Source organism: Apium graveolens, chromosome 5 (assembly GCF_009905375.1).
Source record: "Apium graveolens cultivar Ventura chromosome 5, ASM990537v1, whole genome shotgun sequence".
In the NCBI taxonomy this organism is placed as follows: domain Eukaryota; kingdom Viridiplantae; phylum Streptophyta; class Magnoliopsida; order Apiales; family Apiaceae; genus Apium; species Apium graveolens.
In genome coordinates this window covers 90,194,127-90,266,215 of record NC_133651.1, presented here as the reverse complement: position 1 = coordinate 90,266,215, position 72,089 = coordinate 90,194,127, and the positions used below count along the sequence as shown (strand labels likewise).

Here is a 72,089-nt window from a genome sequence, read left to right as displayed (position 1 = left end):
ATTGAAAGTTACGCAATAAACATGTAAACATCGAATATACAGACCGACAGTCAACCAACAAGTCACATATAACACATAACACGTCAAATAATCAATGATATCTCATTTATAAAGAAGTCTCGGTCATAAATAGGCTTTCGGTTACTTAAAATGATTTTCAAAACATTTTTCGGAATTAAAACGGGTCATTGGATCGATTTCGGAATAATAAATAGGGTTCGGTTGGCCAATTCTGGCTTCAAAACAATTTTATAATAATTATCGAGCCTTGGAAATAATTTAGATTAATATTTTAAAGCTCGAAACTATTTTTCGGGATTTTTAAATCATTTTTAAATAATTAAATCTAATTAAATAATTAATTAAAATCAATTAATAATTAATTAAATCAATTAATCAATTAATTTTCAAATTAATTGACCAATTAATCAATTAAAAATTAACTGAAATTAATTAACTAATTAATTCAGATTTATTTTTGAATTAAAAATAATTTTTGGAATTAAAATAATAATTTTCAGAATTTTCAGAAATTAAAATGAATTTTTATAATAAAAATAAATAGAAAATATAATTTTTGAATATTTTTAAAACAGGAATCCAACTTTTGCAAACTCTGAAAAGTTCAGGGACTGAACTTCATCGTTTTCAAAAGTCAGGGTACTAAACTGCAATTTTTCCAGCCCTCGCCGGAAAACAGTCGGGGTTCGCCGGAGAACTCGACTCCGGCATCCTCCCATCACCACAAACTCCAGATTACATCTATAATTTACCAGGAATCTAACCATACTCTTTAATCACACAGACAACCCCTGAATAGGCCGGAAAATAGCCGAGAAGATCGCCGGTTTCCGGCGAGCTCGACGTAAACTTCAAAGGACAACTCCCTTCTCTACAGACCTCGTTGATTTGTGAAACTTGTACGACTGGATTGCAAATTTCACAGAGAACACAACTCACTATACCACAACATCTATCTATCCCGAAATAAGAAACCCCCAAATTTCAATTAATAACATTCATACGGGTTATAAACCCTAATTTCATAATTCGAAAATCAAACTCAATTTTGAACATGTTATTGAACTCCAAATCAGACGTATAATATATCAAAATCATCAGGAAAACAAGCTCTACAACATGCAATCATCAAATCATACAAACAATCATCCGAATAAAAATTCATATTTTTAGTAAAATTAATTCAAAAATAAATAAAAATATAGAAAATAAACCTTGATTTCTGCAGGTGTATGAATCACAGAATTTGATAGAGCTTTTCAAGACCTTCAAATCGGTTACTCGAGCTTTCCAAACAAAGATCAATAACACCTCCAAAAGTTGGTTTGATTCTTGGAAGATTACATGAATATAAGATTTTTCTCTGGAAAATTATATAATTATCTGTCTGCAAATGATTTTGATACGAAATAAAATACGGTAAAAGGCTATTTATAATTACGGAAAATTAGTATCCCGTTGGATCATTCTGGATATAAAACGGTACGTTTATTTGTAAAAACTGATCCAAACGGTATCGGTTTTCGGGACAGTTATCAAGATCATTACAATTTGTACTGCGGTCTTGGTCTCAGCGCCTGGTTACACATATTACGAGGTGATAATTGTGATAGTTTAATTAAAAATTCCCGCTTATCGAAAATAAGATTTTTATTGATTTACCGAAACGAATATTGTATCGAAAATGTTGCGCCGAGACCCGCGCAGGACAAACCGTACGCCGGATCGAAAAAGTCGAAACATGGAATATGCTCGAAATATTACAATTAGGTTAGGAAGGAGTTCTCAGAAGAGTTTCGGGTTACTAAACGTAACAACGGATGACGTCGGTTGGTTCCCGTTTTTCATAAAATAGATTTTATATACTCGAAAAAAGATTTTATAAATTTCTTATGATCCTTATAAATCCATAAATCAACATAAAAATAATTAGGAAGATATGACAATTATCTATATTTTATTTTGGACATATAAAAATTAAAATACTCAATATTTTCAAACATCCAAACGCATTTAACACTTAACAATTAGTTCACAGAATAGATATTGAACACATATATTAAGCAAAAATAATTACACGATATATCCCGGATATAACACTAAGCATTTCCAAGACTCCACCATCCTCAAGAACACATCTCAAGCTTTCAAGAAAGGTAAAAATCTTTGGCCCAACTTTAGTTAAGATTCATTTTCAAGATCCATTTAGTATGTAGTTATAAACCTAGTTTTAGAAGTGGTAGTGATGAAATCTTGATATTTAGTTAAGTAGATTTAAGGTTGATTATTGTTGCCTCAAGAACATGATGTTCTTGAGAGGAGTTTGTGTGTTGATGATGAAATGATGATTGTTGGTGGTTGTGTTAAGAGTTACGACGTAAATGAAACCCCGATCGTAAACGTAATCCCGTTAAAAGCAACAAATCGTAACTTTAAGTTTCTGCAGAAAGTCACGATGATGTAAACTATATTTTCTGGAAAAATAACCCTTTATTATTATAGACAATGTTATAAGAATCATTTAGGCGCTTGAATCGCGTGATTCCGATTTACGGATAAAAAGTTATGGTCGTTTTACTAAAAGTGATTTACGCGACAAAAATTGCTACGAATTACGAACTTTGAAAATATAAAGGGTCGACTTAAAAGTTTTCATAAATCATGAAATTTCTATATAGAGTAAAATTTTGAGTTTCCTAACTTCCATAAAAATTTTAAGTGAAAATAATGATTTTTCAATTTTATAAAAATATTGGAGCCGAGGCCACGCGATTAGAAACCGTAGAATCCATAAGCGGAGCCGACGGCGATAATGAAAATGAACCTAAAATACTTAGAGAAATTAAGCAACCATGATGTGAATAAGGACTTAAAGGAATAATAAGGGTAGTACAAGTTGAGAGGGTGCATAATAAGTAGCGCATGAGTGCGAGTCGCCGTAAAGTAGAACGGGACCTAATGAAGTGAATTATGTTATGATTATAGATTTCCGAGCGGAACCTAGAGCATCCTCCACTTCGAGATACCCAGACAAGTTTACGAACCCAACTCCATTTTTACTGTTGTGTTGTGAAGGGATTATTTTATTATCATTGGATAAATACCATGCGTGCCATGATACGTAGTAATTGAACTTTTCGCAAAAATGTAGCGATGTTGTATGATAAGTATATATCGTAAAATATTTAATTCCACTTTAAGCGTGACGTATGATTATAAGACCGAGAGTCGGTCGGGATTTTAAGATGAAAACCCGAGAATCATTCTGGTGATATTATAGGACGATTACAAGTCCATAATAGTACATTTTAAAGGGGCTCAACGTCTACTTACGAAACATTAAAATACCTCGAACTTTTATTAAACGATTTCCCAACGATCATATTTCCTCAGTTATATTTTATTGTTCTAGTAATAAATATTATATACCTATTCCTTTATTATGGGAGAAGTATACTCCAACAATTATTTATTTCAAACCCGATTAAACATTAAAGATTATTAATTGCGTAGACATAAACTAGTTGAGGAATATTATTTTAAATATTTTTTTTACAAGAGTAAACTCATTCGAGGTTTAATTATTTATCGATTATCATTTAATTAATTATTATTTATTAAAGGGTTTAGTTATGATTTAAAAATTATAGAACCGAATTTAAATTACTTTCTAATTTCGAAAGTCATTCGAATAATTTCAGATCGTCGGAGAATACTATCCCGACTCATTTAATATTTTTATATAGTTTCAAGGAGAAACTTTTCTCCCTTATTAATTTATCTGTTGACAACGGTCAACTCACATCCTTAGTACTTCCTCCGAAAACTTTCGGAAGTACATATGTATATATAAAGTAAAGCTATACCTATCAACAAGCAAAATGCTTGGAGGAACTTCGGTGTGGTTCGAGTTCTCTGGATATGATAGGATCTCCTAAAGGACAAGGGAGGGGTAGGATCCAAGTACTTTGTGTATTGGATAGACTACTGGTACCGTATGAGACGGTACAATATGTACCTAAGGACCTGCGAAGTGTGTGTATATCCGAAATGAGGACACATAGCCCGTATGCGGAAAGGGTGATAACCGAAATACGAAGATATCGTCCTTCTACTAGTAGAAAAGGTTACTTTTATCGCAGTATGACTGATCATCGTATGCGGTGGCTCCAACAAATGTCCAAATTCTTCCAATTGGAATTGTGATGCAATACCGTAACCCAAGCCTAGGTGCTGGGTTTACTATTAAGGTATTCGCAGGATAATAAAATCCATTAAATAATTATTTTCATAAGAAGGTGTGTATCACCAAGGGAAACTACTTTTGAATAAAACGTAATTATCATATATGATGTTTTACGTAAGCTATCATACAGTCATTTGTATACTGTGCATTATTATGTTGGGCATTATAGCTCACACTTGTTTTTTTAAATTGACACAACATAACAGTGAATCAAGATGCCTGCCATGAGAACCACAGCCAGGAAATGGGTAGGAAATGGCCAGCTGTTCCATAGATTGTTTGGTGTTGTACCACAGGTAGTCCGAATAAGCTGGATTAATTTTCAGTCATTTTTAGTTCGGATTATTTATAAGTATGACTTATGTAAGGTAATAAACAAGAAACGTATATTTGTCTGACGGACTAACCTTACTTAAAGGTTACTCCCCGGTAAGGCTTAATCACTTTTGGGTTGTAATAATTATCACTTAATGGTTGAATTACTCTAGTTATGAATGGTTCATTTCCAAGATAATAACCTATAAGTGTGTGTGTGTGTGTGATAAGTGTGGGGTCGTGAAGCGTGAGTATTTATATATTGTAGTGTGAGTTGTGTGGTTGTAGTAGTTTAGATGGCGTGGCCTCCGAGATTCCTGACCCCGAATTTCGGGGCGCCACATATACAGTTCAGATTCTCGAGGCTAGATATAGTATGTTAGAAAAGGATCTAGAAAATGATAGAAGCCTGGACTGATTCAGGCAAAAAGGTTCATGAGATGATCTCAAAGAAAAACTGGAAAGAATGCCTAGGCTATAAAGATGGAATTAAGGATGTTGACACTAAAAATAAAATTTCCCTTAAAACTCCTATTAAGTTTATTTCATCAGAAGCTGATGAACCCAAATCCACTTTTGAAAATGTTTCAACATCAGTATCACAAGAAAAATTGGTAAGTGATAAAACTCAAAGAAAAAAAAGCAAGGAAGCCAAATTCTGTTAAGAAAGAAAAGAATATAGGACTTTTGACAACAAGACAATTGAAAAAGAAAATATCTAAGGTTACTGATAAACCTCAAGTAAAGAGTCCTAAAAGAAACAGGAATGGTAAGCAAGGTATTTCTAAGGATTCAAATTACAAGGTTGTTCCCAATGCTCCTAGGAAAACTTGTTTTAACTGTGGAAATACTAATCATCTTGCTATTGATTGCAAGAAAAATAAGAAAAGGAAAACTGTTATTCCTGAATCTGATATTAGGGGTAGATCAGTATTTTATAAACCAAAAAATCCTTGTTTTCATTATGGTAGTTGTTGGCATTCGATTTATAATTGTAGTTCTTATCACAAGTTGTATCAGAATTACTCTGAACCTTTGCCTAAATTTTATAAAGTTGCTTGTGTGATTAGTTCTGTTGGTTTTACTAAACTTGCTTCTGACAAGACAAATCCTGACAAAAGATAGACTGTCAAAAGTACTCCTGACACACAAAGGCTTAAGTTGTCCAAAAAGAGGGCCAACAAGTGGGGGTCCTTAAAAATCTTTCTAATTAATTATTCTTCTGATTGCAGGGTAACAAAAAAATACACTTGTCTTGGATACTGGATGTTCAGGATACAGGACTGAAAATAAATCCCTGCTGTCAGAATTTGAGAAGAAGGCTGGACCAGATGTATCTTATGGAGATGGAAATATATGACATACTCTGGGATATGGCAACTTGATAATTGGAATGGTAGCAATAGAGAATGTAGCTCTGGTGGAAGGACTGAAGCATAATCTTCTGAGCATTAGTCAAATCACTAACAGAGGTTATCATGTTGTATTCTATGACTCACATTGCGAAGTTGTTCATAACAAGTCAAAGAAAATTGTCTTGATAGGATACAGACATGGTAATATTTATGAAGCAAGGCTACATGAAAGTCTTGAAAAGGAAGCTACTTGCCTTACCTCTAGGGCATCAGTAGATGAGAGCTGGAACTGGCATAAGAAGCTCTCACATCTCAACTTCAACTCAATCAATGAACTTGCTAAGAAGGAGCTTGTAAGAGGATTGCCAAACATGTTATACTCAAGTGATGATCTTTGTGATGCTTGACAAAAGTCTAAACAAAGAAGAGTGTCTTTCAAAATTAAAACATAATTCTCTATCTCTGAGCCATATCACATGCTGCACCTGGACCTTTTTGGACCAGTGAACATAATGTCCATCAACAAGAAAAGGTACACACTTGTAATTGTTGATGATTTCACTAGATATACATGAGTCTAATTTCTACACAGGAAAGATGAAGCTCCAGAAATTATCCTGGACCACACAAGGCAAATTGAAAATGGATCTACTCACAAAGTGAAAATCCTGAGAAGTGATAATGGCACTGAATTCAAGAACTCAAAGATGGAGGAATTCTGCAAGTAAAAAGGCATAGATCAACAATTCTCAGCTCCTGATACACCTCAGCAAAATGGTGTTGTTGAGAGGAAGAACAGAACCTTAATTGAAGCTGGCAGAACTCTGCTAGAAAAAGCAAAACTACCCACTTACTTCTGGGTTGAAGTAGTAAATACAGCATGTTATACTCAGAATGTCACTCTGATAAATAGACATGGTGTTACTCCTTATCAAATGCTAAAAGAAAAGAAGCCAAGTCTCAAACATCTTCATGTATTTGTATGTAAGTGCTTTGTTTTGAGAACTCATACTGATCAGCTTGGAAAGTTTAAATCAAAGGCTGATGAAGAAATCTTTGTTGGATACTCACCATCAAAAGCGTACAGAGTGTTCAATCTAAGAACACACACTGTAGTAGTCTCCATCAATGTATCTTTTGATGATAAGAAGATTCCTGGTTTTGAAGAAGACACTCATGAAAGTTTAATCTTTGCAAATGAAAAGGCATTGTTGGAATCTAGATCAAACTCTAATGAACTGTCAAATCCTGATGATCCAAATCCTGACACTCCTTCAGATTCTGAAAATAATCATTGTGTAAATGAGCCTGCACAAGTTGAGGGGGAGCAACAACAAAGGTCAGCTGATGATGCTAACACTGAAAAATCATCTCAAAGTTCTTCTCAATCCAATGTTGATTCAACATCAGAAGAATATGAGTCAAGTCCCAATATTTCATCAGGTAATAACCCAACGGACTCAGGGGAGCCTCAAATGCATTTGATGAGGCATATAATTCAAGGGGAGCATCTAGTTCCAGAAGGACACTTCCCAGTGTCAGAAAACGGACTAAAGATCATACTCCTGATCTGATCATTGGAAATCCTGATGATGGTGTAAAGATAAGAAGTGCAACTCAGAATGAATGTTTATGACATAATCTACTTTCAAAAGAAGAGCCAAAGAAAGTAGAAGATGCACTCAAGGATGCAGATTGGGTCATGGCTATGCAAGAAGAATTGAATGAGTTCGAAATAAATGAAGTTTGGAAGCTGGTGCCTAGACCTAAGAACAGGTCAATTGTGGGCACAAAGTGGGTCTTTATAAATAAGACTGATTCTGATGGAACAATCATCAGAAACAAGGCAAGATTGGTGGCAAAAGGATATTCTCAACAGGAAGGTATTGACTATGATGAGACATTTGCTCCTGTTGTTAGGTTGGAAGCAATTAGAATCTTCTTGGCATATGCTGCTCACAAGAAGTTCAAAGTCTTCCAGATGGATGTCAAGAGTGCATTTCTCAATGGAGAACATGAAGAAGAAGTCTATGTTGAACAACCACCAGGATTTGTGGATCCTAAACATCCTGATATGTTTACAGACTTGATAAGGCACTCTATAGACTGAAGCAAGCACCTTGAGCATGGTATGAAACCCTTGCTCAGTTTCTACTTGAAAGTGGATTCAAAAGAGATACAATAGATAAAACCCTATTTTATCTGAATAAAGGTAAAGATTTGCTTTTAGTTCAAATATATGTAGATGATATCATTTTTGGATCAACTAATCAAACACTGTGTGATAAATTTTCAAAGTTGATGCAATCAAGATATCAAATGAGTATGATGGGAGAGATGAGTTACTTCTTAGGCTTGCAGATTAAGCATACTGATACTGGCATCTATATCAATCAGTCCAAGTACACAAGAAATCTACTGAAGAGGTTTAATATGCAAGAAAGTGCAACTGTAAGTACTCCTATGGAAACTGCTACAAAATTTGATCTAAATGAAGGTACAACAGTTGATGTGACAAACTACAAAGGTATGATTGGATCTCTGTTATATCTAACTGCTAGCAGGCCAGACTTTATGTTTTCCACTTGTTTGTGTGCAAGATTTCAGGCAAATCCAAGGGAGCCACATCTTATTGCAGTAAAGAGAATTTTCTGATACCTCAAGGGTGCTGTTTCTCTTGGATTTTGGTATGCAAGAGAAGCTGATTTTGCATTATGTGGTTATTCAGATGCTGATTTTGCTGGATGCAAAATAGACAGGAAAAGTACATCAGGAAGCTATCAGTTCTTGGGAGGAAGATTAGTCTCATGGTTCAGCAAGAAGCAGAAATCTATTTCTACTTCAACTGCTGAGGCTGAATATATTACAGCTGGGAGTTGATGTGCTCAGTTGTTATGGATGAGAAATCAGCTCATGGACTATGGATTCTCATTCTCAAAAATTCCTATCTATTGTGATAATCAAAGTGCTATTGCTATGACAGGAAATCCGGTACAATAATCTCTTATAAAGCACATCAGTATCAGATATCAGTTCATAAGAGAGCATGTCATGGAAGGAACCATAGAGCTTCATCAGGAGAAGCTCATGATCTGGCTGTTCGGATGTCATCAGAAGAAGCTCAGGATCTGGCTGTTCGGATGTCATTAGGATCTGATGTACCGTCAGGATTTGGTATATCATCAGGATTTGTATGACATCAGTATTTGAAGACAGTCAGCATTAAAGGATTTATTCTGTTCTTTATAATGTGGAGCAAATATCTGTTACGTCTGAGATATAGGACTTTATCTGTTTAGTTTAAGATATGTCTCAGTTTCAGTTAGTTTTTGATAATGCATATCTTATATTAATCTGTTGTAGTTGTGTAGTATATAAACACAGTTTAGGTCATCACTTAGTATGAGAACACTCGAGGATCATTCGACCTAGTAGCTCTCAAGAACATCAGTATTTCTTGAGAGGATTTTGTAACAGTTTTTATCAGATATATAAAAAGTTGTTATATTTTATTACTTGTTCGAACCATTTATACAATTATATCCAACCCCCTTAAATAATTATATCTTTACTGGGCAACATTTCGTGTTATCTGATTAGTTATCATCATCATCGCATGCTATTGATAAATACATAAACTTTGAATGAAGTATTTTATGAAGTTGGAATTCTATGTTTTATTCTCATATAAGTAATTCACTTTTAATCTCTTAGTTTAAGTTTGCTAGTATAATCTTTTAAGTAGTTAATCAACTCAAACTTGTTACTTGTCTTAGCTGTGAACGATAATCATATATTATTGCATAAGTGCATAATCTGAACTTAACCTAAACCAATCCCTGTAGGAATGAACTTGAGTTATATCTTATATTACTTGTGATCACGTGCGCTTGCATGTATTTTCACGTATGTTTTTGTGCGAACAGGGTTCGCCAAAGCGAAGTACTCCCATCTATCGTGGGAGATGTATTGAAGTATATTGATACTTTTTGACTATTGGGTTTGACTTAACTAAGTTACCACAATAGGATTGTGAACTTAGAGGCATAGAGTTTGGAGAGATTTATTAGATAAATATGAACAAATGTTGTTCCGCCAAGCTATCAAAGAGTTATATAGTTGATATAATTGACAAATGTTGTCTACCTAAATAATCATGTTATAGGAGGAAAACCAAAGCTGACCTGACGCATGGTGAAATATGGATCTTGGCTCACTAGAAAGGATATAGAAGATATTTTTTTCGAATTAATAGTTAGGGCTATTAATTTGATAAAAATAGTGGGAGATATATATTATGAATATATATATATATATGAATAATCACTTGAACATAATTTAATGATTATCTGTAAACTAATTCATTTTATGCACTTTAATATTATATATATCAAATGACAAATAACATAAATAACTTCTCGATGTAATAGTCCTTGAGAAGGACAAGCTGACATAGTATAACATCCTCAATTGACATAGGAACTTGAGGATTGTCCTCAGGTTCAAGGATGTCACTCAAACCCCTCCCTTATTTCTTCTAGCAGAGAATGAAATATGTGTTGAACAAAATGCTTACCAGAAGCAAATTGATTATGCAACTAATGTTTCATGTCTCATGCTTGTAATTATGAGTGCTGAGCTTTAGGAGCAACAAGATCATAATGATGCTTATGATATGATTGAGCACCTTCAAAGGATGTTTGAAGGATAGGCTCGTCAGAAAGATTTGACAATAATAAGGCACCATACTTTTGCATTAATGGAAGAATGATATCCGGTTGGACCATATGTTTTAAAGATGATAGGTATATGTACCTTGATATTTTGTGTTTCAAGATTGGTCTAGAGACTCAGCTTGATTTGATCAAACAATCTTTGAACAACTTCTATTCTCAGTTTGTTAAGAATAAGATGAATGAGATAGACAGAACACTCACTAGGTTGTTAGGCATGTTTAGAACTATTGAAAATAACACAGTAAAGGCATGAATTACGTCCATAATGATAGTGTACACATGGAATGCAATGGGAAAGGAAAGTGGACAAGAAAGGTAAAGATTTGATCTTATTTGGTGCCAAACCAAAGTCCAATCCCAAAGGGCATTGAAGCCTGATAGTGGTGTTGCTAAAGGAGATGATTGTCAATTCTGCGGAAATAACTGGATGATTGAAAGTTAAATTGTCGAGCTTGTTTGGAAGATCTAAAGAAGAAGACCAGCAATGGTCAAGCTTCAGGTATCGGGTTAGAATTAGAGCAAAATTTGTTGCTCTAGTTGAAGGAGCTCGATACCTAATTTTGCCTATAAGGCGAGATTGAGAACTTGATAAAATTGTTATTACATGCATGCCTTTAGCGAATACATTAAATCAATTTCTTGTCAGGACAAGAAAAGTTTTCATTTTAATTAAATAAACAATAGTTTTTTATTCTATTTTAATGATAAGGCTTATAATGTTGCATAATTAGTTAACAATTTATATGTTCTAGGATGACTCAAATCAACCATTACCTCTAGCATTGTCGTTAAGCCATATTAATGAGAAATGCATTTCTGAGTTACATATAGATGGATATTGGATAAGTTTGATTTTGAATCATACGGAAGATGCAAACTTTGTCTCATTGGCAAAATGACTAAAACTTCTTTTACCTGATCAGGTGAAAGGGCTACCAAACGATTAGGATTTATACATAATGATGTATGTGGTCAAATGCGTACAATGGCAAGGGGTGGCTTATACTACTTCATAACATTTACTGATGATTTCAGTAGATATGGATATATGGTTCTTATGAAGAATAAATCCGATTCTTTTAAAATGTTCAAAGAATATAAGGCCGAAGTAGAAAAGAAAATAAGGGAAAAGTATAAAAGTTTTACGCTCAGATCGTAGAGGAGAATACTTAAGCCTCAAATTCAAGAGTTTCTTGAAAGAGTGTGATATTGTATCACAACTTACTCCTTCTGAAACACCTCAATGGAATAAATATTCTGAGAGGAGAAATCGTACCTTGTTGGACATAGTGCGAGTGATGATGAGTCAAGCGGATCTTCCATTCAGTTTCTGGGGTTATGCTCTAGAAACGGCTGCATATACACTTAACCAAGTTCTGACTAAAGCGGTTCAAAATACTCTGTATGAGATATAGAGTGATAAATGTGATAGCATGTCATTTATGAAAATTTGGGGACGTGAAGGGTTTGTAAACCGTTTAGCCTCTGACAAGCTTGGACCAAAATTAGATAGATGCTATTTTGTGGGATACCCAAGTGAGACTAGGGTATAGTTTTTATAATCCTTCCGAGAAAAAAGTGTTTGTTGCTCGGGCCGCTATATTTCTTGAGGGAGAACTACTTTCTAAGAAAATCAGTGGGAGGATAATACATCTCGATGAAGATCGAGAATCACATGATAACATTGAACCACGGTTGGAATAAGATCAGGGCGTACATCAAAATGTTGAAAGTAATCATGTCCAAGAAATATAGGTTATTCGTAGATCTAGTAGGATTCACCATGAGTCAAGGAGAAATTATGGATTTTTTTTGACTCAAAATGGTGATGTGATGCTTACGGATAATGATAAAGCCTATCACCTACCAAGATGCTATGAATTGTCCAGACTCTGAGAGATGGCTGGAGGCCATGAAATCTGAGATGGAATCTATGTATCAAAATAAAGTATTGACTTTAGTTGATCCACTCGAAGGGGTAAAACCTATAGGGTGCAAGTGGGTTTTCAAGAAGAAAACCGACATGGATGGTAAAGTACAAACCTATAAGACGCGACTAGTGGCAAAAAGTTTCAACAAAATTCATGGTATAGACTATGATGAGACCTTTTCACCAGTTACTATGGTCAAGTCCATCGGGATTTTGCTAGCAATAGCTGCTTACTTTAACTATGAGTTTTGGAAAATGGATGTCAAAACTGCTTTCTTATATGGGAGCCTTGAAGAGGATGTATATATGATACAATCTGAGGGTTTTATCGATCCAAAGTTTGCTAAGATAGTTTATAATTTGCTTCTATCTATTTATAGATTGAAGCAAGTCTCAAGGAGAATGAATATTCATTTTGATAAAACGGTCAAAGAGTTTGGCTTTATTCAAAACAAAGATAAACCATGAGTTTGCATGAAGGTTAGTGGGAGCCATGTGACATTCCTAGTATTATATGTAGATGACATATAACAGATATGGAATGCCATACCTTCTCTACAGGCTGTTAAGACTTGGTTGAAAAATAATTTCTCGATGAAATACTTAGGCGATGCTACCTATATATTAGGGATCAAGATCTATAGAGATAGATTGAAGAGATTAATCGACCTAGTCGGAGTACATATATTGATAAAATATTGCATCATTTTAGGATACAGGAGACAAAGAGAGGATATGTCCCGATATCTCATGGGATAGTGATCTCATAGGATAACTGCCCTAAATCATTAGATGATAAGGGTCGTCTTAGAAAAGCTCCATATGCTTTGGCAATTGGATCTATAATTTATGCAATGATATATACTTGTCCTGATATTTCGTATGCTTTGAGCATGATGAACAGATACTAGTCTAATCCAGGTGAGGGTCACTGGATATTTGTCAAGAATATTCTTAAGTACTTAAAGAGGACTAAAGGTTTATTTTTGGTGTATGGAGAAGATAGGGAACTGGTTGTAAAGGGTTACACTGATACCAGTTTCTTAACCTAATTTTTGGATAGACAAGGATGATTATATGTCTATGTCTGGTTTGTGTTTTGTCTAAATATAAGTGATGTTAGCTGAAATAGTTCACAGCAAGAACATTGATGATTCTATAAAGGAAGCCGAATATATTGATATTTTTGAAACAGCGAAGGAGACTGCTTAAGCATGTCCTTAGGCGATATCACCTTATTAATGAGATTAATGATCAAGGAGATATGAATGTAAAGTGCATAGTAATGATAATGTTGCAGATCCCCTGACTAAGGCTTTGTCGCAGCAGAACCACGATGATCATACTAGTTCCATGATATTAGATACATGGGCGATTGGCTCTAGTGCAAGTGGGAGATTGTTAGTGTTTGTGCCATAGAGACAATACTATGATTTTTAGTTTAAGATATATGGATTATTAATATTTATATTCTATCGATTATTCTTTTTATAATTTATTAATTTTTAATTTATTGCGATATAAATGTTAGATTAATAAATATCCTTGGAATATGATATAAATTCTATACATCTAAGTACATGACTTAGAAATGAGATTATAAGAATAGTATCAATATTCCTAAAGGTCCCTAGTCAAGTATTATTATTAAGGGGCAATAATAATGCATTAAGACTGGTGTGTTCGTTGACTGATGATCACATCTCATTGATCATAAGTATAGTGATGCTAAAGTCAAAAACACAGGCAGATGTAAATGTACATGGTTCTGGACAGACCCGATGTGAGATTTTACATGTCTATTATGTCATAATTAATTCTCACAGTGATAATGATGTAATGGTCCTTACACCTGAAGTCATTATATTTCTAAACGAGAATTAATATACATTGATTCCATTAAAAGTTATCCTTGACCGGGTAATGATAAAAGTGGATATTGGGTATATTATGAATTGTATGAGAAATATGAATGATCTAGATGGGATTTAACCCTCCTATTTTAGGAGTGATATTATTGGCCTCTTGTGTGAGCTAGACTGTGAAATGCGTGGTCACGCTCAAATGTTGATTTGATATGATACTCTACTCATTGATCAAGAAAACTTGGATTAAACTATGATGAGGATGACACATTATATGCCTCTAGTTTAATCTATAATATTTGGTTAAAGGGATTATATTACATTGTACATTATTCACGAAAGGTTTAATCGATCACCGATTAAATTATTATTACTTGGGTAGCAATGATGTATTACTAGATGTCATTCATGATTTATGATTTTAAATTAGAATTAAATTTTTTTGTCAACGTAATAATAACCTATAGGGTCACACACAAAGAATGCTTGAAGGATTATTTAATTTAAATTGGATTTAAATTAAATTAAATTAAAGTAATTCGAATTATTTATAATATTAATTAAGTATGACTTAATTAATTAGATAAATAATGATATTCGAATTTACTAATATCAATTATGAAATTCAGTTGTTAAATAATTAAGTGTGACTTAATTATTATAAAAATAGGAATTTCGAATTAATAATAACTCCTAATTAGTTATGAGTTATAATTTTTTTCTACTCTCTATATAATATCTCTTGTGTGGCTAATTTTGGGGGTAAGACTTTTACTAAAACCCTAGCCACCAAGAGAGAAGATGGAGAGAGCAAGAAGAAACGAGTTTGTGTTAGTACACATCCAATCCTTGAGTTCAAGCATTTGTGTGGATACCGATAGAGCGTAGATCGCGAGAGCGGGATGCGTGGTGATTGAACAATCTTTGGATCTCCATTATTTAACCAATTTATAAAGCTTCTTAAGGTAAATAATCTGATCTACGTATTAAATATCTATTTTTCCCACGGATCTTGCGGGGGGTTTCGAAAATTCTGGTTTTTCACATTTTTAATTACTGTTTTCGTTGCGTTTATGTGCTCGAAGCCCTTCAGTTTCCATTTCGAATATGTTAGTATTAGTTTATTTTCTTTTCAATTTTGAATAACTTAAAATAAAATTTAATTATTATAGGTCTTTTATTACCTAAAATTTTGGACCTAAAGTAGGAAATTCGATTTTTTATATTTATTTCCCATTTAGAACTAAATTCTGAAAAGTAAAATTTTGTAGTTGACTTTTTAACTCAGATTCTGAGCTGATTCGGCTGGACTTATTTAAGACTACTTTTGAATCAAAGTTCTTTTTAATTACTTTTCGTGAGTTGTTTAATCGTCAGAATCGGACTTCTAGAATTACAGATATGGCCCAAACAGTGTAGACTGCGCAAATAACCCATAAAATCCTGTTAGTCCTTAACAATGCAACAAGAATTACAGAATGGGGGGGGGGGTTGAATGGAATTCTTGAAACTTTTTCAAAAATAAAAATTGTTCTAACTTAAATATATATATATATATATATATATATATCAGTGTGAATTGATTTGCAGAGTGCGGAATAATAACTTGAAATGAATCAAAACACAAGTAATTAAAAACACAAGTCTTTAAAAACTTTCTGGTGGATTTGAATGTATCCACCAGAGATATATAATATATCAAGAGAACTCTTTGTAGCAATTAGCTCACAACTGCTTACAAATTTTAACAACTAAGATTGCAGAGAAATGTTAAGAATACAGCTTATAAATGTTTATCTCTTGGTTGCTTAGTTAGTTCTTCTATTTGCTACTTCTTGGTTTATATAACACCAAGATTACAAAGTAATAAGACAAAATAATAAAACAAAAACTATCAAGTCTAATACTATGCTACTTCATTATTCTTTTCCAGCATCTTTAAATATCTTCATAATAGCATATAAATGGCAATGCTTCTTTGTTCTCTAAAACGCAGTTGAATAGGCTTCCACATTCCATTTGCATACATTCGACGCATGTGACTGTGTTGTCACTATCAACAGATGTTTGAATTCTTTATCCGTCGGGTTCATGATCATCCGTCGAGTTCATGATCATCCGTCGGGTTGTCTTGTTGATCATCCGTTGAATGGCATTGTTGTTTATCCGTCGGGTAGCAATCTGGCACTTAACTTCATTTCATTTATACAGAATTACAAGACTTCATCTATGTACAATTAATCAACATATTCTGCATATTTAGTTAAAGTCAACATGACTTGAGTACTACTTACAGAATCTAAACAATGTGTATGCAAAAATGTGCTACAGATTTATTGTTACACAAGCTACTGACTCGATGGATAATAAATCATCATCCGTCGGGACTAAATTGAGTCATTCATCGGGACTGCAATCCTTATCTGTTGAGTGTTATATTTTTCACTTAGTAAAATCTACTAAGGTGTTTTGTTAATGAAATTATCAAGTTCACAACATATTCACAACAATCTCCCCCAATTTATGTCTACTGGAATTGTAGCCATAAATTAAGAGAAACTTGATGATAACAAAACACCCTAAAAATACAACTTTAAAAGAAAGTAGATAATATTGTAAAGTGCTTCAAATAACAAAATGTCCAAAGTTTTGCTCACAGTCATTTTCAAGGTGCTCCTCTAGCCTGAGCAGATTAATCTATTTCCTTGAAGATCTGGATCTCTTTCCAAGCTTTCTGTTGTTTTCTTCTATCTGATTTTGGAGCTGTCTGTGGAATTCCAGTTCATCAGATTTTGAGAGATTTAGCTTTTCTTGCATTTTCAAAAGAGTCTCATTGCTAGAGATGCTCAATTGGTCTTCTAATCTGAAAAATCTTCTCACTCCTTTGTCATCCATGAACTCCATCAGCTAGTAGGGCCTTAGATGCACTCTTCTCCCTGTGTAGGGAATGATTAGAGTCTTTGGGAGTGCATCTTTAGCTCTAATACTCCTTAGTTCTTCAATCTTCTTTAGAACCAGTCTTCTTGCAGTTACATTAAATCCAAAGTTCTTCTTGAAGATGAGTAAACCTTTATCAACACAGCTTGGCTTTCTTGAAGAATCCTGTGAAGTGGCCATTGAATCTCCTTTCCTCCCTTGTACTTGAAAACCAACCTTTCAGGTAGATTCCTGTAGGAATCAATTCCTCTCACTTCTTCTAGTTCATCTAGATAGAGATTTAGATCAGAGAATTCCTTGATGTCACATAAGTACATGTAATCTCCCTTGTTGACTTTGGATTGAGCTTTAGTTAGAGATTTGGATTTGAGAAGTGACAACTTCACTTTCTTGACTACTCTTGACTTTGTTCTTTTTGGCTTGCTAAGGATTGGCAAATTGAAGTCAGGAATTGGCAGACTCTCCCAGTCTATTGGTTCATCCTTAGGCACAATAGGTTCACCATGAATGTTCCTGTAAGGATCCACCACTTTAATGTCTTCAAATACCAAATAGGGTTTTGATGATTGAGTTGTAGTTGGAGTGGATTCCTTGGAAAACTGATCCTCCAATTCCTTATCAACAAAGTCCAATTTCCTTTTGGTTCTTTTGGCCAATTCCTTGTATCTTTGAGGTTTCTTCTGTTGTGGTTCAACTTGCTTCTTTGGATCTTGAGATTCAGTGATTTCAGATGGCTGAGCAGGAATTTGTTTTATTGGTTTCACAGCTTGTAGCCTGGCCAAGATAGCAGCTTGCTCTTTCTTTTGTTTAGCCTTTTTAGCATCTAGAATAGCTTGCTTCTTTTCCTGCTTCAATCTTGCCTTTTCTTCTCTCTTTGCTTGAGCAATTTAAGGATGTCCAGCCACCACACAAATTTCTTTCCCATTTCTGAAAACTTTAGCAATTCTCCTTTTTAAGGCTGAATCAGCTGGATCCTTGTAGAAGGCAATTGACCTTGATAACAGTTTCTTCTCATCAGGCTTAGGTGTCTCATTCTCATACACTGTATCCAAAGGGTTATTTAATGATGATTTTGGATAGTTCACCCTTGGCTTCAGAATTATTTCAGCCTTTGGAGATTTGATGCAGGATGGTTGTCCCCTTTCCAAATAGTTCATGCTCATTTCATTCACAGAGATTTGTCTGACTTGAGAGTGATGAATGGCTGACTTTTCTGGCTTCATTACTAGCCCAAACTTCTTCTGAATGTCCTCATCAATCTTCTCCCAGTTGATTGGCTTCAACTGCTCCTTTTCAGCTGCTCTTAAATTGGCTGCTGCTTCATTTATCAGATCAATGCTGTCTGTAACTGGTGGCTTGGTAAAAGCAATTGTAGGCACAATTACTTTACTGATTTGAATGTGAAGTTTCTCCCCCTCACTTGGTCCTTTCTCCCCCTTTTTGTTATCATCAAGTTGAGTAGATGAGGAGGTTTGTGCAGCCACCAGTTTCTGAAGCAAGTCTGTCTATTGAGCTTGATGCAGATGAAAGGCTGTTAGAGATGCTTCCATAGCTGTCATCCTTGTATCCAAGGCATCTATCTTTGTGGCAAGATCATAATTTTTCCTGAGCTGTCTCTTAATATCAAACATTTTAACTTCTGGAAGCTTAGAGTCCATTTTTTCAGAAATAGCCTTCTTCATCTCATCAATATATCCTTTGATGGTGTTGACATCTCTAGCATGTTAGAAGCCTTGAATTTATTATAGTTGCAGAAAAGCAAGATGTGCTTGAAGGAGCTTCTTGGTGTTGGCATTTGTAGTGGTTTGAAGAGCAGAATTTGTCTGATTTATGAGTTGGATCAGGGTTGTCTTGAAGTAGTGTTCATCACAATATTTTGAAAATGCCTATGATGGCATGCCTGATCTTGAACTGGAACCTACTTCTCCCCCTATGTCCAATGGCTCTTCTTCACTATCTCCACCTGCATCTCCAAAGAAATCTGTTGAACCACCAGTCTCATAATCAACATTACCAGCTGTAGAGGGCAAAGCTGTGATGGCATCCTTAGCTCTTAGCATTGACTGAGTGGTATACACCAAATTGAGCATCCTTTCTGCATTGTCATTTCCCTGTTCAGCTAGAAGTTGATAAGCTGGAACAGGGTGAGTAAATGCCTCGGCATCAAGGGAGGTGAAATCTATAACAGCTTGAGGTTGCTGAGATAGTCCCTCCATGTCTTCATCCTGGACATTCATTAACTCACTAGCAATGACATCCATCCTTATAGCTCCTGTACCTGCATTTCTCTCTTGTTCTCTCTTTTGTTGCATCAGGGTCTCACCCTGGCTTCCCACCCTCAGACCCTCACCTTCACCATCTAAGGTGGGAATCCTCTCACTCTCTTTTTCCAATCCTGAAGAACTGGATTGCTTATTTTCACTCTTTTCCTCTCCTTTTTCCTGGGAGCAACCCAGAATCTCACTCATAACACTCTCTTCCCTCAATCCTAAGAGTGACTGTACAATTACTAAGTCTTCTGCACTAGAGATAATAGATGAAATTTGAAGTTGTGCAGAGACACCCGACGGATGAGGAATATCCATCGGGTTAGCAGTTTGACTATTCGACGGATAAATGCTGTTAAGCTTATCCATCGGGATACAATCACTACTAGACAGATGAGCAATATCCATCGAGAGAGTAGAAATGAATGAACTTGGAATTGAAACTATTGTGGACTCTGTGCTGATTGATGAGATTTTGGGCATAGATGTTTCAACAGTTCCTGAAAGAATTGGCAAGTGAGCCAACAAATTATCCAAAAGATGATGCTCACTTGCACTAGATTTTGGCTTCCCCAACAAAGTTAAAGAAGGGGAATCAGGAATTGATGTGTTGATCATATCCACATCCAGAGAGTTTATGGGAGAATTTGGTGTTTGAGGTGCTTCTATAACTAATGATTTTGGCTGTAACTCCATATTTATTGGAGCCACATTAAGCTGAATTTGTGAAGGTGCAGTGACTGTGTCTTTAGCACCAGTTTACACAGTGTGTGAACCCTGTGCATCCCCAAGGGTTTTTTATTTCTTCTTTCTGGTATAAGTTTGGGGTGAGCTAGTGTCCCTTACCCTTTTGACCTGTGCTCTTGGTTGAGAGCTTTGTTCAATAGTCACATCCTTTTGGGAGGATGCAACTAGAAATGAGCTTTTACCCTTATTAATCACTGCAGTTTGTTGGTAAACTGCAGTGTGGCTAGGTGTGAACCACTCAACTCTCCATCCTTATTCTTAGGGTTTCTTTTATGTTCACCCTGTCCCTCACCTACCTTTCCCACCTTCACACTCCCCTCTTTGGTTTTGGAGGATTTTACAACTGGCATCTTTTGAGAGATGCCATAGGGGGCTTTCTTTGATTTGGATTTTGAAACTTTTGATGGTTTGGTAGCTTGGGTAGGCAACTGTTGTTTCATTGACACAGTTGTCATAGCTACACTAGAATTCAAAGAAATTTGTGAGGTTGGAATAGTAGGGACAAATGAACTTACCTCACTTACCTGAGGTGCTTCCATTACAGGGAAATAGAAGAGTGACATCTCCTTGTGATGATTTACCCTGTTCAAATCTGTAATAATTCTTCTCTCTTGAACCCAACAATCTAATTTGTTGTTTGGGTTCTTAAGCATAATTTCCTCAAAGAGGTGGTTAGCTAGCATCATGAAAAATCTAGCATAGTAAACATTTTTACCCCTCTTGTTTAACTCCCCTAATTTAAACCCCAACTCAAATAAAACAAGATCACTAAAATTAAAGAACTTATCTGTAACTAGCATGTAAAGCATGTTGAGCATGGAAATATTGACAAAATCAAAATTACTGATTTTACCAGAAAAGACCTTGGTCACTACATCACATAGGAAACTCCATTCCTTCCTAAGACCCAATCTCCTAATGTCACTTAGCTTAGAAGTAGAGAGTGCATAGTTCATGGAATTAAGCATATTAACTATATCAGTGTTTGTGTGTGGTGAAGTCACAGTATTATCAGGAATCTTAAAACATGCTTTGATAACATCACTATTAATACAGAATTCCTTACCTTTAATGGTGAGTGTGATGGTCTTATTATTAGAGTTGTATATAGCAGTCGTCCATATCTCTTCAACAACCTCACAGATGATGGTGGGTGATTCTAGCATTGCATAGCTGAGTTTGCAGTTATTCACAAAATCCATCATTTTATGGTAGTCACTTGAATGTTAAATCCCCTTGTTTACTAGAGCCGTGAAGTTGTTTTTCTCATAGATGTATCCAGTTTGTGACATGATCTTGACTACTGGTGCCATTGTTAGAGAGTGGAAATTGCAGAGATAGAGATGATGGTTGCTTTTGAGAGAGAGAATTTAGAGCAGATAATTTAAGAATGATAAAAGACAAGCAATGGAAATGAAATAAGCTTTTATACTATCTCAAAAATAACTGTCAAAAATAATGAAGTAAAATAAAGTAACCAATGAAAATTTCCCAAAATAGTCGTTTAAAAATGAACTGTAAAAATTTCATCAAGTATCCGTCGTGTTATGCTTACAAACTGTAAGTATACTCGATGAATAATGTTCAGGAAATTAACGGCTAAGATTAAGACAATTCGACGGATGAGGATAAACTGTTATCCGTCGAGTTATAAAATATTCCAGAAAAGTAATTGATTTTATTAATAAAAAGTATACCGACGGATGATCAAACTCGATGGATAACGATCATCCATCGAGATGTAAATTTTGACTTAGCCAAAATTTCATCCAAGACTGAAAAATCAATTAAATTTCTGGCTGCATTACAACTTGTAAATTATCTGAAAAGATTTAAGAGTAATTTAGCATACCTAACTCACTTACCAACCTTGAAAAGGTGGATTCGTCCAGTGGCTTAGTAAATATATCTGTAAGCTGCTTTTCACTTGGAACAAAATGTAGTTCCACGGTACCATTCATTACATGTTCCCTTATGAAGTGGTACTTGATGTCTATGTGATTTGTTCTTGAATGCTGTACAGGATTTTCAGTGATGGCAATTGCACTTGTGTTATCACAGAAAATGGGAATTCTTTCCACTTGCAGACCATAGTCTAGCAATTGGCTTTTCATCCACAAAATCTGTGCACAGCAACTGCCAGCAGCAATATATTCAGCTTCAGCTGTAGAAGTAGAAACTGAATTTTGCTTTTTACTGAACCAGGACACAAGCTTGTTTCCTAGAAATTAACAGGTTCCTGTTGTACTTTTTTTTATCAATTCTACAACCTGCATAATCTACATCTGAATAACCAGTTAGATCAAAATCAAAATCTCTAGGGTACCAAATGCCAAGTTTTAGTTTTCCCTTGAGATATCTAAAAATTCTCTTAATAGCTCCTAAGTGAGATTCTCTAAGATCATCCTGAAATCTAGCACACAAACATGTAGTAAACATTATATCTGGCCTACTAGCTGTTAAGTACAGAAGTGAACCAACCATGCCCCTATAACTTGAAATATCCCCAGACTTTTCAGTAGTGTTTAATTCAAGCTTAGTTGTAGTGGCCATGGGAGTTTTTGCAGATGTGCAATCCATTAGATCAAACTTCTTTAAAAGATCAAAAATGTATTTAGTTTGACTAATGAATATTCCATCACTAACTTACTTAACTTGCAAACCAAGAAAGTAAGTTAGTTCTCCCATCATACTCATTTCATACTTACTCTGCATCAATTTGGCAAACTTTTTGCAAAGTTTTTCATCTGTAGAGCCAAAAATAATGTCATCTACATAAATTTGAACAAGTATACTAGAGCCATTAACAATTCTAAAAAATAAAGTTTTATCTATAGTACCTCTTGTGAAGTAATTTTCCAAAAAGAACTTTGATAAAGTGTCATACCAGGCTCTAGGTGCTTGCTTCAGTCCATAAAGTACTTTCAAAAGATAGTAGACATATTTTGAAAAATTTGGATCTTCAAAACCAGGAGGCTGACTGACATAGACTTCCTCCTCCAAGTCTCCATTCAGAAAGGCACTTTTGACATCCATTTGATAGACCTTGAAATTGGCATGGGCTGCATAGGCTAAGAAGATTCTGATGGCTTCAAGTCTTGTAACAGGAGTAAATATTTTATCATAATCTATTCCTTCTTGTTGACAATAGCCCTTAGCAACCAACCTAGCTTTGTTCCTGACTACTATACCATTTTCATCCATCTTATGTTCTGAATACCCATTTGGTGTGAAATGGATTCTTTCCTCTAGGCTTGGGCACCAGCTTCCATACCTTATTCCTCTCAAATTAGTTTAGCTCCTTCTGCATAACTAAAATCCAATCAGGATCCATAACAAAGCTTCTTCTACCTTCTTTGGTTCTTCCTTAGAAAGAAAGCTGTTGTACAAACATTCTTCTTGAGTTGCTCTCCTTATTTGAACTCTAGAAGATACATCACCAATGATGAGCTTAAAGGGGTGATCCTTTGTCCATTTTCTTTGTTGAGGTAGATTAGCTCTAGATGAAGAGGCCTCATTGTTGTCTTGATGTGTTATTGAGTTTTGATTGTTAGAAACTCCCCCTGAGTTAATGGATCTTTGATTTGAGAAAGGGAAGCTTTCTGTAGGTGATCTATTCTGACTCCCAGCTTCTTTTGATAACCCGACGGATGGTGAATTTTGAGTACAGACGGATGAGGCTGGTTGTCTCCCGACGGATAAGGCAGATTGTCTCCCGACGGATGAAGCATTATACAGCTCGACAGATGTTGAATTTTGTGCTTCATTGGTAGTAGATTTTTCTGCATTATCCTTTGATACTGTTTCTTGATCACTTTCATCATCACTGTCATCACTAACCATCTCCACATTGTCAAATTTGAGGCTCTCATGGTAATCTCCATCTTGCAGTCCTTCAATCTTTTTATCATCAAATACAACATGTATTGATTCCACAACAATGTTGGTTCTTAGATTGTAGACTCTGTATGCTTTACCAATAGCATATCCAACAAAAATTCCTTCATCCGCTTTAGCATCAAACTTCCCATTCTGATCAGTTTGATTTCTCAAGAAATAACATTTGCAGCCAAAGACATGAAGAAAATTTAGAGTTGGATTCTTGTTCTTGAATAATTGATAGGGAGTCATGCATTTTTCTTGATTAACCAGAGAAATATTCTGAGTGTAGCATGCAGTATTTACATCTTCAGCCCAGATATATGTTGGTAACTTAGATTCTTCAAGAATTATCCTTGCAGCTTCAATAAGTGATCTATTTTTCCTTTCTACTACTCCATTTTATTGTGGAGTTCTTGCTGCAGAAAACTCATGCAAAATCCCATTTTCTTCACAAAATGCTCTCATGACAGAATTTTTGAACTCAGTTCCATTGTCACTCCTGATTTTTCTAACTTTGAAATCAGGATGATTATTGACTTGCCTTATGTGATTGATGATGATTTTAATAGCCTCATCTTTAGACTTTAAGAAATATGTCCAAGAGAACTTTGAGAAATCATCTACAATTACTAGGCAAAATCTTTTCCTTGAGATGGACAACACATTGACTGGTCCAAACAAATCCATGTGTAGCAGTTGCAAAGGTTCTTCAATTGTTGAATCAAGCTTCTTTCTGAATGATGCTTTGATCTGCTTTCCTTTTTGGCAGGCATCACACAATCCATCGTTAGAAAACTCCACTTGAGTAATGCCTCTAACCAGTTCTTTCTTTATTAGTTCATTCATGGTCTTGAAGTATAGATGGGATAGCTTCTTGTGACATAACCAACTTTCATCCTGACTTGCTTTGCTGAGAAGACAAGTAACAGATTCTGCATTTGATGAGTTGAAGTCATCTAGGTACACATTTCCTTTCCTCACACCAGTGAGAACCACTTTGTTGCTCCTCTTGTTAGTCACAACACAGGCTTCTGAGTTGAAGGTTACTGAATTGCCTTTATCACAAAGTTGGATGATACTCAACAAATTGTGCTTGAGACCATCCACTAAGGCAACCTCTTCAATGATGACATTGTCTTTTGAAATCAAGCCATATCCCACAGTATAACCCTTGTTGTCATCTCCAAAAGTAATACTTGGGCCAGCTCTCTCCTTGAACTCTGTGAGCAGGGTAGAATCACCAGTCATGTATCTTGAACAACCACTATCCAAGTACCATAGATTCTTTATATTTCCCTGCACACATCAAAATCAAATCAAGTTGATTTTGGTACCCAAGTTTCCTTGGGTCCCGCCTTGTTAGCTTTCTTTTTATGTTTTTTAGGTTTTATCTCATTAGACTTAAGGATTTCAGATTCATCCTTAGTCATTTGAGTTGGGCCTTTGAAACCATTCATTGCAACAGAATTATCATGCATATTTTGATTAACAGGGAATGGCATGCTATTAGTAAATATGTTATTCCAGTAAGGCATGCTAAATGGCATTTGTGGCATACTAAATGCAGCATAATAAGGATTAGGTGCAAATGGCATATTAGCAAACTGTGCATTCATATTCTGTGTAGACATAGCATTCATAGGCATAGAAGACATGGTATTCATGTTGGGAAAATGAGGTGGCACAGATATGGAAGTAGGCATGGCAGTTTTGTAATTAACAGACAAATGATTTACACTACCACATTTGACACAGATTTTTCTAGGAGCATATTTAGCAGGTGTGTAGTTGTTGTGCTTGTTAATTCCTACTTTACCATTTATATTATTTTTCTTTTTAGCATCTGTTTTAACCTCAATCTTTTCAAGTCTGTCACTCAATTGCTTGACAGTCATATGACCAACATTAGCCTTCTACTCCTTCTTCACTTGACTAGATTCTCCTGGAACAAAATTCTTGGAAACTGATACATATTTTTCATTTAACTTGACAAGCTTGGCTTTACTCACAGGCTTGCTCACAGTCGACGGATGAGGATTTATATCACTCGACGGATAACCCTTTTTGTTATCCGATGGATGACCCTCATCATCAGTCGAGTCTACATTTGTTAGCAATCCTTCCACCAAATTGGATTCCAGCTTCTCCTTGTTCTTCTTCCAGGATGCATCACAAAAGGACTCAATCACTTGAACTTTGGTGATTTGAGCATGAACATCTCTAAATGTTTTCCATGCCTTAATCACCTCATGTTCTCGTTCAAGCTGCTTCTTCAAGATCTCTTCTTTCTTCAAGGACTCAGTTAATTCATCCTTAACAATTTTACACTCAATTCTTAATTTTTCAAATTCAATGAACTGAGACTCTAGCACATTATTCCTCTCACTTAAAAACAAAATTTTTTCTTTGATTTTACCATTTTCCTTAGTAAGAGACTTAAGTGTAACACGCAAATGATATAATTCTGTAGACATGTCATTTATTGCATCATTACACTCAACTTTAGATAAATGTGCAAGGTTAGTGGTGATTACCTGATTGCTTGAAGAACTTGTCTCTGTTTAATCAGACTTGGCCATTAGGGCTAGATTGACATAGATGACATCTTCATCCTCATCCAGACCATCTGTTGCCCAGTTATTTTCTTGTGTAATGAAAGCCCTTTCCTTTTGTTTGAGCAACTCAAAGTATTTCTGTCTATAATTCACAGGCTCAAACTTCTTTTTGCTGGAATCTGACTTTCTACACTCACTGGCAAAGTGCCCTGCCAAGCCACATTTGAAACACTTGAATTTTGATTTATCCACCATGTACCTATTTGGCTTAGCTGCTCCAAAGTTCTTCTTGAACTTGAGCTTGACAAATTTTCTGGAAAGAAATGCTAGATGTTCATCAATATCTTCCATGTCATCTTGGCTCAAAGAATCTTCATTTTCTGCTATCAGCCCCTTGCCCTACTTTTCATAGACCTTTGAAGTTGATTCAACAGCTTTCATCTTCATCTCCTTCTCTTTCTCTAACTCAGCAACTAGTGCAATGGACCCTCCTTTCTTCTTTCCTCTCTCCATTCTCTCATCTTGCTCTATTTCAAGCTCATAAGTCTTCAGGATGCCATACAGTCTCTCCAAAGTAAACTCCTTATAATCTTGAGAGTTTCTCAATGAGACTGTCATTGGTTTCCATTCCTTTGGAAGAGATCTAAGGAACTTCATATTGGAGTCTTTTGTCTGATAGACCCTTCCATGCAACTTCAGAGCATTTAGGAGTTTTTGAAACCTACTAAAAATGTCAGTGAGAGACTCACTTTCTTCACTATGAAAATGCTCATATTGCTGAATCAGTAGCTGCATCTTGTTTTCTCTAACTTGCTCAGTGCCATCACAGATAATCTGTATTGTATCCCAAACTTCCTTGACAGTTTTGCAATTGATGATGTTGTCAAACATGTCACCATCAACTCCATTGAACAAGATATTCATGGCCTTCTTATCTTTCCTGACTTGTTCAATATCAGGATCAGACCATTCATGCCTTGGCTTAGGGACAGATGGCTCATTTCCAGTTGCAGCTCTCATTGGTATATGAGGGCCTCTCTCTATGCATTCTACATAGGCCTCATCTCGAGAAAGTAAATGAAGATGCATCTTTACCTTCCAGTGATGGTAATTATCTTTGTCCAGAAAAGGAATCTTGACTCCAACATCCTTCTTGTTCATCTTGCTGTTTTGTTGTGATCTTTAAACTCTTTATTTATCAAGAGCTTGCTCTGATACCAGTTGTTAGTCCTTAACAATGCAACAAGAATTATAGAAGGGGGGGTTGAATGGAATTCTTGAAACTTTTTCAAAAATAAAAAGTGTTCTAACTTAAATATATATCAGTGTGAATTGATTTGCAGAGTGCGGAATAATAACTTGAAATGAATCAAAACACAAGTAATTAAAAACACAAGTCTTTAAAAACTTTTTGGTGGATTTGAATGTATCCACCAGAGATATATAATATATCAATAGAACTTTGTGTAGCAATTAGCTCACAGCTGCTTACAAATTTTAACAACTAAGATTGCAGAGAAATGCTAAGAATACAGCTTATAAATGTTTCTCTTTTGGTTGCTTAGTTGTTCTATTTGCTACTTCTTGGTTTATATAACACCAAGATTACAAACTAATAAGATAGGATAATAAAACAAAAACTATCAAGTCTAATACTATGCTACTTCATTACTCTTTTCCAGCATCTTTGAATATCTTCATAATAGCATGGAAATGATAATGCTTCTTTGTTCTCTAAAACCCAGTTGAATAGGCTTCCACATTCCATTTGCATACATTCGACGCATGTGACTGTGTTGTCACTGTCAACAGATGTTTGAATTCTTTATCCGTCGGGTTTATGATCATCCGTCGAGTTCATGATCATCCGTCGGGTTGTCTTGTTGATCATCCGTCGAATGGCATTGTTGTTTATCCGTCGGGTAGCAATCTGGCACTTAACTTCATTTCATTTATGCAGAATTACAAGACTTCATCTATGTATAATTAATCAACATATTCTGCATATCTAGTTAAAGTCAACATGACTTGAGTACAACATGACTTGAGTACTACTTACAGGATCTAAACAATGTGTATGCAGAAATGTGCTACAGATTTATTGTTACACAAGCTACTCACTCGGTGGATAATAAATCATCATCCGTCGGGACTATATTGAGTCATCCGTCGGGACTACAATCCTTATCCATCGAGTGCTACATTTTTCACTTAGTAAAATCTACTAAGGTGTTTTGTTAATGAAATCATCAAGTTCACAACATATTCACAACAAATCCGAATTTAAATAAAATGAACTCCATATATTATTTTTTAAACAAATAAATTACAACAACTCTATATAAATGCAAATTCTTAGAACATGTATGATATTTAAACAACTCTCTACATGTAAAAAGCCAAGAAAGACCCATGGTCATGGCCTGATGGGAGTTATGGGAGTTAAAAAGGGTCGATAGACCCTCAATGTACAAATATTTAATATTGTTTGCTATAAAGCTATTTTCTTAAAAAAAATTGCAGGTCATCGGCCCTCGAGTATATATAAAGATATCCAATAAAATATTCTTTATTTGTAGGGGTTTACATCTGTTTATTGTTTCAATATTTAAATTTTTTGTCTAAATAATAATAATTTTATTATTAGTATTGTATTTAACGGGAGGCTGATCAAACTAATTTGTAAATAAATTATAATATTTTTTATTAGTATTGTGTTTGACAGGTAGGCGGCTCAAACTAAATCTCATCTAAATTTTAATAATCTTTTTATTAGTATAATGTTTGACGGGAGGGCGGCTCAAACTAATTTTTATCGAAATCAAAATAAATTTTTATTAGTATTGTGTTTGATGGGAGAGCGGCTCAGACTAATTTTTTTTCTAAATTATAATATTAGTTCATATTTAAATTTATCTAATTAGTCTTTTTTATTACAACAAAAGTTGGGTTAACAAAGCATTATAATTATTACAATTATTATCGACTTAAGAAGACATGATATAAATTGGTATCATGAAAAAATATTTATGCAACTTTTGTTTTATTATGTATATTATAACGTGTGTCGGCCTAATAAAACGTGACACAAAATGGGCATATTTATGAATAATTAATTTTTTTATAATAGTTCATGTTTTTCTTAAATAATTTCATATGAAAATCCCCGGGAGCTCCAGAATCATCTAAAAATTATTTATCTATTTTTCAAGAGCTCCACTATTTTAATTCAATAAAATTAAATTTCCTTATATACATTCGAATTAATAGGGAAATTAATAAATATTTAGAAGTCAATCATATCTAGAATTTATTTATTCGAATTAATAGGGAAGATAATAAATATTTAAAAGTAAATTCTGTTTAGAATTTGTTTATTCGAATCAATAGGGAAGATATAAATATTTAGAAATCAATCATATTTAGAATTTATTTAAAAATAATTATTTTCTACTCAAATAACTTAAAATATAATTTCCTGTTTAAATTTGAAGTTCAAACCTATTATATGAAAGAGTATATGCATTCGAATTAATAGAGAAAATAATAATATTTAGAAATCAATCATATTTAGAATTTGTTTAAATATATTTATCTTTTTGTCAACTAACTTAAATCATAAATCCCTATTTAATTAAAAATCCAATCCTATAATACAAAGGAATATTCTGGATATATATATATATATATAAAGTATACATCCGGGAGCTGTAATATTATCAATCATATATTCTACAACTTCTCTTTATTTAATATTAAAAATTAAATTTTCCTTTTAGGGGTCCTAATCTTTAGTCACTTATAAAAGACAAGTGCTATATCTATATATTTAAAAGGAAAACCCCGATAGCTCTATTCAAGAAAAATATTTTATTAAAAATCTTATATATATGGACATAAAGAGGTGGAATAGTAAAAAAACAAAATTCGTTTGGTCAATTGAGGATTCTTCCAACATTTTTAGTAACTTTTTATCTTTTTCGCTTTGCAGGTACAAGAAATTACTTCTTTTTTAAAACCATAAGGGACGATAAATATGTTTATATTTGGAGGTTACTATAATCTATGTTAATATATCTTAAATCATGTAATTTATGTTAAATTTTGTGTGTAATATCAACAAGTTGGGATATGGTTTTATGTGAGTTGTCTTATGCTTCCCAACCATTATGTTTAGACACATTTTGTGGTGATATGGATTTTCATTTAATAAATATTAAGATTGTATTGTAGATATGAAGGAGATATAGTAAAAAAAGGCATGAAGTTTAAAAAACCGGATATGGAATAATTTGATTTAAATTTGGATTTTATGGGCCGATTGCGTAGTTTACACTATTTGGGCCATATCTGGAGTTATAAAAGAACGATTCTAGCGATTCAACAACCCATGAAAAATTTGTGAGAAAAATTTTAATTCAGAAGTGGTCTTCAATTTAAAATAAATTGAAATATTTCGAGTATTTTTTCTAAAAAAATGGATCAAATTATGATTTTGAATTCCGCTAAAGTACGCCTACTCTTAATAGTCGTGTCCTACTCAATATATATGATTATATCTTTAGTAAATTTTAAAAAAATATATAGAATTACATAGAATTTTAATTTATATCAAAAATATTTATGACATATTTTTAAACTAAAAATGATCAATATAAGTAAGGTAATGATTTATTAATTTATTATGTTAGCCTTATCTTTTAAATTCAATTTGTTAAAATTCACTACACAAATAATTTAATAATGGGTGAAAGACCTAAATAACTATTTTTAAATAACAATTGCCCAAAATACCTACCAGAATTTTAAACTGTCCAAAATACCCACCAAATACTCCATTTTCAGTGGAGTATGAGTTTTACACTCTACTGACATTGGTGTATCAAGATGATACTCCTTTGTCAGTGGAGTATCGACCCATATACTCATTTGTCAGTGAAGTAACATGTGAGATACTCTTTTTTTTTAAAAAAATTTTAAATTTTACTTTTATTAATTTTTTAAATATTTCTAAAAAATATTTAAAAGTGATACTCCACTTGAAAATGAGTATCAGGACTGATACTATATTGATAGAGGAGTATCAGTCATGATACTCTACTGACAAAAGAGTATCATCATGTTGAAAGTGGCGTTCCTGATACTCTAGTATCAGTGAAGTATCTGTTAGGTATTTTGGAAACATTTTTCCAGAAAAGGTATTTTGAGTAAAAGAACAACTAAAAATAGATATTTTGGTCATTTTTTATTTAATAATTATGTTTGAGATTAAATAAAATATTTTATTATTAAATGATTCTCACATGTTATATTTATAACTAAATATATATATATATATTAATCTGATGTAATGGTATAAAGATGTTGGGATAAATAAAAAGAATTAAGTAATGCAACTAATATATCATGTAAACTAGCATTTAAATTAAATTAACAAATTAAGACCATATAAAAGATGTGAGGACTTAATTATTACTTCTACTTTCGTTATCTATCATATCAAAAATAAATAATAGGAATGCGGGATTCGCATATCATAATTTATCAAATACAATTCGCATCTCGACTTGGTGTTTTAAGAATATATGTGTTACAATTTTTTGCTCATCAAATGATGTTTAAATATTTTAATAAGGATTCATCAACCAACTAGGATCTAAATCCCGTCCGAGTCCAAATCGTTTATATTAACAAATAAATACACCTAAAAGATTGAATATTCTGATACTGCAATTTGTTACGCTAATACTGGGCTGCAGCAAGAAGACATCATAAAAGACGAGAGATGAAAGTTAATGCAAGACTGTAACTCGTCGTAGGGTTAATGAGTAGTTATCAAAACTTTTTATAATGGTCTTGGCCAGGTGATAACCAGCCTGCTGTATCATTGTGATAATGCAATTTGCAAGTTGTGCTAAGCAACGTAAATGAATTGAAAGCCTTAATCTAATGAGCAGCTGTAATTTATCGTTTTCAAGTACTTTGCTCCAACTACAAAATGTCTATTGTCTACCTACTTTGCTCGACTTTATTGCCTTTTTTATCCAAACTTTCTTTAAGAAACAATTGTACTAGAGTTCTCAAAAATTTTAGTTCCATTACACAATTTAATTAGTTACTCCATCCGTTTATTTTCCATTTTTATTTGTTACATTTGATTTTTATATAATTAAATTGACCAAAATTTACTAATATTTTATAATTAAACAAAATAAAAAAATTATTATTAAAAATTAAATTAATTTTACTTTGATATATAATTTTCAGTTTTATTAAATAATATAAAAATATTATTTAATTTTTGATCAAAAACCAGTCAATTTGATCGATAAAAAGTGTGACAACTAAAAAGCGACCAAAGGATTATATTATAATCGAATTTTCTAGCGTATGTCCAAGGGCACATACTAAGCGTCGAATATCATAAATTTAACTTATTTTAATTGTCTCATATTTATTAATAATAGTGGACCTCTGCATATAAAAAAAATCACCAATCAAAACAAGTTAAACTTGTGAGATTTCGCCTTTAGCATGTGCCCTTGGCACACACTAGAAAAACCGATAAAGGAATTTTCTCTCAAAGGGCATATAATAAAGTATTAAATAGTATTTTTTATTGATCTTTGCATCATTAATAATAATGAATCTCGTTAATGCACAAAAATATAAATCAAGCCAACTCATAAAAGGTGCCTAAATTTTTGTTTTTATCTGAGTGTGCCTATGGGTAGACGCCGAAAGTATAAACCCCTAAAAAATATAAAATATTTGGTTGTGAAAGATGAGCTCTTACGATAATTATCACCATTCCTGATTCAAATAATGACTTTTCAAATTCAAAAAAATATCAAAAGAATAATTCTCAACCTATCGAATACAGATTCAAAAAAATATCTATAAAATCATTATCAACATATCCAATACCGAATAGACCCAGATATAAATAAACAAAAGACACAAAATAACCCAAAAGAGAAGAGATAAGACATACATTTCAAAAGGAAAAACACACAAACAAGCAACAAATTGGGTTTATTGAATAAAATCAATGAAAATTAATTTTTTTTTAAAGAAATTGAGGTTTTTTACCGGAGAAAAATCAATGAAAATCCATCGACTAATTTAAGAATGAAAGAAAAAAGATGGAGACGGATGGGGGAGAAATTGAGGGCCTGTTTATTTGTTTTCCAGAAATTTTTTTTAAAAAAATTAGAAAAACTAAAAATATATTCAAATGCAAAATTTTCAAAATAAAAAACTGGACGTTATCCCAATTTTTTCCAAATAATAACTACATATATAAAAAGTATGAAAAACAACATTTTGATATTTTCTAAACCTAGAAAAATAAAAAAAAAAATGCGGCTGATAGTTAAACACCTAAGATGGATTCTACCAAACATAAACATTTTTATATTTTTATCATTTTTAGCTTTATATGGTTAATTAACAATTTTGTAAGTTCACTTAGAAAGTTAAAAAAAAAATTAGGTAAACAACCAATAACTACTAATTTAACTTATGAACCTTATAAATTTTCAACACTATAATATCATATTTTTAAATTAAAAAGTATAATACATATTTGTAATAAAAAATTTAAAATAGTTTAATTTAACAATTATTTTGTTAGTTTGATTAAAATTAATAACAAATTTTTTAATATTAATATTTACATTATAGGAGAGAACTTAATAATATAATAACTTATATGTTACATGAATAAAGAAAAGACTCGTGACTAGAACTTAATTATGAGTTATTTTGTGGAAAAAATTTCAAAATTTTTGTTAATAATTATTAATTGGATTTTCTAATAAAAGATACAAAATTATATATATATTTAGAGTCATATAATTATAAATTTTCATTATTCAACCTATTCATATTTTATTTGTCATCTTTAATTATAGTTTATCTAAAAAAATATATTTTAAACATATTAAAAAAATATGTATATACAATTAAATTATGAAATGCTAAAATTATTTTACTAGTTGTTTTTCTATATGTTTACTCAAATTATCTCGTTATTTATTTAATATTTTTAAGAAAACAGAAAAATGACATTCAGAACATATTTTCTTAATTTTCAACTATTTCTTAGGAAAAAAAATCAGAAAATTTTAGAAAAATAGAAAAGTGAAAAGTGAAAAAAAAAATCACAAGTAAACAGCCCCTAGTTCTTTAGTTGAAAGAGAGATGCTTTGTAAGCCTTATAAAACTAATTATTCACGGAAAGAAATTAATATTATTAAAATTTAAAATATGTTATAATAGTATGACATGTCTTTTCTTTTATTTACTATATATATTTTGGTATCTATCAATTAAAATAAATCTACTAAATTATTATTCTTTATTATTATAAGTTTAATCTAATTTTTTTGAACAATACTACATACTCCGAAAAAGTTCTCAAATAACACATAAAGTGTTTTTATTTTTAAATTCATATTTATGCACAAATGCTCTCATATCATTAATAAGAGAATAATTAATAATGTATTGATAATTAACCATTTGAGAACAGTTTTAGGAACCGTTTTGAGAACTATAATATTTTTCTATTTTTTTATCGTAGGGAACCCGCAGCCGAGACCCTTCGAGTGTGCACGGGATAAACACCACGGGCTCACGTAGGAGTCTACAAACCACGTGAACCAAGTTAAACCGAATTTAAGTGACAGAATTTGACTCATGAGGCATAATTATAAATTCTTTTTGTGGGATTCAAACATGTGATAAAAAACATAGTTATCCTTTTTTTAATTAATTGAGTCAACCCTTGCGGCACATTACTGAATTTAAAAAAATGTCAACAAGGTATTTTGTTGCAGTGATTGACTTCGTATCCCTCAAACAAAACATCAAACGTTTGACTTCTATTATGTTCGCACGTGATTAATTATAAAAAAAAACGAAGTTCCGAACCCTAATCTTAAGAACAATATAATGCGGAATATCGGTAAAACATGCTTTGTGGATACTCCATTATTGTTACCCTTTATTATGCAACAAATAAGAATGAATTACGTGTGTTGATTATTTTGTCAAATAAGAAAAAGGAATAAAAAGAAAAAAGGGTTCACTTTAAAATTATTACCTTCAAAATTCAAGATTGCCCATTAAAAAAGACTTGCTTATCTGTTTCTTCTCATACGGAAATTCTTAATTAGCAACATTAATTAAGTTTGTTTTGCCGTAATACACCGTTATACATTCACGCATGTGTATTACATGACTATCTGAGAAAATCTCAAAAATGGGGATTTGGGAGTTGTTTGCTATATAAAATTCAATACCATTTCAGAATTGATATTTCTTCTCAGGAAAACCGGAGGCACAAAAATTATTATAAAAATTTGATATAAGACGAAGTGATACGACCACTGTTCTAAAAATGGGTTGATTAATCGATTAATCGGCCAATTAACCGATTAATCGGAGTTCGGACGGATCCCGTCTCGATTAATCGTTAATCGGATCAAAGTACGGTTTTTAAAAAAACTAGTCAAAAGTCGGGCAGTTCGGGAAAAATCAATCGATTCGGGTCAAAAATCGGTCGAATCAATCAAAATTTGAAATTAAAAAAAATTAAGAAAAATTAAAGTATTTTGAAAATAATATTTTATATTTAACATTTAATAATTAACATTAATAATATATTAATATATTAACTCTTTTACATACAGAAATAATCGCATATCCCTAAATCCTCTATACAAATTCCTAATTGAATTACTCTCAAATCTCAACACTAAACTCGCTTGCTCCATCCATTCACAATCTTAAGATATTCTAAATTTATTTAACAATTCTTACATATTTCATATTTGTGTCAATTCTTACATATTTCATATTTGTTTTGTTTTGTCCTACCCTCACTCAAATTATTTTAAATCTTAGGATTTGAACTTATAGTAGTAATAATTTTCTAGCTAACAAGTAGTGATTAGTGAGTAGTCAGTAGTAATTAATTAGTATAAATCACTTAAATATCAATTATGGATTAGTGGTGATGTTCTTTTTGTAAATATTAACATTTAAACATCAATATTGAATCAATGAGATGTAATTTTATTTTTGTAAATCTTATGAAAGGTTAATGACATTTAAATAAAATTATTTATTATTATTTATTAAATAAATTACTTTCGATTAATCAACGATTATCCGGTTAATCACTGAAAGTACCCTACACCGAACAATCCCGATTTCGACTTTTTAGAATCATGGATATGACCTATGTGATATTATTGATTAATTTAATTAATAATATTGGTGTGAACCCATTAATCCATTTTTATTTACCAAATAAAAATATGACGCGTGTCGTTTTATAACTATTTTGAGAATTAATTATGTACTTTTTACTTTTTTCTTTTTAGATAATTAAACATGTTTTAAATAGATGAAGTGACATGATTTATGTGGAATTATTGATTAATTTAATCCTTGATTATGGGGTGTATGAAAATATGTTATTTTATAACTATTTTGAGAATGAATTTCTCATGATATTTTTCTTTCTCGTTAACACAAACGATATTATTGAGATAAATAAACATGTTTTAAATGAATACGTAAGTTAAAATAAAAATCTGACATTTAAGCGACAAGATCCATATGAACAAACAGTAAGCCATCACCAAACCGTGCACATATTACGGTCCTACTAACTCGCCTACCTAAGAAAGAAACGAAATGACAATACAGAGATTTAAAAAGATGCATGTTTCAAAGTAAGCAAATGTCAAAATCAACACAGCTTAATCACAGCTACATTAGTATGTGATAATGTGGAAATATGTAATTAATTTTAATTTGATTAAAATAAATATGAACTGTATCCAACCATGTCACGTTTCTGAATTTGATCCAACTGATACACTCATGCTTAGTCATTCAGAAGTTTCTTGTTTGTTTCTCACCCCCTCAAGTGGACTTGAATTGAATGGTGCAATGCTGCTGTCTTCACTAACAGTACTACTTGTCCCTTTCTTTATTTTCTACACCCTTCAACCTCTATATATACCATCTACATTCTACACAGATGCATATATTCTCACACACCCTACTCAAATCTTCTGAATACACTTCTCTCCAAAGCTAAGATTTAATTAGGCTAATCTTCTTCTTACTAACTAAGAAGTCGGCATCATCTATGGCTTGCTTGAATGTTGTTAAAATGGTTAGTGATTTATTATATTTTTTGCATGCCATGCATGGAGATATATAATGACCATTTTTAAATTACTGCATCTGCATGCATTAGTGTATGTTCTACCAAGATTGTTTGTAATGATTGCATTTATAATTGAAACAAGGAAAATTTTGACTTTAGAAAAAAGTGGAGTTAAGCAATATCTAGCAATTAGCTACCTCGCAATATTATCGGGCAGTTTGTTTTTGTGTGGTGAAATATTAAATTCATGTGGCAGTATCTTTGTTGGTGAGTTAGTTAAGTGGGGGTGAGAACTAACAAATTAGGGGATGGTGCAGAGAAACATGGGAAAAGAGACAGTGAAGAAGAAGAAGAAAGAAGAATGTACGGTTGACGGATCAGTTGATCGACATGGCAGGCCTGCTGTCCGCAACACTTCTGGGAATTGGTTTGCTGCCATTCTCATTCTCGGTACGTGACCATTTTATTTTTTTCGATTTTTGATGATCCATAATTAGGTCCTTTGTTACTCTTTTCTTCACAAAATAAATAAGTTTCCAAATTTGTTAAGTAATATATACTGATTCTTTGTTAAAAATACCAGTGAACCAAGGGTTTGCGACACTGGCATTCTTTGGTGTTGGAGTGAACCTGGTCTTATTCCTGACTAGAGTCATGGGACAAGACAACGCAGAAGCAGCTAATAGTGTAAGCAAATGGACCGGCACTGTGTACATCTTCTCTCTGCTTGGTGCTTTTCTCAGTGATTCTTACTGGGGTCGTTACAAAACTTGTGCCATTTTTCAGTCCATCTTCGTCGTTGTAAGTAAAATATCTTGATTGTTTTTAGATATGTGACTAAATTTTTAGACAAGTGTTTTTTTTCCGGCTAGCTCTAACAGGAATTTTTAATCTGATGTCTGTGACAGGGTTTGGTATCGTTGTCTGTGTCATCATACATCTTCTTAGTTAAGCCTAATGGATGTGGAGATGAGCATGTAGCATGCGGGCCTCACTCTAAGTTGGCAATCTCATTATTCTACTTATCTATTTACTTGATTGCACTTGGAAATGGAGGATACCAGCCCAACATTGCCACATTTGGAGCTGATCAATTTGACAAGGATCATCCAAAGGAAGGAAACTCAAAGGTGGCTTTCTTTAGCTACTTTTACCTGGCCTTGAACCTTGGCTCTTTGTTTTCAAATACAATATTAGGCTATTTTCAAGACAAGGGAATGTGGGGTTTAGGATTTTGGGCATCTGCTGGTTCTGCAGTTGTGGCACTGGCCTTGTTTCTTGTTGGTACCCCAAAATATAGACATTTTGCTCCTCAAGGTAATCCGATTTCAAGATTTTCTCAAGTACTAGTCGCAGCTACTAGAAATTGGACCGTCAAGACTCCACCAAATGGAGAGGAACTTTATGAAGTGAATGGAAAGGAGTCATCAACCAACGGGGAAAGAAAAATTCTCCATACAAATGGATTCAAGTAAACAAAACATACTTCTATCAGAATCAAATCGATTCCAAAAATTTCAATTTTACCTAATGCATATCTAATGTATGTTGTGATTGCAGATTCTTGGATAAAGCAGCAGTTATCACATCGAACGAAGAAAGTTTAGAAAATGTGAATGATGTTCAAGATATCGACCCATGGCGCCTTTGCACCGTCACACAAGTGGAAGAAGTAAAATGCATTTTAAGACTTCTTCCGATCTGGCTCTGCACCATTCTATACTCTGTCATTTTCACTCAGATGGCCTCACTTTTTGTTGAACAAGGCGCTGTCATGAAAACCAGTGTCTCAACATTTCATATTCCTCCAGCAAGCATGTCAAGCTTCGATATCCTTAGTGTTGCAACCTTCATTTTTATCTATAGGCGTGTTTTGGATCCCCTTGTAGCACGCTTCAACAAGTCCTCGAGCCCCAAAGGGTTAACCGAGCTGCAAAGAATGGGAGTCGGGCTTATTATAGCTATCATGGCAATGATTGCAGCCGGCACAGTTGAGATATTCAGGCTACAATACGCGAAGGACTCTGAATCTTTAAGCATTTTTTGGCAGATTCCTCAATATGTACTCATTGGAGCATCTGAAGTATTTATGTATGTGGGACAGCTGGAGTTTTTCAATGATCAAACACCGGACGGTCTGAAGAGTTTCGGGAGTGCACTTTGTATGACATCTATTTCAATAGGGAACTATGTGAGTTCTTTGCTAGTGACAATAGTCATGAGATTTTCTAAAAATGAGAAAATGCCTGGATGGATTCCAGGGAATCTGAACAAAGGGCATTTGGATCGATTCTTTTTTCTCTTAGCCGCATTGACAGCTGCTGATTTCGTTGTATATCTTATGTGTGCTAAATGGTACAAATATATCAAGGTTGGAGGAAGGAATGGAGGTGAAGACAATGATTTACGAGTATAATTCAATCTAATGTCCATTCATGGTATGATATGAAATAAGATGGCAATTTCTGAGTATTTGAAAAGTTGCTGTGAAGCTAGAGAAGTCCAATTTGTACTTGTCAAGATGAGCAATTTGAAGAAGAAAACAAGATGCCTACAAAAGGGAAAGAAGAACTTACTCTCAAGAACAGAATTGCAAGACATTGGTTTGTTAGTTTTAACATTACTTATCACATTGTTGATTGTTCTGTAATCCTTGTAATATAATCATTAAAGACAGTGGCATCACACTCTCCCATTTTATGGGAGATTGAAAATTCCAAACATGTAGAAACGAGATAGTGAGCCTTGTGATATAAAACAGTTCTCTGGTTGTGTCATTCATAATATTTGCACCAAGTTATACCTCGGTCAAAATCAAATTTTAAAGCTAAGAGTTGTATTTTTTATGTATACTGTATACCCCTTAAATCTTAGATTTTACACCACTTGTATTGTACGCAACCACAATCCCCAGAACCGTAATTTGATACTTTCTATTCAGAAGACTGATTTCATCATTCAATTTACCAGTTTGCTTGTCCTGAAAACCAGTACTAAGATGATATATCGTTAATCAAATGTTAATAGATACTACAAAAAGTCAAGGAAAATGTCTGGTTTGTTAAAAAAAATCGTTTGTAAAGCAAAATTGATGAAATGGAGGAGATGCGAGTCAATGTTGAATTTGATTAAGTGAACGAAACCTCTTTCAATTAATGATGCTTTTGTTCTTTTATGTGACGAAATATAAAATTCAGAAAAGACCAACTCATCAACATAATTCCATTAATTTAAAGAAAACTGAACAACGAATTTCATACTAATAAGAACTATAAGCAATGACTCGTAGTAAGCCATCTACAAACTTGTTGAGTTAGTGTATGTTGCCGGGGGGTCCGGTCCCTAACAATGGTTTTCCAGGCAGGTCTTACAGAACAAACGACTTCTGCATCGTTGGATAAAAGAATGGACGACCACGATTTAAAAGAGCATGTTGTCACCCGCGGACATTATCTGCGGTACGTGAAAATTTATTAACATGGACCGTGGATATTGTCCACGGTTGCTACCTGGCCACAATGTCCACAATCTGTGTTAGTGAATTCTCACGTACCATGGACATTGTCCGCGGTTGGCAGCACGCTTCTTTTTAATTGTAACCGTCCATTCTTTCATCCAACAATGCAGAAGTCATTTGTTTTGTAAAAACCTCCATAACAAACCATTGTCAGGGACCGGACCCCATAGTGTGTACTTATCTGTAGAGTACTGCTGACAAAGAATTTGCCGGTTCGTCATAAAATGACGAGGTTTTTTCTTAGGCAGAGTAAATTTAAATTCAGCAAAAATCATACATGTGGTAAATTTAACATAGGAATCTTGAAAGCTGAACAACAGAGCAGAATTTTTTTTTTAAACGACTAAAATCAAAAGGCTGTGCCTGCTGTTATCTATCATATACTATTGCAGTTAAGATTCTTTCTCAACTGCAATTAATGCAGATTTCATTCCAAGTTTCGAGAAGTACCTAATATGTGACAGCAAGTAGAAAACTGCCAACAAACTACAACTCTGGATATTCAATTCCACCAAACTATCTCATAGTAAAAACTGGTTCCGAGTCTGGAGTAGGCTGGGTTCTACGAGTGTATTTGAGAAGCAAAGCATCAGATGAAAGACCGGGAACACTCAAGTCCCTGTAGAAAATATGCACGAATATTTACTTCTTTGTTTAAAATAAAAACATTTGAAGGAGAATGCATAACTGATGGTGTCCAACAGCCTCTACAGCTAAAAGGCTACACTAAATATGTATGACAATGGCACTGCTTTGAAAATAAAACTAAGCATCAGCAGAAAATGTCTAGGCTAACCAAGCACAAGGGAACTCGTACCTGATGTAAGGGTTTAGATCCCTCCACTCCCACTTTTTGCGCTCATGAAAAAGGGCAGAGAAACGTGCAGCAGGGTCACATGGTAGAGATGATATACTGAAAGCATATACCCATGTCTGGATTCCAAGTGTTTCCGTAAGAACTTCACCTTCCAAAATGTCAAAGTTAACACTCATTCGTTCAGGAACCTTTCGCCTCCACTCCTCCATAAAAATTTCCATCTTCATTTTTCCTCCTCTCAAGATTCCTCTTGCGAAATGAACACACACCTTTCGTTCATCCAACCGCCATAAACTTTCCCTGTCAACCTTTGAACCATAAACTTGCAAACAATGGTGTGCAATAATACGAGTAAACCCATCTGATTCCAGCACACCCACAACCTCATCTTCATTAAGAGCATTCAAGGACCAGTCGTTCATTATAGAATTTTGCAAAAGAATATTCAGAATTGCATCCATATAACTCTCATCCACAATTCTCCAGTATCCATTAATCTCAACTGCTAAAAAAGCATTTAATGCTGTCCTCAATTCCTCATCACTAGCTTGTATCATGTCAGTAAGGTCATCCCATGTATACAAGTTTTTGTCAACGTCAATCATCTCATCCAGATCATCTTTTTCAGTCAACTCACCCAATTTGAGTGGATTCCTAGACAACAACAATTTTAGCTTATCTACTTTGGGAGCAATCTCAACCAGCTCCATGTTGCCTAGTGCCACTTTGATGACTGATGCAACAGCTTCTTCATCAGTTCTTTTAATGTGGCTTTGATGGGAAAACTGATCTGAGGGGGGTATTAGTAATACCGAGTTGGAGTTTCCGACAAACTTTACAGCATAGGTCTTTGACTGAGTACAGAGAACTGCATCTTCTTCCAGCTGGCCTCTTAAGCTTATTCTAAAGTTTAGAATAAGGGTCAATGATAGTATGAATAAAGATGTATAAGAAAAACCGACAAACAACAAGGAAATATAATTTTTAAAAACCTTTGGTCGAGGACATCTGGGAGGAGCTTTTCATCCAACTCAAGGAGAATCATATCATCATGTGGACCAAAAAGAGGGTGATAAGCAATAGAGATTGTTGAATTGGGTCGTAAGTTTATCACTGCTTCTGCTCCTCCATCACAACCTGGGTGGGATTGCTCCATCTATACACCACTCAAATAAGCAAACTGCAAACCTGGAACATATTAATTTTCTTTTCAAAAGGAACAGAGAAAAAAATAAAAAATCATACTAACAAGCGCAGAGTAGGAAGCAGAGGAATTATAAGCATAATAACTCCCAGACTCACCCGTAACAAACAAACTACACGAATTAGGTTCCTCCAGTCTACAACAAACTTTATCACTACTACAGATGTACTAACAGCTACAAAAACCTCTATCCTTTTGGTATTTTCTATCCTAATTTATCAACAATGTATTGCCGTTAACCAGAAAAGACAAGTTTTGATAGTCAAAATTAATTCCAAATCCACGACTCCAATTTAAACTTACTTTTAATCAGAATTACAACACCAAATGAAAGTTATGATGATTGAAGTAAATAGAACATACCACTGCCGAAGTTATGATAGGATATAAATTGGTTTCAAATTCTTGAATGATACAAGCAAAAATCATCTAACCCCGTTAGACCTCCGAAAGTTAATACTCTTTATTGTAGTTGTAGCTGACTTACTTCGTGTGGGTATGGCCATTAATAACAATCTACACAATAATAATTTATCAATCCCCACCCACTAAACACTCGTAAATTCCTCGAGACAGATATTTTAATATAAACTACAGATACTGATATCAAAATTACAACAAAAAATCTCATCTGCTCAGTAATTAATGAGAAGAGCAAGAGATATACTTACAATCACTACCTAATTACACGGATGTATATTTATATTAATACATACATATGCATTCAAGAAAGTACCAATCTTGGGGAGAAATCCCTAAAACTTTGACGATTCAAGAACCAAAAAAAATCCAATTTGAGATGAAATTATCAAAGAAAAGGAAAATTGAGCAATTGGGAAACGTTAAAGCACAGAGATTTAAGAAACCCATAAAAAATTACCTTGAGCTGCAGCTTCGATTTGGTCGTTTGAATCGCTATGTTTGACCAAAACTAGAAATGGCGGGAAATGAGATGGGGAAAAGAGGATAGTGCGGGTGCTGAGATATTCAGCACCGAAGTACACCTGTATTACTAATTTTTTTTTATATAATATATAATAATATATCCATAACTTAATCCAGATAAATGGTATACTTATATTTTATATTCATGTATCAAAATAATAATTAGTATAATTTTTATTTCAACAGAAAATTATAAATTATTATTATCAAGCACATTATCAACTTAAAAGTAATTCATATGTGAAATTATCCAAATACTTAAATAACTTATAAATTATAATATTCATATAAATTTGAGGAAAATGTCCATTTAAGGGCTTAGAGCATCTCCAATGAGGAGAAACCCTTAGCTAAAAATCTACATGGCATTTCATAAATATAATTATTGAGAGTGTGACATACTAAGGATAGCAGATGCAGATTTCCAATGATAAAAAAAAATATAATTATTGAGATTATGTAAAATAAAATTGTACTTTAATGAGATATTACTCTTAGCTAAAATTTAGCCAATTTAATATGTTTGGTCATATTTGTTGAACCTCCAAGACCCGTAACTATATGGTACATCAATGGGCTTCACTTCCAAAACGCCTTTAGCTCTATTCTTACTCGACCTCATAGTTGGTTCTTCAATGGTAAAAAGAAATATTCCTATTTTTTCATCGAATACACATACCTCATCTTCATTGTAACGAGACCTGGCTATTGCGCTCATAAACATAACTTTTGTTATAAAATGCTTTGACTTGCACGCTCGGTGTGGTTCCGGTTCATTTGGTAGAAGGTAGTATTTTTTAGTTCGCCTTATCATATAAAATCATTTCTCATCCATGTGAACTACATCAAACATGCCTACATATGTGGGATTTGTATGAAAGGTTAAATTCTCAATATTCTTTAAAACAAACTCAACTCTAGCTTCCATATTGGGAAGAGTTAAAAATTGTTTCAATGCATTTGAGTGAGACCTAATTTTTCCTCTTTGCACAAGTTTATGCACATCAGGTTTACTTACATTTTATGTGACACACTAATGTTCTAATATTTGTTCTGAAGGTGAAGAGGAATTAACCATACCTTTTCCAAGTCCAAAACACATCTTGTTTGTCCACCCTTTTATTTCTGTCCACAATTGAAAGTACACCTTTTTTGATTGCTTTAATGACAACTTTCCATATCCTTGATATTGTTATTCTACTGACCCCATAATCAGAACCAAGTTGTTTGATCAATCCACGTTTGAGTTTGTTGTTGAAGTTCAAAGATAAAATATGGCTAATCTGCTTCTTTTCTGGATTTTTCAATCTTTTTTGCCTTGTAGTTTCATCATGGAAAGCTGGAGTAATATTTAAATCTAGAAGTAGGTAAACTGTAGACATCTTTTGTTGTCTGTTTGAGCACCGTCACTGAAGCCATTGCAAAGTCTTATCTAAGGAGTATCATGTTTTTGTATAAAGTGGTTAGTAAAGTCTGCAAGTGTTATATAGAGTAAAGTGTAAAGTTTGTTCTACTTAAAGCCACTAAAAGTGGAGCCAAATGTTTGTAATTAAAATTCTAATATGGGCGGGTGTTTATATAAAGTTTCCCACCCATCTAATTAATGTCATTTCTTTATTTTATATTGCAACTTGTCCAGTTTTATATACTTGTTTATTGTTGTCTTGGTCTCCTTGTCTTATTCTTTTGATAATAAACCAAAAGGACAGAGGGGGTACATTTTACTGCAAGTCTTGTAAACCCGTGCTGCTAGTCTATAAAGCATGCATTGGTTCTTAGTTCAAAAGTAACAAACAAATCTAAATTTTATTGGATTCTCTCAAAACTGAAGTCGAGTTCTTATTTTTTTAAGAAAACAGAATTTATAGCAAGAACAACTTATTTAATACAAATTAAGTGAATTTTGAAAATATTTTGCTTGTTGATTAATTCTGTAAACACAATATCTTAACTGCTTTGTTCACCTATAATCCAAACAATTTTAAAAAGGTTAAAAATCCAAGAAAAACAATTACCCCTATGTTGCATTCAATATCTAACAGTTGCATATTTTACAAATGAAATCAATTTCAATTCAACATTTAAGTAATCAAAATCAACAAAAATAAATTTTATATTTCTTGGTGACATTATGTCAAACAGTTAATATCCATGAAAACAGATGAAATCAATCAATCAATATATAACTTCGTGACTCATAAATCAACCAAAAAGCAAAAAAAAATAGAAGACCAAACGCATTATAATCAATTGATTGCAACTTTAGAAGTAACCAAATCAACTATTGCAAGTTTATGTAAAACCTTATATGTATTAAGTTTCATAACTTCTTTGTTTGATATATATATATATATATATATATATATATATATAAGAGAAAGAGAGTGAGTTAAGTCAAATATAAATCAAGGGAAATGACGATGATAGTGCATTAAAAAGAGGGAGGACTAATGATGATCCAAAATCGCATATGATGAAGGACGACGACGACGACGATGGATGATAAAGACGCGATGGAGGATGTAGAAGGAGATACAAAGTAGAGGGTCGTAGTGTTGAAAAAAAGAGGATGAATCGGAGGAATTGTAATTATAAAAAAAGAGACACTATATTTTTTAAATAAATTGGTAAAACGTATTTTCTATAAATTTTCTAATTTTAAATTTTAATATGCCTTCAAGAATTCTGAAGTAGATCTCAAGAAAAGTTTTCAAAGACATTCATTGCTTTGTGTGTATTTAATTTCGAATGTTAATATTCATAATCCTAATTTAAAGACAAAACAAAATAAAAAGAATAAAAGATGGTAAGTAGATAAATGTCAAGATTGAGTTTTTTACATGATTATTCTCATAATCTCAAAAAAAATATCCTGAAATTAAGCTTATAATCTTTATTCTCTTATTTTATTGTAAAGATTATTGATAATTGTGGAACAGTGATTCGGTGCGTACGCAGTACGGGTAAAACGCTGGTTCAAATAAGAAGGGGCTTAAAATGCCCATAATAAGTATGCAGTAATAAGAAGTACTTAGTAAGGTATTTAGTCATTTGATTATACTTATTTGATCATTAAATATCAAATAAAAGTTGTCTTTGATATATAATTAGGCTATGAAATATTTTAATAAGTATATGTAGTAATTTTCTTCTTAAAATCAAGCTAGCTTTAGCCGAGGGGAGCCCTTCTATAGCTTTCGTCTATGATTACAATGATTGGAGCGTGAACAACACCACGAAATTTTCTTAAACTATAAATAAAGGGGTTGTTCAGTCGTTCTTAAACAAAACTCGAGACCGACTCATTTAAGGGAATTCGATTTAGTTTCTTTTTTTAAATGAGTCGATCTTAAACATGAAAATGAGTTCAGATGAGTAAACGAGCTCAGCTTAACTTTTTATCCATTTGACTCGGACTCGGGTCGTTCTTGATAAAGTTTATATATATTACAAATAATAAATTAGTACAAATCACATAAATAGTTTTATTAGTACATGTATTCATCATTTATTAATAATTTAATTATTTTAGAAATTTTGCTTATTTTTCTAAATTCAACCCTTTATTTTTTCGTAAGAAAACTATCAAATATTGTTATGATGATCTATTCATCTCTAATTCTTCACATTTTCATAAATACCATTATATAACTTGTAATTTACATAAATCAAATTTAAGTAAAGAGTAATACTAAAGGAAAAAAATAGTACAAAAAGTTGTTACAAAATGATGTCATGACTATGAAATGATTTTATTGGTGTTTTTGATGTAAATGGAAGGGGACACATTTTCATTTAACCAATAAAAGTTTCACAAATGGTATTTTGTAACTTTTTTGGTAACCAATTTGGTACACCAATCATTTTCCTTAAGTAAAACATCAAAACATAATAACTTTTCAACATAGGTAGTTTAAAAAATGATGTACAATTTCTGAAATTAAGAATGTCTCAATAATTTAAAATAAAATTGGATATATCCCTACTCTTGTTAAAAAATAAAATTATATAGATTAAGAAATAAATGTAGAAGGTGAGTGTACGTATATAATTATAAGATAAGACTAGTATTTGATCTATATATAACTTGTAAAATTATAAATTATATCTTAAGATTACTCGATTAAAAAATATATTCTAATTATTAGTGGACAACAAGACTTTGTTCGAACTCCGCTCGAGTTTAGCTCCGATCGATTATTCGTGAGCAAACTCGTGTTCGGCTCACACTTGATTCATTTATAAACGAGTCGAGTTTGAATGAACCGAGTTTGAATATATTTTCAGCTCAGTTATTAAACTGGGCTTAACTTATTTAAAAAAATTTGTCCGATTTAATTTGAACAAAACTCTTCATAACACACATGAGCAAAAGTTGGACAAATCAGTACAGTACAATGCAAGTATGCAAGTAGCCGTTTTTAAGTAAAACAATGGCTAATTGTACTGCAGAAATTGATGATTTCTGATGTACTTAATTTTTAACAGTTTCATATGTCAAAGTACAGGGAAATTAAAGAGAAAGAAAGGAACAGGGGTCCGGCTCCGAATACCGTCCTGATGTACTCCACTTTTGTTAATGTACTGTACTCCAGTGTTGATTTTTAATCCAACATTTTTGTGGAGTTATTATAAATCTAACCCCTCCTGTAGCATTACAATGTTTCACACTGAGTTTAACAACAACACTAAGCATGAACCATCAAGTCCATAACACATGCAGTGCTGACTATAATAAACGCCGCATTTCAAAAGCTGTTATTGATGCTTCTATAGATAACTTTTCCGGCACGGTTTCCTTGTTCTTATTTACAATTACGGGAGCATGAGCAACACAAAATTCCAATTACAAGACACCTAAACAAAGTCGGGCAGATCAGTACAATGCAAGTACCCTTTCCTATGTAAAATAATGGCAAAGTTGTACTAAAAATTGATGTTTTCAAATGTATTTAATACATATGTACATTTTCACAAAGTACCGGTGAAGTAAAGAGAAAGACAGGAACGGGGGTCCCTGCTCGGAGGACCGTCCTGAATCATGATCTACATGACTTATGTTAATGAACTCCAGTGGTGATTGTGAATCCTAGTAATGGCGGAATCAGGCTGAAGCTGACTCTAATCCAGCTCCGAATACATAGTCTTATAAGTTAACACGCAGCATTGTTCCTAAAATGGGATAATCATGACTCAATAATTAAGCTGAAAAAAGGGAACACAACAAAGGAGATGACCTTATCATCTGTACCCAAGTACATTAGTATAATCATGCAATTGAATATCTATATATCTATAAATAACACACACGCAACTAGTAGTATCATTCTTGTATTGAATGACTCTACCTTTTTAAGCAGTTACTACCAGAACCCCGAAAAAGTTGCACCTGTAGAGGTCTGCTGTACCAAGCTTGTGTTCAATGCTTTACTCAATAGAGTACAAGGTAGTTGTGTGGAGTTGGTAAGTAAATTTAATTTTCGGTGCGCTGTAAATATTTATTCACGCCATGTGTGATCTATGAATAATATAAAGCTTCCTTGGTTATTTCCAAGTGTTCACAAGTCACAGTGTTGAACAATAGAGAAAGCAAAAAAAAAAAAAGAAAAGAGGAAGAAAAAGAAATGGCTAGTAACCCAGGCATTCTCACTGACTGGCCATGGACACCCCTTGGAAGCTACAAGGTTATATTTTCTTTGTGCATGTGTGTGTATGCGCGCTTACTGAATACATTAAGTGTAAATATGTGATGATGCATGTAATTGCAGGATGTGTTTGACATGAATATGACTAAGGTGTTCTGTTCTTGATATTTGATATGAAATAAAATTTGCAGTACGTAGTTTTGGCACCGTTTGTGGTTCACAGCATCTACTCATACATAACCAAGGATGAGAGTGAAAGAGACCTGGCCAACTTTATGATTTTCCCCTTTCTCCTGTGGAGGATGCTTCACAACCAGATTTGGATTTCCCTTTCTCGTTACAGAACTGCCAAAGGCAACAACAGAATTGTTGATAAAACTATTGAATTCGAGCAGGTTGATCGAGAGAGAAACTGGTAATTTTGTTTTAGAATCAATTAATTATTTTGTCACAGAGTCTTGTTTTCGCCAGCTAGAACTGACCTTTAGAGTCCCTGTCCATGTATCACGTAGTTACAAACAATTTCCCTTAGTTATTATTATATAGTAACATTGGATATTTGGAACAGGGATGACCAAATTCTGTTTACTGGGATACTGTATTATTTGGTAAACTTGACAATGGAAGGAGCGTCAAATCTGCCTTTGTGGAGAACTGAGGGTGTTTTTATAACAATTTTGCTTCATGTTGGACCTGTTGAATTCATCTACTACTGGCTTCACAGAGCTTTACACCACCACTACCTCTATTCTCGCTATCATTCTCATCATCATTCCTCTATTGTTACTGAGCCTATTACATGTAACTCTCTCTCTCTCTCTCTCTCTCTCTCCCTCCCTCCCTCTACCTCTATGAACAAGGTCTTTCTCAGGAATCTTAATATGCATGTAATGGTAGCATGCAGAATACTGAAATTCAGCTCACCATGCATATTTTGTATACTTGTATCAACTATATTCTACCATAGTATTATACTCTAGACGCATAAAAATTAACTGCGATAAAAATAATCTAACATAAAAAATATGCATGCAGCTGTTGTTCATCCATTTGCAGAACATATATCGTACTTTATGCTGTTTGCAATACCACTGATGACTGCGGTCCTGACCGGGACTGGCTCTGTTGTTTTATTCTTCACTTACATAACCTTTGTGGACTTTATGAACAACTTGGGACACTGCAACTTTGAGCTTATCCCTGCAGAGCTGTTCTCCATCTTTCCTCCTCTCAAGTACATCATGTATACACCCACGTACGTCTCCCTTTCCTCTCTGTGTGGCTAAACATATTGAGTATTCTACCAAATCATAAATTCCATCTAGCCATGATAATTGTTGATGTTGGAAGCAATATACAAAAATATTCAAGTGAGCAAAGGTAATTCCAGCTAACTAGCCGATTCATAACATAGTTCTAGATATTTACAGCTGTTTTAAACAACATAACCAGACAATATTGCTCGACATCCATATCATGCTTTATAATTTGATTCCTAATTACTGCCGAACTAACGCTCTTTTTCTAAAACAGTAGACCAGAGGTAGTACAAGATACTATGTTAGTGTTCTTCAAGTGACACTTGAACTTGCACAATATGTATTTATTCAGCTTGTTCCTGATGTAAAAACTCATATTTCAAAATCTAGCATACATGTTTTAAAAATCGTAGTATATACATCTAGCACATTTTTTTCATTTATAATGAGTTGTGATGATTGACTAAGTTGTAATTACCTACTTGAGAATGTATGTTGATTCTTCTTGAATAGGTACCATTCTCTGCATCACACACAATTCCGAACAAATTACTCGCTTTTCATGCCTTTCTACGACTATATGTACGGGACCATGGACAAATCTACAGACACATTGTATGAAACTTCACTAAAAAGAGAGGAGGAGTCTGCAAATGTGGTACATTTGACACATCTAACCACACCAGAATCTATCTATCATCTTCGACTTGGATTTGCCTCTTTAGCATCAAAACCCCAGAGCACTTCACAGTGGTACTTGTGGTTGATGTGGCCTGTGACATTGTGGTCTATGATTGTTACTTGGTTTTATGGTCATACTTTTGTTGTGGAGAGAAATATATTCAAAACTTTGAACTTGCAGACATGGGCTATTCCAAGATACACCATACAAGTATGTTAATTGCTGTATTTATTTCATTGGCAGAGAGACATAATAAATATATTGAAAGTTAATTTGAATAATGCTTCGATATGCTTATTACAGTACACTACACCCAAGCAAAGAGAGAGTATCAATTGTTTGATTGAAGAAGCTATGGTTAAAGCTGAGAAAAAAGGAACCATGGTGTTAACTTTAGGGCTTCTCAATCAGGCGAGTTCTAATTTCTGTTCATCATTTATAATTTAAGTACTACTACTATATGTTTCAAGAACAATACTTTAGTCAATTAAATTTTAAATTGTATATACTCTGGTTCGCAAAGATTAGTTAGCTTTTATGATGTGGATTTACTGAAACCATGATAACACGTGTAGATATTTACGTAAATACATTGTAGGGAGAGGAGATGAACTGCAACGGTGAACTGTTTATAATACGAAGGCATCCCCAGCTTAAAGTGAAGTTAGTTGATGGGAGTAGCTTAGCAGTTGCTGTTGTTCTTAATTGCATTCCAAAGGGAACAACCCAAGTCGCCATTAAAGGAAAGTTATCCAAGGTCTCCAATTCCATTGCCATTGCTTTGTGTCGAAGAGGTGTTCAGGTAAGTGACAATTACAACAGAATGAAGGCACATAGTTATACTATTCTAATATATTTTTTAGTTCAATTTTATTTTTATAGTTAGGGAGGCAATGATTTCTTTATACTCCAACACTAATTGAAATTGCTCCTGCACCAGGTATTCATTTCGTGCGAATATGAATATACAAGGCTTAAAGAAACATGCGATTCTGAGACTCGAAACAATCTAGTCCTTTCGGATAGTTATTCTCAACAGGTAATTGTGTCCTGCACATAATTATTAGAAATATAAATGAAGTTGTTAACTAGCAAAAAAAATAGTTGTTTATTACGATGATCTGTAGACTGTAAGTAATGGAATTGTTTTGGTTTTGCGGTTTAAAATTTGTAGGTATGGTTAGTGGGAGATGGACTGGGAAAAATACAACAGATGAAGGCATCAAAGGGAACATTACTCATCCCTTTCTCTCAGTTTCCTCCAAAGAAATCGCGCAAAGATTGCTTTTACTGCAATACTCCTGCAATGTCTGCTCCAAGGGATCTCCAGAATCTAGACTCTTGTGAGGTGAGAAGTTGTCATTTCAATAATATCATCTTCTCATATCTGAGCTAGGAAGTTATTTTTAGGTTCAAGTATTTCGATTACACTAGTATGCATAATTTTATAGTTATACCCTCAAAAATCAAATCTGATTTGGTTATCTTAAAGAAAATTATTAAAATGTAAGGTTATCTGATCAATTTAACTCTAAAGTTTGGCATTGGTTAGACACAATGACCCTCAAAGTTCAGTAAAGAACATGATGAGGTCTGCATTTCACAAATCCAATTACCAAACCTTAGTGACCAAGGTTTTACAAAGCAAATTTGTTTGATGGTGGATTAAAGGGAAATACCTGTGAAGCAAAATGTCCATCCGGGTGGAAACTTGACTAGACAGCACTAGCTCCTGCAATAATTCTTGAAAAATAATTAGATAACAGATTTGATTAGTTTCGTTTTCTCAACTTGATATTCACTGTGTCGATAACTTGATTTATAAAGGTCTGCTGTCTAACCGGTCTGCTATAACTTTTATGTGACAGAATTGGTTGCCAAGAAGGGTGATGAGTGCATGGCGTATTGCTGGAATAGTGCATGCATTGGAAGGATGGAATGTGCATGAATGTGGCAACATGATGTTTAGCATCGACAAAATTTGGAAAGCTACCCTTCAACACGGGTTTCGTCCACTCCCAGTGTCCACATAATGATGAAGTAACTGCAACTGCTAAAGGATGAGCTTCTGTTCTTACAACAAACTTTCATCTTGCAGAGCAAGTGATACATATTAGATTGTATTATGCTTGAAATATTGTATAACTCGGCTGAATCTCTTTTATCTGGGTCAAACACTTATATATGTATCTTACCCCGAGGGCGCCGCACAAATAATTTTATGATCTCCGCTTCACTATTTACTTGTTTCAAGTGGCTCTTCAATAAGCATGCAAATAGTTTCCAACTATCAGTTTGTATTTACTGCTCCCTTCGTCTCTTGTCCACTTTAACTTTTTCAGGTAGTTTAAGGTACATTAAAGACCGAAAACAGTTTAATACGTAAAAGACACCATTACACCCGCTCAGGAAAAAGGGGATGTTGTATTCTTGCAGAAGAGAATAATAATTCAGTCTGTGTTCTCTTTACCAGACATGAACCTATAAATAGAGTGCAAAAGGACAAAAATAAATAACAACCTGCCACGTCAAACATATGAGGGCAATCAAACGGGAATAAAAGATAACAAAATTATTATACTACATGACACCACATGGTAACTAGTAGGCCTGCAGTGTCAAAATATGAAAATGTAATTTTCTCTTAATACTCCCCCGAGTGAGAACTTGGTGTAGCTCCCAGCTTGTCGACATGAGATTGCTGCAGCTTGACTGGGAGGATCTTTGTCATTATATCTGCAACTTGCAACTTGCAACTTGGTTGGAAGAAGTGACATGTTTAGTGATAATTTTCCCAGATTGTACTTGGTCTCAAATGAAGTGACAGTCGATATCAACATGCTTTGTGCGCTCGTGCAGAACTGGGTTAGCAGCAATAGCGATGACTGCTTGAATATCACATTTCATTACAGCAGGAGGAGGAAAGTGTTTGAGACCAAGATCAAGGAGCAGTGTAGACAGCCACGATACTTCACAAGCCGTGAGAGCCATAGCTCGAGATTCGGCTTCGGCCGAAGATCTTGCAACAACAGTCTGTTTTTTGGTTTTCCAAGATATAGGCGAGTCCCCCAAAAAAATACAATAGCCAACTGTTGACTTGCGAGTGGCGACGCATCCTGCCCATTCGCTGTCACAGTAGGCTGTCAGCTGTGCAAGTTTGTCGTTGTCAAGAGAATACCCCGAGTAATTGTGCCACATATATACCTCAACAGTCTTTTTGCATTTTACATGTGAACAGTGGTTGGGTGTTGCATGAACTGAGTTAGAATTTGCACAGAAAAGGCAATGTCAGACCTCGTTATTGTGAGATAAATAAGCTTACCCGTGAGTCTCTGGTATAAGGTGATGTTTGGCAAAGGATCCCCCATCCCAGCAGTAAGTTTCAGCTTAATATCTATTGGAAGCTGCAAGGGTGTAACATGAAGCATTCCAAACTCTTGTAGGATGTCTGTAGCATATTTACGTTGAGAGAGGAAAAAACCTTCTGAAGATCTGTGTATTTAAATTCCCAAAAAATAATTTATGGGTCCAAGGACTTTCATGTTGAATGATTTTGACAGCATCAACTTTATATCATCGATAATGGTCTTTTTGTTTCCACATAGCAGCAGATCGTCGACATACACAAGGATTATTGTTATGTCTGAGATTGAGCGAAGGTGAAACAAACTGTAGTCAGCTTTGGATTGAATGAAGCCCATTTGCTGAATAATGGAGGAGAACTTTGTAAACCATAATCGTGGGGACTATCGAAGACCATAAAGTGATTTCTTCAACATGCACACTAAATTTTGTGAGGAGCTTCGATTTGTGTCTAGCTGCTGATGATGGAAAATACGACTACCAAGATTAGTATACCCTTGAGGAAGTGACATGTATATAGTTTCAAGTAGATCCCCGTGCAGAAAGGCGTTCATAACATCCATCTGGTCAGTTTGCCATTCCTGCATTGCAACAATTACGAGAAGAGTGCGTACTGTTGTCATCTTCGCTACTGGAGCGAAGGTTTCATGGTAGTCCAAGCCATGTTTCTGTTTGCAGCCTAGTATCACAAGACGAGCTTTATGCTTAAATATAGTGCCATCCCGATTGAATTTAGTATTATACAACCACTTTGAGCCAATAGCACGCTGTCCAGGGGGCAAAGAAGTGATAATCCAGGTGTTGTTTTGTTCAACTACCTCGAGTTCTTTATTCATAGTTTTGACCCAGTGGTCATGTTGTACTGCATCTTTGAAATATATTGGATCATAGGTTGTAGTCAATTTGGTGAGGAAGCAAGTAAAGTTTGAGTTGACCGTAAGGGTTGGCTCAGTTGGTTAAAGAGGGGATAACTATCCTCTTGGTCATAGGTTCGAATCCCATAGGAGGAGAATTTATGATTACGCCTCCTGAGCCAGAGCATGTCGCTTAAATGCGGTTTACCTTGGTTCACGTAATTTGCAGGCTATTGCGTGGGCCCGTAGGGTTTACCCAGTACGCACCTGAAGGGTAGTGGCTGCGGGTTACCTACGATAAAAAAAGAGAAAAGTTTGAGTTGATCGAGGTATCAGCCATGTTTGTGATGTGAGAGGAAGATGTATGATAATCTTTGTGCCAAGGTGGTAATTTATGTGGTCTATAAGAACGACGTAAAGGCTTAGCATTTCCATTACATGTATCTCCTTGGGTGTTTGTTTGTGTTGACTCAACTGTTGTGTCACCATCATTATCAGTTGGCATTTCTGTAGCAATAGTGTCTTCAAAGGAAAAGTAATCTTCATAGGCTAAAGGGTTAGGTGTATGTTAGGACGAAAACATGCGCTAATATTCACGCAAGTATACGTGATCGCAAGTATACGTGATCGCAAGTAATATAGAATTATTTCTAGTTCATTCCCACAAAGACCGGTTTAGGTTAATTTCATTAATGTACTTATTCAACAATGGTATGATTATTATTATTCAATGCCAAGATGATAATAATTTGATTTTATTTATAACTAAGATTATTAACTAACACACAATTAACTAAGAGATTAAAAGGTTGACTTACTTATATAACACAAACATGGGATTCCAACTTCATTACTACTTCATTCAATATCATTTTTGTTCTTATCTTTAGCATGCAATGGTGATGACACTAATCAGACAACACGAAACTACTAAGCGCCAACTTTCGTTATACGAATACCCTACTACCAGACATCCACAAAAAAGATAGAAGCTGAATAGACACCAATTATGTTGAGACCCTATATGTCTATAGCATTTGAAAACATAACCGTTTAATATGCAAGTTATCTATCATGATTACATAAGGCAAGTAAGATGATTAAATTTACCTATGAATCATGCATAACAAATACATGAACCTATGCTAGCATGACAAGTTCTAAACCTCTAAAGTCACTGTCGCTTCATTAGAGATTAACACACTCTCTTATAAGTTTGCGACACTCATAAGATAAATAAGCACAACCAATACTAGGATATCATACAATTACCACACACTAAGGTATCAAAACATATTAACTATTGAAATCCATAAGTAAATTCGCTAGAACCCCACGACAATGATTAGTTTATAACCGAACTCATCGTCACCATGGGTTCCCATGAAAGCATGGTATAATAACTAGGTCTTTATAAAACGAATAATAAAGAAAGTACGTTAAACAAGAGTATTAGGTTCAACAAAACAAGAAACGAGCATCCAAGATTACAACTTAAAACAAAGAATCACAAGAATAAACTAGATCTTCTTCGCCTTGGTTGTATTTGTGCTATAGTTCTTCTCGCTATCTTCTCCTTAAGCTCCGTTATGAAAAACGTCTTTAAGTTGTCTTTAAATAGCAGACCAATTAAGCCAGAAGCCCAGATAACGATCTTCTAATTGAAACAGAATTCTGGAATTCCGACACGGTGCGGCCGCGCGCTTCATCAGTGCGGGCGCGCTGTCCTTCTGCATCTTCGACGCGGTCGCGCTGACCTTTTGGAAAAAAAATTATTTGCCTTCTTTATTTTGCTGGTTCTTGATGGCTTTCCACGAGAAATCTTCACGACATCTTCCTAACACCATTTTTGCATCAAAGCAATGTTAAATCACCTCGTTCCCGTATATATGCCTGAAATGCAAAACACTACCAAAAATACATCAAAAACACAAATAATTTGAGTATAAAACATCAATCCAAGCCTTTATAGAGCATTCTAAGTGGACATAAATGCCACTTAACACACCCCCAAACTTGAACTGATGCTTGTCCTCAAGCATAAATAGACTCAAAGAACAAGTAATAAAAATGCATGAATGCAACGATCCCCTCAGAATAACTAAACCAACAAATGAGCAACATCTCAACAAATGCAGTTATTCGCATAAAGATCAATCAAATCCCATAACTCAACTTATAAACCCGAAACGTGCGTGTGTGTATTTGCTTAATAGATATACTATCACAACTAGATCAATAATCATGACTCACTAATTATCAAGGCAATCACAAGGTTATAAATAGAATAAAAGCTAAACTCAAAATGACTGACAACACTTCAATTTTTATATCGGAGTTATTATATGGATTCATGCTTTTATTCACAACACATAACAACGCATATATGCTTATTTGATGGTGCAATGAGTGAGGTCCACAAAAGACTTATGCAATAATACCCATGTAGCAAGCGTTAGGTTAGTGGATTCCAGACTATGAAAGCCTTAGGTCACTAGGCACAAAGTCCCCTAAGAACTTAATAACTTGAGTATTAAAGAGCCCACTCATGATCAATTATGCATAACACATATATTTTTTCTTTTTTTTTTCTCTAATTTCTGAACGAGTGCGTTTTACTCCATCTCGCTCAACCCTAGACTACTCATATAAAATGAGTCGGCTACTAGCCATTTGACACCTTGCCACAACAACAAGCAATGAAATCCAATATTTTTCTCCTATTTTTAAAAATCCATGTTATGTTATCATTAAGAGAATATCCTAAATTCTAAATATAAACAAGTGATTAAACCTCGACAAATAAATAAGACATGATCATGATCTAACACTCAAGCAACCTATAAGTTTTAGTGAAATTTATTATTTCTAGCATGCAAATTAACTCGATAGGACTTAACATCACTATACGACATCACTACACTAGCATCAATATCACAAATTAATCAGTAAAGCAAACTTAAGGGATCATGAAACTATATGCAAATGAATGAAACTATATGCAACATACTAATAATGTACAACAAACTTGGGTTGCCTCCCAAGAAGCGCTTGCTTTACGTCGTTAGCTTGACGTAGAATCCCGAGATCAAGTGGACAATAAAACGACACTAACCACCTCACGGTTTTCCATATCCCCATTGTAATGCTTCATCCTCTATCCATTCACCTTAAATGCTTGGCCTGGATCATTCTCAAAAATCTCCACCGCTCCATGTGGGAACACCGTTTTGACAACAAACGACCCTGACCACCTCGACTTCAACTCTCCAGGAAAAAAATGGAGACGAGAGTTGAACAAAAGAACTTGTTGCCCCGGCACAAATGATTTGAGCACTAGACCCCTATCGTGCCACCTCTTGACTTTTCCTTATACATTTTGTTGTTCTCATACGCTTGAAGCCGAAACTCGTCGAGTTCATTCAATTGAAGCATTCTTTTCTTACCAGCTGCATCCATATCAAGGTTCAACTTCTTCAAAGCCCAATACGCTTTATGCTCTAACTCCACAGGAAAATGACATCCATTACCATAAACCAACTGAAACGGTGACATGCCTAGCGGAGTCTTGTATGCTGTTTAATATGCCCAAACAGCTTCATCCAGCTTCACAGACCAATCCTTCCTCGATGGACACACAACTTTCTCTAAAATACGTATGATCTCTCTGTTAGATACCTCAGCTTGACTATTAGTCTGAGGATGGTAGGCTGTAGCAATGCGATGATTCACAGTATACCTTTGCATCATAACAGTGAACTTGCGATTGCAGAAATATGATCCCTCGTCACTGATTATGACTCTTGGAGTCCCAAATCTTGTGAATATCTGCTTATGAAGAAAATTAAGCACTGCCTTCACATCATTTGTCGGCAAATCCTTGACTTTAACCCATTTTGAGACATAATCAACAGCCAACAAGATATACTGATTATTACAAGATGAGACAAATGGCCCCATGCAGTCAATTCCCCAAACATCGAAGACTTCAACCTCGAGAAGCACATTAAAAGGCATCTCATCCCTCTTGGACATATTACCAACCTGTTGGCATCGATCACACTTCAAGATGAACTAAAGCGCATCCTTAAACAATGTAGGCCAGAAGAATCCTGCTTGAAGGATACGAGTTGCTGTCTTTTCTCCACCACAGTGGCCTCCATAAACAGTCAAATGACAATCTTACAAGATCCCCCCGTTTTGTTGTACGAAATACATCTCCTGATGATTTGGTCAGCTCCTTGCCTAAACAAGAATGGCTCATCCCACATGTACCACTTCAACTCATGAAGAAACTTCTTCTTTTGAGTAGAGGACAAGTCTGGAGGCATAATATTACTCACAAGGTAGTTCACAATGTCTGGGAACCACGGTTCTTCCTCTTGCATCCCCAACAGATGCTCATCAGGAAAAGACTTATTAATCAATGTGTTATCCTGTGAAGTTGCACTTGGATCTTCTAAATGAGAGAGATGATCAGCGACTTGATTCTCAGTACCTTTCCTGTCCTTGATCTCTAACTCAAATTCCTGAAGTAAAAGAACCCATCGAATCAATCTAGGCTGCGAGTCCTTCTTCGAGATGAGATAGCGAATCGCAGCGTGATCAGTGAAAATATCACCTTCATCCCAAGAAAATAAGATCGAAACTTCTCAAAACCATAGACAATAGCCAATAGCTCTATCTCAGTAGTAGTATAGTTCAGTTGAGCACCATTGAGGGTCTTACTAACATAGTAGACCATATGAAAAATTTTATTCTTCCTCTGCCCAAGAACTGCTCCAACTGCATAGCCATTTGCATCGCACATCATTTCAAAAGGTTCATCCCAATTAAGTACAGTTATGTCCGGTGCTGTTATCGAACTCTTCTTTAATCTCTCAAAAGCAGCTAGGCACTCGTCATCAAACTTGAACGGGACATCTTTTTCTAGAAGATTGCACAAGGGTTTAGACATTTTAGAGAAGTCCTTGATGAAACGTCGATGGAAACCCGCATGACCAAGAAAGCTTCGGACTCCCTTAATAGAAATTGGTGGAGGAAGATTTTCAATTACCCCCACCTACCTTGGCTTTATCTACCTCAAGACCCTTACTAGAGACCTTGTGCTCAAGAATGATGCCCTGTTGCACTATAAAATGACATTTCTCCCAGTTGAGAACCAGATTGGTCCAACACACCTTTTAAGGACGGCGCCAAGATTTTACAAGCACTCGTAAAAAGAATCACCGAACACAGAGAAATCGTCCATAAACACCTCCACATTCTGACCAATCATATCGGACAAAATGGCCATCATGCATCTCTGAAATGTGGCAGGTGCTCCACCCAAACCAAAAGAAACTCTTCTGAAGCCAAAAGTACCAAATAGACAAGTGAAAGTAGTTTTTTCCTGATCTTCTGGAGCAATGCAAATCTGATTAAAACTCAAATAGCCATCCAGAAGACAATAGTATTCATTCCCAGCCAACATGTCAAGCATCTGATCAATAAAAGGAAGAGGGAGGTGATCCTTCCTTGTGGCCTTGTTCAGCTTCCTGTAGTCCATACAAACTCTCCACTCCGTGACTGTTCGAGTAGGAATAAGCTCATTCTTTTCATTAGCTACCACGGTGATGCCTCCTTTATTCGGCACACACTGAACTGGACTCACCCAAGAACTGTCAGAAATGGGATAGATGATCCCTGCATCTAGCCACTTGAGAATTTCCTTCTTCACAACTTATTTCATGATCGAATTAAGCCTTCTCTATTGCTCAATAGTAGGCTTGCTACCTTCCTCTAACAGAATTTTATGCATACAATAAGATAGGCTGATTCCCTTGATATCTGCTATAGTCCATCCAATTGCCAACTTGAACTCTCTTATAATTCTTAAGAGCTTTTCCTCATCACTACCTGAAAGGTCAGATGCAATAATAACAGGCAAAGTAGATGCATCACCTAAAAAAGCATACCTTAAGTGTTCAGGAAATGGTTTAAACTCAAGTGTAGGAGCTTCCTTAATCGATGGCTTGAGGCGCTTTGGAGACTTGTTCAGCTCCTCCAATCCAAGAGATTCAAAAGGCATATTCAGCCTTCACTTCCAAGGAGAAGCATTCAAATACTGCAACTTTTCATCACCTTCATCATCTTCACAATCTAAATTCCCCAACAAGGCCTTCTCTAAGGCATCCGACCTTAGCATTTGATCAAGTTCTGAAGTAAGCACATAATCGACCAATTCCACTTTTAAGCACTGTTAGGACAAAAACACGCACTAATATTCATGAAATTATACACGATCACAAGTAATATAGAATTATTTCTAGTTCATTCCCACAGAGACTGGTTTAGGTTAATTTCAATCAATGCACTTATGAAACACTTGTATGGTTATTATTCAATGCTAAGACGAATAACAATTTGAGGTTGTTTATAACTACGATTAACTAAGAAATTATACTAAATAACATTAACTAAGAGAATTAAAAGGATTGATTACTATATGACACAAACATGGGATTCTAACTTCATCACTACTTCATTCAATAGCCTTTTTGTTCTTTAACCTTAGCATGCAATGGTGATGACACTAATCAGACAACACGAAACTCGTAAACGCCAACTTTCGTTGTACGAATACCCTACTACCAGACATCCACAAAAGAGATAGAAGCTGAATAGACACCAATTGTAATAACCCCAAAATTTTGGACTTTTTGTAACCCTTATGAATAGTGATTTTGCTGATTATGCTGAATAAGAAAACTTTTCATGCCACACTTTGTAGAGGTTCTTTTATTGTTATTCTGAGATCTTATTAGTACTCTATATGGTATATAAGTGTATGTAAAGATCGTCAGAATCCAAATTCGAACACTTTGATTTTTCCCGAAAACCCACCAGATACAGAAAGAATTAAGTATAAGGTAACATGATTAAAAGGATTTTAATTCAAGAATTATAAGAGAGGATCATAAAAGGAATATAAAATATTGATAAAGGTTTAAGGGAACCTAAGTAATGAGATCCCGGGTGTGATCCCTCAAACGATAAACGAGAACGAAAGTTAAGCGAACCGTATAACAGATCAGTGATCATTAGCCAAATAATTACGAGTTAATCAAAGAGGTTAATGTATGATGATGTCATCACACCAACAAGAAGAAGACAAGTGTGGGAAGATGACATAAGTGGATGACATAAACATGACCAAATGGGAATGATTTGTTGGTTGATTATAAGCCACACAATTTTTACCATGGTAACAATTTAATTAAACAAACAAAAAGGAAGCAACCAAGCCAAAAACAATTCATAACACAAAAACACGAGTTGACTTTCATTTCCAAGCAAAGAAGCTCTCGGCCCTTCTTCTTTTTCAAAGAAAAGAAAATCCAAATTCAAGTTCCAAGCTTTGATAATTAGTGAGGTAATTATCCAAGGTTCCTTGTACATAGATATAGATATCCTATGAATCTAAGCTTCCATTTCCTTCAAAATCTCTTCCAATAATTCATGGAAGAAGAGAGTGAATAGTATTTTCAAGAACTTGAAATTTTGATCTTGTGTTTTTGTTTAGATAAAGCTTTAGTAAGGATTTCCAAGAATTGTTTCAAGCTCCTTAGTTACTTTTACTCACCAAGGAAGGTATAATCTCATACCCTAGCCCTACTTTTGTATATTTAGAGTTTTTATGATTGATATGGTTCATGAGAAGCATGATTTTTGTATACTTAGAGTGTGGTTGGATTTGTAATAAGTTTGAAGTTGTAAATCTTGATTATTGGTTAATGAACTTAAGTATAGCTTTTAGTTCATGATTGAGAGTAGTATAAATTGGAAATCTTGAGATGTTGGTGCTGTTGTAGTAAAGTATGGATGGAGTTTGGTTGTAGTGATGATTGTGGGTTTATTGTGGATTGATTTGGAGTGGTATAAATTTGGTAATCGCGTAAACATAGTCGTCGTAATGACCGATTTACCTTAGACTGCTTTTGTTCTTAACATCAGGACCTGTGAACTCACTGTCAGGTTTTGACCATTGCAATGATTAGATAGTTCATGTTACGAGCTTCGTTTTTATATGTGATTCGCTTGAATCCGATGTACGGTTTAGGAGAAACGGCAGTTTTAAGTAACGACGTTTTGCGAATGAACCATTACCCCCTCGCCTTACTTTGAAACCTTGGTTAAGGCCCTTAAATGACTAATTGGGGTATGAAACAATTATGTAGAGTGGATTAGGCAGTTGGTAGGGTACTCGTGAAAGAATCGCCTTAAAATTCTTAATGGTTAATTTATTAAAAATGATGGAACCGAGGGTACTCGAGCGACTTAAGTGAATCATTAAGCGCAAAAGCGAACGTTAGGGTCTAATTGGTTAAAGTATAGATTCTTAAGCGACTTTGGTTTAATTCCAACTTATATGTTGTTTATAGGTTACCAGACTCGTCCCAAGCCTTTTATCACTCCCATTCGCTCAGGCAAGTTTTCTACCCGTTATACTGTTGTTGTGATGTATATATATGTATATGCATTATCTTGGGATAGATGCATGATTGTTATTAGCAAATCTTACGATATATTGGAGCATGCTGATATGGTTTATATGCATGCCTGTTTCGTAATCTTGATATCTAATTATTGATTCAAATTCTTATAAGTTGCATAATACCTATGCTAGAGATAAGTAGTAGTTGCGTATACCCTTAGTATAGGAGACCCAAAGGTGAACATTTTTTTCTAAACCGGGAGTCGATGTTCCCGAGTATATTATATATATATATAAATAGTTTTCAAAACTATTAATCGAATAGGGTTTATTCGATAACTTTATTTTATTTAATGAATATTATTTTGAATATTCATTCGAGGACTTATGACTCCGCTTTATTTTATTTAATAAATATTATTTTGAATATTCATTCGAGGACTTATGACTCCGCTTATTTTATTAAATAATATTCTTTATTTTATTAAAGAATAATGTTTCGATAATCAAACTTATTTTTGATTATTCAAATAAAGATCTTACTTTCGTATAAGTATATCTTTGGTTATTTAATATTCATTTCAAGTATGAGTTTTAAAACTTCTACTTCAATTATTTTTATAAAGATTATTCTTTATGGGAATATTATTTAAATAATAATATTCAGATATTTTTTAATATATTGGGACTGATTTATTTTATTAAATCGGCATTTCTCCAAACATTCTTAAAAATGTTTTCGAGTCTTCAAAATGATTTTTAAAAGTTAGGGGGGGTCCCAAAACTCATTTTTATATTTAAGATCCTCCTTTCGAAGGGGATTTAAATACTCGCTCAAAACCTGAGGGATCCGGCTCTGTGGTGTATTTTATATTCGTAACAAGATTGCTGTTTTGATAAATGAATTGATTACTTACCCAACGTTCGGGAAGTAAGTCCATCTAATTGAGTCGGCATAAGCGACAGGCCGGGGTACGGTCTATCAAAGTGTAAGTGGCTGGGTGGCGGCTCATCAACGCGTAAGAGGCCGGGTGGCGGTCCAGCACAAGGTCCTAATGAGGCCAGGGTGATGACCGGTGGGGGATTCATCCATCTACTAGTAGAAAAGGTTACTTATTGGTATCTTTGCCTGATCAGCAAGATATCGGGTTTATGCCAAAATTCTTTTCTTTCCAAAACTCATTGGATATTGCAACTCTGTTCATACTTTACATGACAGAGGTTTTCAGGAAATGTATGAGAGATATATATGGATATATATATCGGGACTTAATGAAGTATCTCGTAACTTCATTTCATTCAATAATATTTCAAAGATCGAATCTATGCAAGTCTTATGTGGTAGTTGTAATAACCCCAATTTTTGGAAAATTTTTGAAACCCTTATGAATAGTGTTTTTGCTGAATGAGAAAACTTTTCATGCCACACTAGGTAGGGGTTCTTTTATGGATATTCTGAGATTTTATTACACCTCTATATGACATATAAGTATATGTAAAGATCGTCGGAATCCAATTCCGAACACTTTGATTTTTCCCGGAAATCCACTAGATACGGAAAGAATTGAGTATAAGGTAACATGATAAAAAGGATTTAAATTAAAAGATTATAAGAGAGGGTCATAAAAGGAATATAATATATTGAGAAAGGTTAAGGGAACCTAAGTAATAAGATCTCGGGTATGATCCCTCAAACGATAAACGAAAATGAAAGTTAAGCGAACCGTATAACAGATCAGCGGTCATTAGGCAAACAATTAGAAGCTAATCAAAGAGATTAGTGGGGATGATGTTATCCAACCAATAGAAAGAGGACAAAGGAGGGATGATGACATCACAAAGTGATGCAAGCATGACATAAGAAGGAAGGAAATGTGGTGGAATATTAACCACACAAAACCAAGGTTAATTTGATAATTAACCTAAAACAAATCAAATAAGCAACCAACCAAAACAAATCAAAACAAAAACACAAAACATTTCATCTTCTCCAAGCTTTACTCTCGGCTTTTTACTATTTCAAAGAAAAGAATTTTCAAAATCCAAGTTCAAGGCTTCCTAAATTGGTAAGATAATTCCCTAGTATTCCTTATGCATAGTTATGACTATTCTATGAGTTTAAGCCTCCAAATCATTCACAATCTTCTTCAAGAAATCAATGAAGAAGATAATGAATAGTGACTTCAAGAATTTTAACTTGATTATCTTGTTTTTCCTTTAAGATCCAAGCATCCCTAAGTCATCTCAAGGCTTCTTAAGGCTTCCTAGCTACTCACACCACTTCAAGGAAGGTATATCATCTCCAAACCCTAGCTTTACTTTGTTAAATATGATGATTTTAGTTGTTATGGTGATATAGTAGCTTAATGCTTGTTGGTTTAGAATTTGGGTTGGAGTGGTAGTGAAATGGATGGTGAATCTTGTTATTTTGGTTAAAAGAACTTAGGTATAGTTAAATTCAAGCTTAAGCATAAGTATAAATGTTAATATTGAATTTATTGGGGCTGTTATGATGTGGTATGGATGGAGTTTGGATTGGGATGTGATTGTGGCTTGATTATGGGTTGAATTGGAAGGGTATAAAATTGGAAAATCGCGTAAACATAGCCGTCGTAATGTCCGATTTATCGTAGACTGTTTTTGTTCTTAACATCAGAACCCTTGAACTCACTGCTAGGTTTTGACCATTACCAAGTTTATATAGTTCATGTTACGAGCTTCGTTTTGATATGTGGTTCGTTGGATTCCGATGAACGGTTTAGGAGAAACGACCGTTTTAAGTAACGACGTTTCGCGAACGAACCCTTACCCCTCGCCTTACTTTGAAACATAGGTTAAAGACCTTAAAGGACTAATTGAAGTATGAAACATTTATGTAAGGTGTAATAGGCAGTTGGTAAGACACTCGCGAAGGAATCGCCTTAAAACTCTTAATGGTTAAATTATTAAAAATGGTGGAGCCGAGGGTACTCGAGTGACTTAAGAGAATCAGTAAGCGCAAAGCGAGCGTTAGAGTCTAAGTTGGTTAATGTATAGATTTACAAGTGACTTTGGTTTAATTCCCACTTACTTGTTGTTTATAGGTTACCAGACTCGTCCCGAGCCATTGTAACCCCCAGTCGCTCAGGCAAGTTTTCTACCCGTTATACTGTTGTTGTGATGTATATATGTATATGCATTATCTTGTGATAAGTGCATGATTATTATTAGCAAAGTCTTGCGATATATTGGAGCATGTGATATGATATTTATATGCATGCCTGTTTCGTAATTTTGATATTCTATTATCCATTCAAATGCTTATAATTGCATAATACCTATGCTAGAGATAAGCAGTAGTTGCGTATACCCTTAATATAGGGGACCCAAAGGCGAACATTTCTAAAACCGGGAGTCGATGTTCCCGAGTATATTATATATATTTTTATATATATATATATAGATATAGTTTTCAAAACTATTAATCGAATAAGGTTTATTCGATAACTTTATTTTATTAATGAATATTATCTTGAATATTCATTCGAGGACTTATGACTCCTTTATATTATTTATTGAATATTATCTTGAATATTCATTCGAGGACTTATGACTCCTTTATATTATTTATTGAATATTACTTGGATATTCATTTGAGGATGTATGACTCCTTTATTTTATTTATCGAATATTATTTATAATATTCATTCGAGGTATTATGACTCCACTTATTATTTATTAATATTCTTTACCTTATTAAAGAATAATGTTCGATAATCAAACTTACTTTTGATATTCAAATAAAGATATTACTTTCGTATAAGTATATCTTGATTATTTACTATTCATTTCAAGTATAAGTTTTAAAACTTCTACTTCAATTATTTTTATAAAGATTATTCTTTATGGGAATATTATTCAAATAATAATATTCAGATATTTTCTAATATATTGGGACTGATTTATTTTGTTAAATCAACATCACTCCAAACATTCTTAAAAATGTTTTGCGAGTCTTCAAAATGATTTTTAAAAGTTAGAGCGGATCCCAAAACTCATTTTTATATTTAAGATCTTCCTTTTTGAAGGGGACTTGAATACTCGCTCAAAAATCTAAGGGATCCGGCTCTGTGGTGTATTTTATATTCGCAACAAGGTTGCTGTTTTGATAAATGAATTGATTACTTACCCAATGTTCGAGAAGTAAGTCCATCTAATTGAGTCGGCATAAGCGACAGGCCGGGGTACGGTCTATCAAAGTGTAAGTGGCTGGGTGGCAGTCCATCAACGCGTAAGAGGCCGGGTGGCGGTCCAGCACAAGGTCCTTATGTGGCCAGGGTGATGACCGGTGGGGGATTCATCCATCTACTAGTAGAAAATGTTACTTATTGGTATCTTTGCCTGATCAACAAGATATCGGGTTTATGCCAAAATTCTTTTCTTTCCAAAATTCATTGGATATTGCAACTCTGTTCATACTTTACATGACAAAGGTTTTCAGGAAATGTATGATATATATATATATGGATATATATATATATATATATATATCGGGACTTAGTGAAGTATCTCGTAACTTCATTTCATTCAATAATATTTCAAAGATTGAATCTATTCAAGTCTTATCTTGTATTCTCATCTATGTGATGAACTTTTGAAACTAATTATAACTTGAACGGTGGTAGTTCAAGTAGTATTCGGAAAGATATAAGTATATTGGAGTATCTTGTAACTTCATCTTTTAAACTTATATCTAGTAAATGATTATCTTGTGCATGTCAAAGATTTTCGGAAAAACGTTGAGACAAGGTTAGATATATGAGATCACCTTGCAACGATATTTTATACAGTTATAAACGGGAACTCTGTGTTTATTATGCATGGAAGAGGACTTCCAAGATTTTGAAAAGTATATGTCTGAATTATTTTGCGACTTGGTCGCGTTAAGATATCAGCTTGGTTCATTTCTTCTTGACCAAGACTTTCATGAGTACTATGAGAATGCTCATATATTGTTAATTATTATACATATTATTTTGGTGGTCTTGTTGCTCACCCTTGCTTTCTTCTTTCATCACACAACATCATATAGACAAGATGAACAAGATCAAGCTCCCAATTCGCGAGCGGATAGGAAACGTTCCGCAGTTTCTTGTAGGCGTTGATGCCATTGTAGCTGAGGTAGGATCTACCAATAGGCTAGGCTTTCAACTTTTGATATACCAGATTTATGTATATTTATGAATTGTAATAATGGCAAAGAAATGTAAATTTATTCAGAAACCCTTTTAAGGTGTATTGGCATATAATTGTGGAATAAAACGACTTGAGATTATTTTTGGATATTCATCTCTGAGACTATAACTTGTGGTGTGTGTGTTTATTGTGGGGTCACAGTACAGAGTAGTTGATTATTTATTAAGATTGGGTGTTATTAAGGGAAATGGAACTCGTGACAACCCGGATCCCCGACCCCGGATTTGGGGGTGTTACAGTAGTCCCACCTATGTGATGAACTTCGAAAACTTATTATACTTGGAACGGTGATAGTTCAAGTAGTTTTACAAAAATATATAAGTATAGTGAAGTAATTGGTAGCTTCATCTTCCTTTAAGCTTATATCCAGTAAGTAATTACCTTACACTTGATAAAGGTTTCTAGTAAGTTATCCATTTAGATACTTGCATTATTGTTTACACTATATATTATCTTGTGAGCTGTAATGCTCACTCTTGCTTCATTTCTTCATCACACAACAACAGTTAGGAAAGATGGCCAGACTCAAGCAGACCCAACGCAAGCGCGTGGGAAGCGTCCCGCGTCTTCCTGTTGATATCATAGCTGCTATAGCTGCAGAGGTAGATCTATTGTAGATCAGGCATTCTATTTTTGGGAATCAATTATGTATAATTATAACTTGTGGCAGATAATGACAATTAACTGTAAACTTATCAAGTAATCATTTTGGGTTGTAATAACTTTTAAATTGTGGATTCAAGGACTTGTACTTATTTCAATTTCATCTTTGAGACTATAACGTGTTGTGGTGTGTGTTAGTGTGGGGTCACAGCATGAGGTTATTTATTATTAATTAAGTTAAGTGATATTGTGGAAAGAAAGACCGTGATGACCCAGATCCCCGACCCCAGATCTGGGGGTGTTACAGAAATGGTATCAGAGCCAAGCGTTATAAACCTCAGAGATGATGCAACGATATAATAATAAACTCACAAAGATAATAAGAACTCTTGCCAAGTTCATAGTCGGACTACTTAAAGTAACACTGACAGTTAAAACCCTTACGGGAACCCTTATAAGTATCATGATAGTAACTTAGCTCGTTTAATGTGTAGACATATTAGATTGAGGACCCAGAGATGTTCGATGAGCATGATGAGGCACTGCTAGATGCCGATGATCAGGAGGAGCCTGAGATGGAAGAGGAGGAGGACCCCTCAGAGGAGTCAGAGACGGAGGTTGTTGTGATTTCAGATGAGGAGGACCCGGATGAGGTCCTAGTAGTTGAGGAGCATATCGGAGCTATGGTAGAGTACACTGGTACCCCTTTACCCTCACTCCCGATGGTCAGAGCTCCTACCCCTCCACCACTATCTTGGAGACCCTATGATGACAGCTCTGAGACCCATACTCCCGAGCCTAGGCAGACCGAGGAGGCACCCCCAGTGGCTCCGGATTCACCACCTCTCGACCCTGCCCATAGGCAGTCTTTGTTAGCTCACGGCTATGTTCAGGATGTACTGAGGACTCGAGTGGCTGTTGCTGAGGCCCGGCTGGATGAGGTCAGGAGGGAGTTGGAGGTGGAGAGGGCTGGTAGGCATGCCCGAGCTCATGAGGCTAGAGCTACCATACCCCGATCCCTGAGGAGGGAGCTGAATGGGATAGAGCTCACGGCCCGTGCGAGACTCCGATCACTCCAGGGGGACAGGCATGGAAGGATCTCATGGAGGAAGGCTGACTACATTTTCTGTCATGCGATGGAAAGAGTGTGGGAGCTGACCCACTCCGGTGTGTGATTCAGGACCAGTGATGTGGTAGTCTAGTCGTCTAGTTAGTCGAGGCCATAGTAAGAGCCAATTTTTCGGGATAGTTTACTTGTATATAGCATCCCTTTCTCTGACTAGACAGATAGACTCTTGCATATCACTTTTGGGTAGATGACTGTAGCACTGTTGTACTTTTGACCAGATCAAACTATGTATTTCTCGCATTATGTATATATTTGTTTTCTTTCAGTTCTGTTCCTTAGTGACGAGATCACTGTTTTTATCGTTAATATTACT

At 34.3% G+C, this 72,089-nt stretch overlaps 3 protein-coding genes across 5 annotated transcripts; 2 read left to right on the top strand and 1 right to left on the bottom strand.

The window, feature by feature from the left end:
- The first annotated feature begins 37,898 nt into the window (after window positions 1–37,898).
- On the top strand, window positions 37,899–40,929 carry LOC141724266 (protein NRT1/ PTR FAMILY 7.3-like). Its single transcript, XM_074526336.1, has 5 exons — window positions 37,899–38,053; window positions 38,365–38,497; window positions 38,631–38,848; window positions 38,956–39,518; window positions 39,608–40,929. Exons 1-5 carry the CDS (start codon window positions 38,027–38,029, stop codon window positions 40,461–40,463), a joined length of 1,797 nt encoding a protein of 598 aa, XP_074382437.1. The 5' UTR covers window positions 37,899–38,026; the 3' UTR covers window positions 40,464–40,929.
- Window positions 40,930–42,020: 1,091 nt separating this feature from the next.
- Window positions 42,021–44,596, bottom strand: LOC141724265 (uncharacterized). Of its 3 annotated transcripts, none has more exons than XM_074526333.1 (4): window positions 44,466–44,596; window positions 43,374–43,569; window positions 42,382–43,284; window positions 42,021–42,183 (listed from the first exon to the last, which is right to left on the bottom strand). In XM_074526333.1, exons 2-4 carry the CDS (start codon window positions 43,535–43,537, stop codon window positions 42,081–42,083), a joined length of 1,170 nt encoding a protein of 389 aa, XP_074382434.1. In that variant the 5' UTR covers window positions 43,538–43,569; window positions 44,466–44,596; the 3' UTR covers window positions 42,021–42,080. The 3 variants fall into 3 exon arrangements, with proteins under 3 accessions (XP_074382434.1, XP_074382435.1, XP_074382436.1); XM_074526334.1 differs by having other exon boundaries at window positions 43,374–43,561; window positions 44,466–44,577; XM_074526335.1 differs by lacking the exon at window positions 44,466–44,596 and adding an exon at window positions 44,302–44,393.
- A 5,259-nt stretch (window positions 44,597–49,855) lies between these two features.
- On the top strand, window positions 49,856–54,406 carry LOC141724264 (very-long-chain aldehyde decarbonylase CER1-like). Its single transcript, XM_074526332.1, has 11 exons — window positions 49,856–49,993; window positions 50,086–50,214; window positions 50,367–50,590; window positions 50,744–50,976; window positions 51,211–51,430; window positions 51,948–52,326; window positions 52,420–52,527; window positions 52,715–52,918; window positions 53,057–53,155; window positions 53,291–53,464; window positions 53,985–54,406. The coding sequence occupies exons 2-11, from the start codon at window positions 50,155–50,157 to the stop codon at window positions 54,147–54,149; spliced, it is 1,866 nt and encodes a 621-aa protein (XP_074382433.1). The 5' UTR covers window positions 49,856–49,993; window positions 50,086–50,154; the 3' UTR covers window positions 54,150–54,406.
- Window positions 54,407–72,089: the final 17,683 nt, after the last annotated feature.

What these genes read in the sequence shown, in the direction of transcription:
- LOC141724266 (XM_074526336.1), top strand. Translation starts at nt 38,027, where the DNA reads ATGGCTTGCTTGAATGTTGTTAAAATG. An exon ending in TGCTGCCATTCTCATTCTCG is followed by an intron (nt 38,498 to 38,630) that starts GTACGTGACCAT and finishes TAAAAATACCAG; the next exon opens with TGAACCAAGGGTTTGCGACA. An exon ending in CTCCATACAAATGGATTCAA is followed by an intron (nt 39,519 to 39,607) that starts GTAAACAAAACA and finishes TTGTGATTGCAG; the next exon opens with ATTCTTGGATAAAGCAGCAG.
- LOC141724265 (XM_074526333.1), bottom strand. Translation starts at nt 43,537, where the DNA reads ATGGAGCAATCCCACCCAGGTTGTGATGGAGGAGCAGAAGCAGTGATA. An exon ending in CCAGATGTCCTCGACCAAAG is followed by an intron (nt 43,285 to 43,373) that starts GTTTTTAAAAAT and finishes TCTAAACTTTAG; the next exon opens with AATAAGCTTAAGAGGCCAGC. An exon ending in GATCTAAACCCTTACATCAG is followed by an intron (nt 42,184 to 42,381) that starts GTACGAGTTCCC and finishes TATTTTCTACAG; the next exon opens with GGACTTGAGTGTTCCCGGTC.
- LOC141724264 (XM_074526332.1), top strand. Translation starts at nt 50,155, where the DNA reads ATGGCTAGTAACCCAGGCATTCTCACTGACTGGCCATGGACACCCCTT. An exon ending in TACATCATGTATACACCCAC is followed by an intron (nt 51,431 to 51,947) that starts GTACGTCTCCCT and finishes CTTCTTGAATAG; the next exon opens with GTACCATTCTCTGCATCACA. An exon ending in CGGATAGTTATTCTCAACAG is followed by an intron (nt 53,156 to 53,290) that starts GTAATTGTGTCC and finishes TAAAATTTGTAG; the next exon opens with GTATGGTTAGTGGGAGATGG.